The sequence below is a fragment of the Notamacropus eugenii genome, chromosome 4, assembly GCF_028372415.1.
Source record: "Notamacropus eugenii isolate mMacEug1 chromosome 4, mMacEug1.pri_v2, whole genome shotgun sequence".
In the NCBI taxonomy this organism is placed as follows: domain Eukaryota; kingdom Metazoa; phylum Chordata; class Mammalia; order Diprotodontia; family Macropodidae; genus Notamacropus; species Notamacropus eugenii.
The window spans coordinates 466,216,740-466,271,185 of NC_092875.1; the positions used below are offsets into that span (position 1 = coordinate 466,216,740).

The window sequence follows — 54,446 nt, forward strand, 5'->3', positions numbered from 1 at the left end:
AACCACTTAATTTTACTCTGATAGAGAAATTTGTTGATTTGAATGAAGAGGATAATGATGAAGAACCTGATGTGGATAAGAAGTGGGATATGAGGCTGAAGGAGGCTGCACAGCAAGAAAGTAAACACACACACACATACACACCACACACATGGACACACACACACACACACACACACACACGAGTACTTCAACTTAACAGAGCCCTGCAAGAAAAGAAGGAAACTTTAGAAACCTAGTCAACCCACTCATTTTATAGATGAGGAAAGTGAGGCCCAAAGAAGTTACATTTTAACTTGCCCAAAGTTACACAAGGAGTTCAAAGTAAAGTGACTACACAATAATTCAAACTTTTTCTCAATTACACTTCAGCTGTTATTATGTATCTGTGAAAGCCAAGTCAGTACCATGAATACACCCGGCTATTTCTCATGTGCTCTAATCAGCAATGAAAGCTGAAGTCTGAAAACTAGCCTCCCAAAGAAGACACTTAAAAGCACAGATTGTGGTTGCAATTTAACAAAGATTTAACGCAAATTTCTCCCTTTTCATCTGTTCAGCAGATCTAGACACAAAACAGCCTGCATACTGGAAGAAAACAAGGAGTACAACATTTTAATTTCATTTTATTTAAAATTGTAGGAGCCTGAAAAATATTTGCTATTATTCCTTACCACCTGATTTGCATTTTGAAGCTCCATATACTTAGTTCTGCAGGCATTGCCCAATGATTAGAGAGGTTAATAAAGAAAAACAGCTGTTAAAACTCCATGTTTGGTTTAGTTTGGTTATGATTTAAGGATGTTATTTGCACAGAAGAATCTGAATGAAACTAGGGACAGGAGAAAACTGGAGAAAGGAAAAAGGAACTATAACTGACATACTTAGATACTTCTAAGACTGTGTCATATTTTTAAAATGATAGTTTTATTCAGAAAGATAAAACTGAAAATAAAAAATAAGATTTTGCTTATTAATTGGAGCCTCACCGGTTCTTTGTTAGTCTCTTTCTAGGCACAGCATCTAGTTGCAAACTCTTCTTTTGTCATTCTGGAATTATCATGGGGATTATACTTTAGGAAGTAACTTATGTTTAGACAAGGAAGAGAGAGAATGTGGCACAGTGGCACGGGGACTTACTCTGGACTCAGAGGACCTCCGCTCAAATCCCACCTCTGACAATTTACTCTTCGACCTTGGGCAAGTCATTGAACTTTACTAGGTCAAATTTCCTCATTTGTAAATTGGTATCTTTGAGAACATCAGTGTTGATGACCTCAACATAAAGGAAAGAATTGGGGATAACCCACATGTACAAGAATATTTATGGCAGTTCTTCTTGTGGTGGCAAAGAATTGGAAATGGAGGGGATGCCCATCCATTGGAAATGGCTGAATAAGTTGTGATATATTAATTTAATGGAATACTATTGTGCTGATGAGCAGGTGGATTTTAGACAAACCTGGAAGGCACAAAGAATGAAGGGTCCGCGGGACTCAATACAAAAGCAACACAAACAGCTTATAACATCACCCATTGAACCCCCAGTTTATCACTGAAGAATATTTAACAGTATGAAATTAATCAGTACTTGGAAAGGACTTTATTATTTCCTTTTAAGATATACTTATATTTGGGAAAACCTCTATTTTCTACTTATGGAGAATGGGCTGTTCTGCCTAATTCCAGATTTCCCAACTTAGTTAAGCGAGGATTCACTTTAAATTGACATTCCCATTCAGTTCACTGCAGTTGGACAGATGACAGTGAGAAAAATAAGAAGGACAGAAGGAAGCCTGGCCACGTCCTCAGAGGGCATGAAGCCCGGTAGGTGGCATTTTTGTATTTTTATTTTTATTTTTCACAGCCCAGGTTTAAGTGAGCACAGCTGTCAGGGGCTGTTTCACGTTTCTCCAAGCCCAGCCTCTTGTTGGGGTCCAGCCAGGGACTGTGTTCTGTCGCCTTCACCCCAATATTGTTGGGGTGCCTTCCTCAAGGAAGAAGCTGGAGTGGTGCCAGGGGGCCTGGAGGTCCACGTTCTGTGACCCCTTCATTGATTGAGGGGGGCGGGGGTAGAGGGATGCCCCATCACTCAGTTCTCTAACTCTACTGGAGCTGTGAACTTAAGGGTGTGGGAGAACTACTTTTCAACAGAATAGGTCGCCTTGGCAATCCCTATGTATTTTATGTGCTTAAATATATTATTCTGCAGAGGGGTCCCGAGGCTTCCCCAGACTGTCAGAGGGGTCTGGGACATTAAAGAAAAGTTAAGAACGCCTGACTGAGGGTATGAACACCCGCCAGACCCCCTGGGGAGAGCTCCCAGCACCGGGCATGCGGATAGAGGGGCAAGGCGGAGGTCTCTCCGGGACTGCGGGACTGCGCCTGCGTAGAGACAAAGGCTCCCTGGGCGCATGCTCCCCAGCAGCCCGGGCAGGGTCGAGCAGGGAATACGTCACAAACCAGGAACCCAGCCAACTCGAGGACGGGAGGGGGAGGAGAGGGAGACGTACTGCGCGCGCGCAGAGCACGGGGCGGGACGTTTCCTTCCTCTCGGAGGTTGGCAAGGAAGTGGCTAGGCGTCATTTCCGGCTTCCTCTCCGGCTGCCATCTTGCTGCCCCGCGTGTGTTCCGCCGTCTTTGGCTCTTCTCCCTGCGACCCCGCGACTAACACCCCCGGTCCTCTGCGCAGCTCCGTTTCCGTTCCGGCAAGGTACAAAAAGGCGCGGGGCAGGGGCCTGGGCGGACGGCGGCCCCCGGGGAGAGCGCCCGGAAGCGGCAGCGGGAAGGAGGAAGTGAAGGAGGGCAGGGAGCTGGGAAGTCGGGCAGGCCGAGCGGCCGAGCGACCGAGCGGGGCGAGGCCCCCGCTGCGCGGCCGGGCCATGTTCTCCCATCCCATGGCTCAGGGCGCGGCGGGGGGAGACCCGGAGCCGCAGGTGACGCGCGGCCTCCCCTTCCTGCGCCGCCGAATCCAGCGGGGCCCGCCGAGTTGAGGCGGCGAGGGCCGGGCTCGGGCCTGCGGGACCCCCCGGGGGAAATGGCCGCGGCCCGGGGAGGGAGGCGAGGCGCGGCCGGGGCGGGGCGGGGGAGAGGCCCCAGCTGAAGCCTTTTCTGCTTTTACAGATGAAAGAAACGATTATGAACCAGGAGAAGCTGGCCAAGCTGCAGGCCCAAGTGCGCATCGGCGGCAAAGTAAGTCGTGGCCGGCCTCGGGCTCGCCTTCTCCGGTTTGGTGTTGTTACGGGGCGGCGCCGGGGAGGGCTGGTGTCCGAGCCTCCTCCGCCCCCGCCCGGGGGTGCGGGGCGCGGCGGGGCTCCGGTAGGGGCCTGTGTATCTCCTCCCGCACCCCGGGGGGTCCCGCCGCCCAGGGAGGCCCATGGAGACGGAGGAAGGCCGCTAGATTTCCGATTTTGGTTCATTGGGTAACGCTTGTAACTCTGCAGGGGGCCGTCTGGTCACCGCTGAGCTGCCCTATGGGGACCCACAGAAACCCTCCTCTCGTTAGTGGGACGGAGCCGGGGGGCGGGGGCGACACCCTGCGACACGCGGGTCCGGGGGACCTTGGCCGGGGCTGCCCCGTGTGTCCGGCGTGTGAGGCCGGAGAGGAGGGTGCCAGGCTTTAGTCCGCGCTCCAGACCGGAGCAGGGGGTGTGACGATCTGCGAAGGGACCCCAAGGTCCGAGAGCCGCTCGCTCCTCTGCTTCCCTGCTCCTTCCACGCGGGAGCGTGCCCGAGAGGGTCCTCCTGCCGCCTGGCGTTCGTGGTCTGCGGACACGCGGGGAGAGGAGCGGCGGGTTTGGGGGACTGACCTGAGAGCGCTCGGCGCCGGCTCGGCCTGGCTGTCAGGCATCGGCTCGGAGGCTGGCCGGCCTTGTCCTTGGCCCTTGCGGGTTGCGGCTTGTCCTCGCCGCTCAGGTGTGGCCCCGGGGGGCGTCTTAGTCCGATTTCCTCTGAGGGGCCAGTCTGAGCGCTCCGGTACGGACAGAGCCTTGGCTTGGGGGCAGGTGTGGTGGCCCCCTGGGGTGCTTGGCCAGGTGTGGTCTCGAGGCGGCCTTCGCCGGGGGAAGAAGTGCTAAGAGCGGGCGGGTTTTTGTGTCTGAGGGAAGTTAACGTTGGTGCCGGTCCTGTTCCGCCCGGCGTTTGGGTCAGCTCGGGGTGTCAGAGCTCGGTCTTGACTGGCTCTGTATAACGCGGTTGAAAACACAGTTTTGTGGCGGAGACGACGCTCTGCACGGTCCGCCTGGGAAAGGAAGTCCATTTAAACGGGCTGCTGGAAGTCGTGTCCAGGGATGCCGGGGCCTGGAATGGGGGCGGGATGAGGCCGAGCCGGACCTTCCCACGCTGTTCTCCGGGGGATCTCTGCAGGGGCCGGAGCTGCCCCCCCCCGGGGCGGACGCGTCTGTCCTTCTGTTACTGCCAGCCCTGATCGCGGAGGCTCCCAGTGAATCTGTTGTAGCGTCTGGGAGCTCTGGCCGCGTGCAGAACCCCGGTAAAAGGGAAGCAGGGGAGGAGGGGTGGCCGCGCCGGGCCAGTCTGGCGATTGAGGAGGGCTTTGTGAGCCTGGCTTCAGGAGAGGCGTTCCCATGTTGGGAACAGGTCAGTAATGACCCTCTTAGAGTTCGATACCTAGGGTTTAAAACGTGGTGGGACAGGGGTGTTCCAGACTTACCCACTTACACTGGAGGTTTTTTCATTGTTTTTGCTAACAAGTTTCTATCGTGTTCCCATTAGGTGTGAATATCCTCCCAGTTTAAAAGACCATTTTCCTCTCACTAAGCTTTTTGAATCAGGTGGCCTATGCAGAACAACACAAGGCTCTCTATGCACAGAGGTGTTAGGTGTTGGGACGCTGCTTTCCCTTATTCAGACATCCAGATGTTCATGGACGATGAACAGATGAAACACAACTTCCAACCCCCAGACCACGTTCATCACTCGGTCTCTGCTGGTGGTCAGAAAAGTGCTGGTTAATAGGAGAACATTCTCTTCCTTTGGAAAGGAGTTTTCCCAAATGTGCCTTTCGCTCTTAGGCTTGTCCTTATTGCCAATAAATTAATCAGTTGGCTATATCCTTCTTAATACAGGTTTTCCTGAGTGTTAAAGCCAAATGAACACATTCACCTTCACCTCTCTTCTATCACTATTACCCTCTAACCTCACCTTAACACACTGATGTTTTGTCATGGATCAGAAGGGGAAAGGACTTAATTTGAATATGGCTTTTATGATAACATCCCCCCCTTTCTTCTAGGGAACTGCTCGGAGAAAGAAGAAGGTGGTTCATAGAACAGCTACAGCAGATGATAAGAAACTTCAGTTTTCCTTAAAGAAGCTAGGAGTAAACAATATCTCTGGTATTGAAGAGGTAATTTTAGTAAACTTGAGCCTGTTGTTTTTCCTTTAAAAGACAAAGAACACACACGCGCGGCGTGCACACACACGTAGAGGGAGAGAGTTCATTGTGAATTCTTACTGTTTTACTTCAGGAATGGGAGTTTAGCCAGCTCTATAGAATAATGGGGTTTGCTCCTAAAATGGGGCACGAGTGAGAATAGTTGCTCTGATGGGAGTATTCTCTTAAGGAGAAAATTAATGCAGAATTTAGATATTACTGTATTAGCATGCTGATGTTGACATGGCTTTTCTGTCTGGTCTTTTAATTCTAGTCATGAGTTATTTTTGACCCATTATGGATAGTGCTGTATTAAGATTTAAATATTTTTCTTTCCGGATGTGGGGAAAAGTGGAAATTGCTGAATGGTTGTTAAAGAACAGCAGTCCTAGATATATCCTCTGTCCATCTTCATGGTTTAAGAACCATCTTTTTGCTTACAAGTTGTCTACTTTCTGAAAAACTTTGCAATATAGAAAACTATAATGCCATGACTTCACTGTTGTAACTGTAGTAGCATTAGCTATCAAGTAAAATTTTGAACACTATTTTCCTTTTTTGTATTTTCATATCATGAAACTAGAGGGAGATGGGAATCAAGAAAAGAGTTGGAGTGCCTAAATTTTAATTACTTTTCATCTTTTCTGTTTGAAAAATAGCTAGAAGTATGCTGAAACTCCTTCCCAATGACTGTGGGCTTTCAGTAGGGTTTGGTCTAATAATAACTTAGACTTGATAAGTTTATAGTTACAAGGTGTCTTACATCAGCTTAGTTCCCACCTGTGAGTCCCTTTATGTTCTGATCTCACCTTTTCCCTTTCTTCCTCCCTGATGTCACTTGAACTACCTTTCTCGGGGCAGCATAAGACCTCCATTGCCCCACTGATCAGAATTTAATGTGTTAGATCTTTAGAGGGGAAGAGAGCTGTTGTCAGCAGTTTTGCTCCTATAGATTATGATAAGCATGCCCACCTAAAATGATTGTTTGGTACTTAAATATATGATAGGCAGACTGTTGGTAGGGAGAAGAATTGGTTTCCTAGGAAATGGTCTAATAAGCCGGATGATTTTTTAGAGCCAAGTTCATTTCTACATCTCAGTGTGATTTGATTATAAGGTATTGGTTGTGTTATAAAACATCACTGATTAGGGCATAGAAAAAAACCCAGGGAAAATTCCATATGTGTTGAATGTAAGGTAGTGGCTGCTGAATTTTTTTTCTGATTAAAGCTAAATGAGGAAATTCCATATTTTAGCTCACCTGTTTTAAGAGAGAGTTTGTTTTGTGTTGTTGGAAAGTTTTAGATTAGGCATTCCTAACTTTTTTCCTCCAATTTTTTTTTTCAGGTGAATATGTTTACCAACCAGGGAACAGTGATCCACTTTAATAATCCTAAAGTTCAGGCATCATTGGCAGCAAACACTTTCACTATTACAGGCCATGCTGAGACGAAGCAGCTAACAGAAATGCTCCCCAGCATCTTAAACCAGCTAGGAGCTGACAGTCTGACTAGCTTAAGAAGACTGGCAGAGGCTCTGCCCAAACAGCGTAAGTTCCTATTGTTGGCGCTGTGAGTGTGCTTACTTAGTTGTAGATTTTTTTTTAATCCCCCAAAGCAATATAAATGTGCCTTAACTTCAAGGCAGGTGTCTGTCTTCTTAAAAAACGGGTTGTGAAATAATTTCTAAGGAAATACCCTTCTCCAAAAAGTGAAATTGCTTCCTTTTTAACTGTGCCATGTTTCTGCTTTGATAGAATGCTTTTGTTGTTCATGTTCTTGTTCATTTGGATTTGAATTAGGTGGAAAAAGTTATTTTACATGTTTAAATGCTAGAAATCACTCACTTTAATAATGGTTAATTTAGATTAAATCTCAAGTGATAATCATTGTTGTAATTTCTTGATACAAATATAAATGGAGATTAAAAATGACAATTGAGACTTGATCAATTTATCTTTTACACTAGTGAGTATCCACTAAATGTAGAAGCTGCTCATTCTGTTATTCACAGGCATTGGGCGAATACCTTGAACTGTTGTTAGTATTGCATTTTTTGTCGAAGGGAGATTTTGAGAAAATGTAGGTTAAGATTGATACTGTATGTGTGATTGCAGCTGTCGATGGAAAAGCACCACTTGCCACTGGGGAGGATGACGATGATGAAGTTCCAGGTAAGACTCTGAACTTGTTGGAAATTCTGTGGTTTATTTACATTAAAGGAAAACACAAGAGATCTTTTCTTTAATGTTAACTAGATAGAGTTAAAAACACTGTTTGTGCTTTTATGTTTTTCATCCTCGAGCCCCGTGTAAGGCAGAGCCTTGTGGACTATTCTGTAGTTTGTTTACAACGGGGAAATTAAAGCCTCAATTCAGTGAATTGAAAGAATGACAGTTTCTTTTTGGCAATACCAATAAAACACTTATTAAATTTCATGAGTAATTCAAGTAAAATGTTCTTCTTAGCACATTAATACTACAAGAGAATAGTCTAAATGCCCCTAGTGGTCTCTGAACCAGATCTGGAGAATTTAGGCTTTGTAACTGATCATTCATTACTAATCAATATACCCTTTTCACAGATAACGTCAGTGTCTAAAAAGTTTTTTTTTAATTTTTAATAAACTTGTATGTATTTAGTGGTTTTTTTCTTCATAGTCACTAATGTATAATTGTTATAGAGTAGTATAGTTTCTTGAGTTGGAATATTTCAACTGTTTTCAACAGGTTACTGGCATTTCCATGTTTTATGCCTATGCCGAGATAGACTGAATTGAAGTGAATAATGCTAAATAGGTTATAGTTCTGCTTGTGTTTTCTGTGAATTATTTTATCAGATATGCTTTGGAAGTTATTTCCTCTTGATAAGAGTTAGGAGAATTCGCTTGTGAAAATTTTATTTTCATAGCATCGTAATATGTTTTTCCCCCCAGATCTCGTTGAGAATTTTGATGAGGCTTCTAAGAACGAGGCAAACTGAATTGGATATCAACTTGTGCCAGTTAAAACTTGAAAGTTACATGGAGCTGCTATTTTATATCGTGTGACTGCTTATTTTCTTTTTTCCTTCTTTGTTTTTGTTTATGGATCTAGAAAATTAGATCTCTAATATTTTGAAGCCCATTGGACACTGCAGCTCTTTTCATTTATTGCTTATACACAGTTCATTCTTTGCAGCGTAACTATGCTGAACAAGCCTGGAATTAAAGTTTGAAAAAAAGGTTAATAAAATCTTTACCTAATATACAGTTGACTTGATTTTATTGGTACTGTAATTTGTATCTGAAAGCAACATAGGTTTTGTGTTTTTTAAGTAATGCAATATAATAACCAGCTATGTTCCGTACAAGTTTAAATAATCAAATTCCTGTATATTTTAGCAGAGTTATGACATTTTTTAATTGCCTCCAGATTTAAATTAAACTTGGCTGGTCGGAATGGTTTTGTGTGAAGAGGATAGAAAAAATACAGGTTTGGCATTTGTCGTAAAGCTTGTTTTTTTCTTTTGCCCAATGAACAGAATCGTTGAGGTCACATTTACCTCTTATGGTGAACTTACGTATAGAAATAAGAGCACGTTCAATGTGCGTTTCTGGGCAGGACATAACAAAATTCTTCTGGAAAGAATAAGAATAATCATTATTTGCCCCATTTTGTGGCAAAGTAGTTTATCATTTTGAATAGTTTTCATAAATTAAGATATTATTGGCGGTTTTTAACTCTTCTAATGTTTTTTATCAGCCTGGTAGCTTTTAAAATTTATGGGTAGATATGTGTTCTTTCAGGAAAGTAACGCTAGTAATTTTGTTAAATTATTCATAGTTCCAGTAATCATAGTTCATAGCTCATAGTAATCTTTTTAAGCATAAAGTACTAAGTAGTTCTGAGTAGTGTGGGTCCTTGTTAGTAAATCTTGTCTATTAACCTATGAACTTCTGTATTTACTGTTGTTTGTTTTCATGGGGGAGGTGTAAATTTGCTTTTGTCATTTTTGCTTATGTTCTGGCAATTTTACAGTTTAGAAAATGGAGAGATTATTTTAGAATTCAGACCTGTCCTTTGTGTTCAGATGCTTTAAAATACAATTTGTCTTTTATCTACCTCACATATAAATTTTACTAGTAAGCTATAAATTACTTGATGATTGTGTAACCTGTGTAAGCTGGGCTTTTAAAAATTATTCCTCTACGAGAAGTTTGAAAATTACAGCAAGTTTAGGGAAGGAGATTTGTTCCTAAAAATCTAAAAGAGGAGTTACAGGGATGAGGTAAAAAATAACTTCCTTAAAAATAGCCTCCCAGTAGCTCTCTGCTATAAGTTGTCTGTTTGCTTTAGTCAACAAATATTTGAGCACCTACTGTAAACTGCTACCCTAAAGTCATAATTATCCCAACAAATTTAGCTCTTAAATTAGTAGGTATCAAAACGTCATATTCTCTTAAACCCAGAATGGGTCTTGTGTCTTTTGCTTTGTTGTTCAGTCACCTATGTGGAATGCTAGTTGAGTTGTTTCATTGAAGTCTGAACCTTTTCTTATTTAAATGAAGCTTCTGCCTAACCACTTGCATTTTTCCACCCCCATCTATAAGTATGTAAGTGAATTAAAGGACTATTGAACATAGTTCTTGGCCAATTCTGTCTTGTGACAAACTGTTACAGGATAACTCGTGACAAATGACTGTCCAGATGTAGGCAGTATCCTCATACTGTCCAAGGGTTCCATACTTCAGTATTCTAGGAACTTTTCTAAATAACTATTCTGTTACCTACTTTGTTTTCAGGGCACTGGATAACTAATAATTTGTGGCAACTAATTGTCACATCTCACAGATTTAATTGCTACAACTCATTCAAAATACACATCTTTAGAAGGCCATTATAAAGTGAGTAGTACAGGAATTTAAGACTCAGCTGGTTGATTGAGTACAGATACAGTTTAGAGTTAGATTCAAGAGGGGACCCAGGTTCCACCCCCTGGTGATTATTTTGTGTTGGGAACATTACACCTTATTTGGATTTTAGTTCCTAATGTCTAGAATTAGGGAATTGGACTATGACTCTATGACATTTAGTGTACCTCTCAAGTTAGTAAATGATTGTCTTTAGACCTAACTGTAGGTTCCATTTGGAGCTCAATTAGCCAGACAATATATGGAATTGGGGGAGCCCTTTTACTTGCCAGTTAGTAGAAGAATAACTCTTGTGTTGGTGCTGGAATCTATTGTATTTTTCAGATATGCTATAATGTATGGCCTGGGTCAAAGGATATTGAAGTGATCTGAATTAAAAGCAGACTTGTATTAGTGTTTTCATTTGTTCAGAAAATCTTTTTAAACATAAATCTTTTGTTTGGAAGTTGTGGATTCCAAAACAAGTTTCAGTTTTCTAGAAATAAATCATACGTCTTCTATGAACATGTGTTTTCATCGCTCCAGTCAGCACAGTCTTGTATACCATCTTTGCATCGTACTTTAGGAATGCAGTCACAATCGGCAAAGAAAACTGTATTGCATCTCCAGCCGGAGCAGGTTGGGCACTGCACACCTGTAGATAATTGGTTTATTTTAAAATGTTTCAAGCGGAACTCCACTACCAGAATCCAGGCTTAAAGACAGCTGGAAAAGAGATACCTCAGAGATTAGGGTGTATTAGTAAAAACGAAGATGACGCTGTCAAATATATATTTTTTGAGTAAAATAATTTGTGAACAAAAAGCCAAGTTAATGAATATAATTCAACCTAAAAATAGTGTCCTGATTTATTATACAAGCAAGGGAAAACCACTATATATATTTTAATAGACGCTGGAAAGAGGGGCAGAAAAGTGGTTCTATGTTTTTAAAAACTTTTAACCATCTAAGCAACTATGTTCTACCTATGGCAACTCCCAAAGAAGTTATTCTATAGCTGTACATTTACAAGAAGAGAAATAATTTTAGGGAACTTGGAATGTTTTGCCAACACCGATTACATCCTTGATGGATCAAGACCAAGATGAAACTGCATTATTTCTGCCTTTTTGTGGCTTGTTTTTTTCAAGCCTTTCCAGAGGAGATAGAAGTTTCTAATCACTTGTCAGCAAACATTTAATAATCGTTGTAGGGAAGTTTTGGGAAAGAGGGAGGAGTGAGGAAAGTAAAAGCAAAGCTATATGAAGATAAGCCTTCAGAATTCCTTCTAACCTCTACCTAGAATGATTCTGTGAAATGAGACAAATTCAAGTTTAAAAGAGGGGAGGGCCTCACTCAAGTTCTTGGCTCACATCCAGCCCGTGTCCTGATCTCGTATTAGCTCCAAAACTGGCTGAACCTGCTCCTTGGCTAAATCAACGTGCTTGGTTCGTCTGTTCACTTGCTGAGATTTGTACAAGAAATGACTGATCAGCTTGACGATTTATGGGTAGAAACATCCAAGGAAGATGTCTAGGGTGTGTTGGAGTTTGAATGAATGGGTGGCGCTCTGCTACCCCACGGATGCAGATTAAGCATCTTTACTCATTTTTACCTGATTCATCTGAACAGTCTCCACAGTCGTTCCTCATGTCACAGACTTTGTCTATGTAAGTCCATGACTTCTGGTTAGGACACTGGAATAGCAGGTTTTGAGGTAGACTGCTGGGCATTTGACCTGTTTCAGACAAAGGCATTAATTCTAGTGGATGAAAATTATGTAATTAGTAGAGTCTTGGTGATTAATAGCAAATATATTTCAGCCTAGGGTTTGGTATCCTCTCACCACAATATTCTGTGGATTCATCTTCTCCATGACCACAGTCTAGCTTTCTATTACAAAGCAAGGATGGTGGTAAGCAGGTGGTGAGGTCATCACACAAAAAGCCAGGCTGCTTTGAAGCTGTTTGACATTGTCGGTATGATGGACCTAGAGAAGTTGTAAAAAAGCATTATTGATGACATCTGTAGTACACATCTATCTTACACATCTAAGTCTGGGAACCCAAACTACTGCTGCCTTTGTATAGTAACTTGTGCACACACCTGCTTAGCCAAACCGCATAGCCTCAGATCTAGAGCAGAAAGGTATATCCTTGCCAAACCCTTCACTTATCAGAACTTGAATCCGAGAAGTTTAAATAATTTGTGATATTCAGTCACATAATGAGAGGCAAAGACAAATGATCTAGGTCTTCTGGCTCCATGGCCACTTTCTTCCCATTATACTTTTAATTTCTCTTTTTCTTTTAGCCCACATATCTCCAGTATTACTTGGAGCTCAATAAATGACTGGTTTTTGCTTGTTATACTCAAGGGTCAGAGCTGGGAGCCTAGAGACCTAGGTGTTGTAGTTTGGATTCTGCTGTTAACTATTTGCGCAATATATGCCAGTTCACATAACTAACATATCTGTTTCTTTACCCATCAAAAGGGTAAAAATACCAAACTTGGAGGGATATTAGGAGGATCAAGTGCTTTGACACTTAATCTATTCCAGTATTCACAGGTTCTGCCTGCTTTCTTGAGGGACAATGTACGGTGGTAATCGTATTGTTAATATTCAGGATATCTGGTTCAAGGTCTGCAGAGATTTGGTGAAGATTTGTTCTCTATCTTTGAGTGGTTTGTTTCCAGACATATCTTACATTTAAGAGACAGAGCACCACAGCTTAGATCTTTTATGATACAAGATGCTTATTCCCGTTATAGAGACAGGGCATGTTTATCTGGGAATGTGAAATTCTTCCAGTATTATTAATATTGTGTTGGTATATGTCTATCACAATGGCAGGGCACTTAGTAGGGACTCATTGAATACTTGTTCATCGATCAACTGATTGATTATTAAAGATAGAAATACTTAATAAGCTCTGAATCAGTTCTATAATATTAAAAATCTGTTCTACTGATTTAGGCAAGCTACATAGCATTATTTCTATATGTCTAAAGCAACCTATGTTCACTAAAGACTGAACTTCAGTGACCCTACTGTATAAGCATCCATTCCTACGTAGGACATTAATAGACCCTTTGAATTCTCCTTGAAATGATTATGAGGAAAAATGTTGCCTAAGCTAAGTGAGTGCTTGAGAAGCAGGCCTAAATATATTCTGCAAAGTCTTTGCAGGAAACAGTTCTAAAAATACAAGTGGTTTTACCTGCAACCATGGATTTGCTGACTGAGCAAGATATTGATTTTACTTATTTTCTGATTAGATACTGCAGCCTCGTAAGTTAGCAATCCATAAATGCTGGGCTGGATGGAAAGAAGTGATTAAATTGCACCTTTTTATTCTATAACCTTTTGTTTTTGTGTTAATAAGTTGGGTTGGGTCAGTCTAGAATAAGTTCCCTTGAGGGACTGAGTAACGTTGAATGTAAACATGGAGGAAGCTGGTGGCACAGTGCTAGGCTTGGAGTTGAGAAGTTAGGAAGACCTGAGTTTAAATCTGCCCTTAGACATAAATTGTGTGACTTTGGGCAAGTCACTTAACTTGTAATAGGGATAATAATAGTACCTGCCTCCCACTGTTGTGAGAATTCAGGTAACATTTGTAAAAATACTTGGCACAGTGCCTAGCACATAAATGCTATATAAAAGCTTATTTCCTTCCCCAAATGGGAATAAGGATGGCCTCTTGGGACCATATCAAAGGACTTACCTAAAGAGTTGTTGGGGAGGAAATGTAGGCTAACTCCTCAGACACATGCTACATGTGTTGTAGACTCAGAAGTGATGAAGTGATTTGCCTCAGGACACAACAGTCTCTTCATATCCTATATGCTGATATAGACTGCTTTGGAAAACTTCCCTCCTTAGCCTCCGTATACATATCTTAATTGTTACCTACCCCCCAATGGGACTAAATTTGAGGTAAGACCCCTTTTGTCCTGTAACCCCACATGTTCAACACAGACTCAACTGATAGGTCATTCAGCCCTTTAATCATGCCACATGAGACACCTACTTGTAGGTTTCAAAGGTATTCCGAAGGTAACGGAAAGACCCAGAACAGCGGCAATGCTGCCAAGCACAAGGAAGGCCACACAGGAAATGAGGAGCCATCTCTTCGTGGGAAGGCCTCGGTTTTCTGTTACACATATACACAAACAGGAAACATTTTCATTAAGCTGCTCCAAAGACAGTCACTCACCCCAGGGTTGTTAGCAATACTGAGGAATTTGTAAGTGCGCTTCCCATTAACGACTACGGGGTCCTAAGTAGAAGTCAAGTCCTCTCCTCTTCCCCTCACCCCCAGTCACTTCACGTACGCTCTGGTGATCTTATAGGCTTGTTTGTAAGGGTACTTTAATCAGGAATTAACATTTTCTTCTGATGTGGCTTCTCATCTACACTTCTGGGGAAGCAGGTTGGCTTTTAATTCCTACTCCTTCATTTCCTCCCTCCAACTAGTAGGTTAGAGAACACTCTTGCAGCACCTGACACCCATTCTCACCCAAGGAAAGAAAAACTGCAGTGACTTGACAAACATGGACAATAGAGCTAAGTCCACATTTGTGTTCAGTGGCAGGTGCCAGCCAGGGAGTGTAGGTGACATCCTGTGACAGTGTGCCACAGAGCCTCAGGGAAAGGAGAGGGATGGAAACCTTTTTCAGTAGTTAATACATAAAATAATTTCACATATGGTAAATTTAGGCTTACAAAGAAATGTATATACTGTAACTAGTAATGTTTTTGAGATTGGATACAATTAAATTACATTAAATAAGCTTCTTAGAGTCAAGACCTTGCCTCATTTGTCTTTGAATCTTCTCGTCCTAGCACCACGAGCTGCATGTTGTTGTTGAGGCCTTTAGTCATGTGGCCTCATTTGGGGTTTTGGCAGAAACACTGGAGTGGTTTGCCATTTCTTTCTCTAGCTCATTTGACAGATGAGGAAACTGAAGCAAGTAACTTGCCCAGGGGCATACAGTTAATAAATGTCTGAGGTCGGATTTGAACTCAGGTCTTCCTGACTCCAGGCCCAGTGCTCTATCCACTGCGCCACCTAGCTGCCTTGAATAGCCTAAAGGAGGTGCTTTTATACATGTTTCTTGAACATCATAGAAACTCATAAGTTACTAGGCCCCGTTTGTGATATATACTTAGCGGAGTCTGCACTGGAAGCCTGAAGACTCTAGAGAGTCTCAGAGTTTGGAAGGAACATCTAAGGTCATCTAGTCCAACCTACAACTGAATGAGTATCTCCTCTACAGCACACCTGAAAAGTGGTCTTTGCTTGGTTGGCATCCTTCGATCTCAAAGAGGACCAAAATGACATCACTATGCTAGAGTCAAGTTTCTGTGTCGCTGACTGTGGCTGATCAGACCAGTACGAGCTCAGAATGCTCTATCACAGATCGGGCACAAATAGTCCATGTGAACATTTGGGGTGGATACTCTAAATCTGTGCATCCTGTGTTTCCTTTGAGCTGTTCATTCTGCTTTGCTCATAGAGCACAGTACCTTCTCTGCTGTGGGCACGCCATGCTGAGAGGTCCTGTGCCAGTGACTCCCATGTTACACATTCAATTCCAAAGTTCTTGAGAGAGACCTTGCAAGTTTCCTTGTATAACTTCTTCTGACCACCATGTGATCACCTGCCCCATGCCAGTTCTCCATAAAATAGTCTTTCTGCAAGCAAACATTTTGCATTCAAACAACATGGCCAGCCCATTGGAGTTGCACTCTCTGAAGCACAGTTTGCATGCTTGGCAGTTTAGTTCGAGCCAAGGACCTCAGTATCTTGTACCTTATCCTGCCAGGTGATTCTCAGAATCTTCCTAAGACAGTTCAAATGGAAGTGATTCAGTTTCCTGGCATGGCACTGGTAGACTGTCCATGTTTCACAGGCATACAACAATGAGGTCAGCACAACAGCTCTGTAGGCCTTCAATTTGGTAGTCAGTCTAATACCTCTTCTCTCCCAAACTTTTCTTTGGAGCTTCCCAAACACTGAGGTACCTCAGGCAATGCATACATCAATCTCATTGTCAATGTGTATATCCCTGGAAAGTACACTACCAAGGTAAGTGAACTTAGCCACAGCATTCAAAACTTCTCCATTTGTTGTAACCAATGGTTCCACATATGGATGGTGTGGTGGTGACTGATGGAGCACCTGTGTTTTCTTGGTGTTGATTATTAGACCAAAATTAGCATAGGCAGCAGAGAATTGATCCCTACTTCATTGCATCTCAGCTTCAGAGTCTGCATTGAGTGCACAATCATCTGCAAACAGAAAATCATGCACCAACACTCCCTCCACTTGGGTCTTGGCTCGTAGCCTTTTCAGATTGAAGACCTTACCATCAGTATGGTGGTTGACCTTGATGCCATTGCTTAGAGACTAATAAGAAGGTACCCATTAACTCCTGAGTCAGTCCATTCTATGTTTGGTCATATCCAGTTATCAGCCTAAGTTTGTCTGGTCCCAGCTCTTATGTTTTCATTCTGAACTATGAGGCCAAGCAGAAAAAGCCTAATCAGTCTTCTTTCCACAGTTTTCTAAACTCTTCATCAACTATCATACTCCCCTTTCTTCAACCAGCTCTCATGGTAGTACCTATATTCATTCCTCCACCAAAATTGTTATGTTATTTTGCGTATTTTTATTTATACATGTCATCTCCCTTGAGAAAATGTAAGTTGCCTGAGGGTAGGCACTATATTAAGTTAAGTCAACAAGCATATATTAAGGACCTGTTATATAATATTGGGCCTAAAGTTAGGAATATTCATCTTCCTGAGTACAAAACTGGCCTCACACAATTACTAGCTCTGTGACCCTGAACAAATCACTTAATCCTATTTGCCTCAGTTTCTTCATCTGTAAAATGATCTGGAGAAGGAAATGGTAAACCATCTCAGTATTTTTGCCAAGAAAACCCCAAAATAGGGTCACAGAGTCAGACAACACTGAAATGACTGAACAACAAAATTGGTGTAGGGGATTAGACTATTGGGTCTGGCATCAGGAAGACTGAAAACAGCAAAAAATAGATATGCCAAGGACTGTGCCACAGTTTGGGCATACCAAGAAAGGCAAAAGATAGTCACCTGCTCACAGTCTAGTGGGGGAGACAACATATGAACAACCATGTACAAATAAGCTATATTCAGGATTTTTTAAATTGGAGATAATCAGAGGGAAGGCTCTAAGAATCATTAAGAGGGATAGAGGAAAGCTTCCTCTAGGTAGGATTGTGTGTGTGTGTGTGTTTGTCCTTCCTTGCTGAAGAAGACCATGCCATCAGAGAAATGATGACATGATTTGCACTTGACTTTGTTTTGAGTGAGGGAGGACTGTACAGGTCACCAGCCTCACTTCTCCTCCAGAGCCATCTGAATCCAGTGACCAGATATTCATCAGGATGACTGGAGATGACCCAGGATGAGGCAGCTGGGGTTAAGTGACTTGCCCAAGGTTACCCAGCTAGTGAGTGTCAAGTGTCTGAGGTGACATTTGAACTCAGGTCCTCCTGACTCCTGCACTGGTGCTTTATCCACTGCACCACCTAGCTGCCCAGGTAGGATTTTAGCTAGTTCCTGAAGGAAGCCAGAACCTGGGAATAAACAGAGAGAGCTACACAGACATAGGGGATATCCAGTGTAACCCCAAACACAACAACAGCTCATAACACAGTGCTTGGCACAGAAAGATCACTTAAATGCTTGCTGATTCATAGAATGTGGTATTTTGGGGCTGACTAACTAGGTCTGCGATATCCTGTGTTGAGTATACTGCATACATTCTATTGTTATTCATAACACTCAAATATTCAGTTTGGCCAGTGGAACAATTCCACCCAGGCATTTGATGTCTTTGCTAATGTCTGATTGCCTGGGGCCTACCAGGGGAAATTCAGTCATCCGACATCTGACCACGAGCTAGTGCTCTCCAGTTCTCTCTCTCTCTCTCTGTCTCTGTCTCTGTCTCTGTCTCTGTCTCTGTCTCTGTCTCTGTCTCTCTCTCTCTCTCTCTCTCTCTCCTCTCTCTCTCTCTCTTCCTTTCTCTCTCTCTGTCTCTCTTCCTTTCTCTCTCTCTGTCTCTCTCTCTCTCTTCCTCTCTCTCTCTCCCTCCCCTCTCTTTTCTTCCTTTCTTTCTTTTTCTGTCACTTCATCAGTTAAAGCAAATCCTCATGTGCAAACTCTTTCCACTGATAAAGATACAGCACATTTACACCATGTATTCCTGGAATGTTGTTGCCTGGAGAACTAAGAGGATAAATGACCTATTCAAAGCCACCCAGCCAAAGAAGGGAATTGAACCCAGAACTTCCTGACTCCAAGGCTGACCCAGTATGCCTTACTTGTATCACTTTGATTCACATCTTATTCTCCTCTACCCTCAAACCCAACAAAATAAGTGAATTCCCCATGGAGTATTGAACCTAAAGAAACATCTCTCCCTAAAATGTGCTTTGTGTAAATTATATCCTCTTCTAACCCTGAATGAAAAGTTAGCTTCTCATTCATGTGAAATAACCTTGAATTCCTTTGCTTTTTCTTCTTTTTCTTTTAGTGACATTTGGTGGGTACTCACAGGGCTGATCCCCTTGGCTAACCCTCAACTTTAAGCCCTCAGGGTTGCTGGTCCCTATTGGCACCATTCTGCTGGTGCTTGTGAAAGGTCAGTAAGACTTAGGAGCTAGTTCCCACGTTATTCACAGGCTGGGAAGTCAAAGCATGAGTGGGTGGAAACCCTGTAAACGTATTCCTTCTTGGGCTTTGCTATAATGTAGCAGAGACTCAGATAACATGAGCTCCCAGACACATATCCTACTGTGCAGCTGGACTCCCTCAAGGTACCGGAAGGACTTAGTAATATCATCCTGTTAAACTATATTGAACTCTTCAGTTGAAAAGTCACATGATATTATTAAAATAGAATTTTAGTCACAGATATCATTTCTACCTAAGTGACTAGTAAATTAGCAGATGAGAGAAAACACTTGCAAGATTGTCCTGAGGAAACATTCTCTTCAAGGACCCCAAAAACAGAGACTGAGACTCTTTATAGCTGGGGTTCTTCACCTGGGGTCCATTAACTTGTTATTTGTTTTTAATTTGATAACTATTTCAATAAAATTGATTTTCTTTGTTCCCCCCTGTATTTTATTATATGCATTTTAAAACATTATTCTGAGAAGGGTTGATTGAACAGCCAAAGGGGCCCAGGACACAAAAAAGGCTAAGAATCGTTATTCTGAAGATACCGATCTTCTCATGCTTAACTCAAGTCCCACTCAGTGAGATTCTAGGTTTGTGTTCCTGGGCCACAGGCTAGTGAAACCTCAGGGTGCTTGGGGGAACCATCCCTATGATACAGGAAATCAGAACTGCCTCGGATGCTGTGCTTTGGGAGACTCCCTTGCTACTAGACACTCACTCAAAAGTCATTTATTAAGTTCCTACTATGTACCAAGAACCATGCTAAGTGCTGGAGATACTAGGACAAAAACAAGTCTGTACTTAGGCTGCTATTCTGTCCTACAGGTAGATAAAGCATGTATGAGTATATACACATATACACACTATATCTACACAAGTATACCTATGTACATACATATAAAACTATACACCTTTATATAGTCTAGATATAGACCTATTATACATCTATATATATATGTATACATATACACATACACACATGAGTACACATATATATACAAACATATAGCATACACACACACACACACACAGAGGAAATTCAAGGTAATTTGGTGGGAGACTGGAAGCTGGCAAAATCAGGAAAAGCTTCATTTAGAAGGCAGCACATGGGCTAAACTTTGAAGGAGACCATGGATTCTAAGTGGTACAGAGGAGAAGAGAATTCAAAAAGTTAAAGGAACTTATTTTAAATTTCTGTTCATTTTGTATACTGCCTCACAACAATATTACGCTTGATGCATCTATCTCTTCTTTACCTGTTGGAGTCTTGTACAATTATTTTCCTCATAAGATTTGCATACGTCTGAATACTTTAACATTTGGATAGTACCGAGCCATTGGCCAAACCCCAACCTTGCATAGTTCCTGCTATCATATGTATTCCTATATGTGCTAAAGCCTTCCTTGGTTAGACACTGGCATACTATTGAATATTTTTTTTTCAATTTTGCTAGCTCTGGTTGATTGGCAAATCAAGTATCTTATCTCCACAGGCACAGTAACATCAGAGATGATTGTCACTGTGGTTCTTACGGTCAAGGATTACTAAATCTGGTCAGAGTGTTTCCTCCAAATCTGAATTACTCTTTTTTGAATGTTCTATGCAAGATGCTGAGGGTACTCTTAGGAACCACACCATTCACATAGCTAGTAAGTCTCAAGTGTCTGAGGCAGGATTTGAACTCAGATCCTCCTGACTCCAGGGACAGTGCCACTTACCTACCTCCCACACTATTGTTAAAATTATATTACTTTGTAATATACAAGTAAATATAGGTAATATAAAAGTATTCACTTCTACTAACTTCTTTCAGAGTGCTAAATTTGATCTGTGTATTAGGCCAAATCAGAGGACCGACAGCTGAGCATCACATCACTGACTGAATTCGTGATGTGAAACCCCATAGGTATTCTGAGGTAGAAGCATGTATTCTCCTCTGACATCACAAGAATTAGTTAGTTTCAAACCTGGAATTGAGTGATGAGTACTTTCTGTTTTGGGCCATCAATCAACAGGGACACACATTTTGTCCCATTAGTGTGTAGCCTTATCCATGTGTTTTCCTCTCTGTATTTTTCAGCATTTTAATAGAGTCCAAGGTGTTGGTCAGTATGCCAAGACACAGGTTCTCCTGCTATACAATTCATAGGCTAATGCTGTCCTCATCATGCTGAGAATTGTCAGTTTCAGAGTTAAGTTGAAAATTAAGGGACTGAAGGCGCAACCTTGCCTTCAGTGCTCAGAGAAAAATCATCCTTGGCATGGATTCAGGTTTTATTGTCCTGGTAGAGAGACTGTATTACATTAATGTCCTCATCATGCAAGCTAACCCATTTCAGGGCCAGCCAGATAGCACTGTGGGGCACTGAGCCAAATGCATTTGTCAGATCCAACAAAGCCACCCTTTATTTGTTTGGCATCTTTATATGTTTGGCATCTTTGTATGTTTGGCATCATCCAAGACAGTCTGCAACAGGGATGAATGTAGTAGGATGTAGCTGGCATGAAGCTCTTCTGATGCCTGAGGATGAATCCTTTCCTAGTACCCCAGTCTCCTAGTCTTTTTTAATGAATCAAGACATAGATCTTGACTATGGTGTTATATAAAGTTATAGGTCTCCAATAGTAGAGAAGAGTCTTATCACCTTTCTTATAGGTTAAAATGGTATTAAAAAACTGCCACTCTTTCAGAACATAGTTATATTTATGTGACATGCTAAAAACAGTCAAAATGTCCCCCTGGATCAATATTTTTACTATATCTAGTGCCTAATGCCATCTGTTCCAGGAGTTGTATTATTGCAATGCCTCCCTTACCTCAGTAAGAATGAATTGAGGCCAAAAGTGGATCTTCTCCATCAGCTGGATATTGCAGCTTGGTACCAGCAGATATAGAATTATGGGAAAAGGGACTCTGAATCCAAATAGCACTTCTTTAAAATGCTTATATAAAATTGATGTTGGGATCTGATAGAAGGGTGAGGCCTCATTAGCTATTTCTCAGAAAGCATGAGGATGTTTAGTACTATGCAGTCTCTGTCACTGTACTTTTTTGTCCCTGTAGGATTTGATATTTTAGGCTTTAAATTCTTCTGAATATCTTTGCATTTAAAATTCTCCTGCGCTTTCTTGATAAAATCTGATGTTGTTATCTGAAACTCCATTTCTACCATTCTTAACGGTTATAGCCCCTTCTCTTTAGAAACTGGATAATCATTGATCACTGGCTCTCTGCCATTTCAAATTCAACTATTGGCTCTTCTTCTTAGTGGTGTTTCTGCTACCTCAAAAGCTGAGCACCACAGAATGGGCACTTTCAAATTGTGGTGCTGGAGAAGACTTTTGAGAGTCCCTTGGACAACATAGAGATCGAATCAGTGAATACTTAAAGAAATTAATCCAGACTATTCACTGAAAAGTTAAATACTAAAGCTGAAGCTTAAATACTTTGGCCACTTAGTGAGAAGACCCTGATGGAAAAGACCCTGATGTTGGGAAAGATAAAAGTAGAAGGGGACAGCAGAGGATGAGATGGATAGGTAATGCCAAGGAAGCAACAACATGAGCTTAGACAGACTTTGGGAGATAGTGGAGGATAGAAGGGCAAGGCATGCTATGGTCCAATGTCAGGTTAAAAATGTCTGAGGTGTATCCCAAGGAATGGATTCATCATTAATTTTCCTAGATCCTCTTACTTCCTAAGGGACTCATCCTATGCTGAGTTCCTTTCTATTCTGATTTGTCTCAATTTTCTGCTGCCTTGTGCCATCGCTGAGAAGGCTTCTTTATAGCATTTACTACCTTTATCGTATGCAGTATTGAATCAATAGCTCCTCACTGTTGACCTTCCATCCCTGTCTAGGTGTTCCCTGAGAGAGGCATGGAAAAAGATGTCAGATGATCTTTTAGTGTGAGATGGGGAGGGGAGGGGATGGAACCTTTTATTGTGGAGGGTTACCTTTTCCATTGCAGGTTTTAGGTTAGCGCAGAGGTTCCCAAACTTATTTGACCTACTGCCCCCTTTAAAAAAATTACTCAGTGCTCCTCTGGAAATCCACTTTTTAAAAATTCTTTACTGTTTTTTAAAATTTGCATTATTTTTAAAAAATAGAAAATATTTTTTAAATGACATATCTTAAATTTAATAATTTGTTGTAAATTTGTGGGGAGTTTTGCATTGAAATTTTGATGATGCAATATTGCATCATGTAACCGTAGAGTATCATATTGTAAACAAGTCATTACATGCACATGTTTCTGCCAGTGCATGCTGTCCTTCCCCATAATGTATGACACACTTGCCAGCCAACATTTGGCAGCACATGACCGCTGACTGCTTATAACTTGCATTGTGTGTTTATTTAGAAAATAATGTAATCACTATACCTTTAACCCTGTTGCACAACGCGTACAAATGGTTTTTCAAAATTTTCTTCTTTTCTAATGCTTCCAACCCCCTCTTATTTTTATTCAATGCCCCCCAGTTACACCTGAGGGTACTATTGCTCCCTTGGATAATTCCAGCACCTGTCAGGGGGCAGTATCATCTACTTTGGGAACCTTTGGTTAGAGCATGACCCACTTCCTTGCTAATGCTTCTTGTACTCTTGAATAGTGCGGTATATCAGCAGAGATTGTTTTCATATTAGGTATGAATATGAATTTATAAATTAGTTTCTGCCTGATATTTTCCAGTGTCATTTGGTGGGTCTCGACACTTCTTATAAGACTTTGAGAAGTGATCACATAACTAACATTTAAAATCCACGGCTAACATAAAGTCTACTATATAGTTTTTCAGATTAACCTCTTTCTTGCCTGATGCAGGCAGGAGTCAGGAGACAATGTCAGGTTAAAATCTAATTCTAAGGTATTAAAATTATCAGTCCCTAGTATAAATCTTATGCCATCTATGCACTCAGCACTAAACTTCCCTATTTGCTAGACTTTCGTTTTCCTTAAAATTATCCCTGACACTGACTCCCTCTCCTCCTCCTAGTGTTTGTTGTCCTTTGTTCTTGAAGAGGACCAAAATGACATCACCATGATAAAGTGAAGTTTGTGTGTCTAACTGTGGCTGATCAGACCAACACGAGCTTGGAATGCTCTACCACAGGTTGGGAACAGATAGTCCATGTGAATATTTGGGGTGGTTACTCCAAATTTGTGCATCCTACATTTACTTTGTGCTGTCTCAATTCTGCGTAGCTCATAGAGCACAGCGCCTTTTCTGATGTGGGCATGCCATATCTGATGTGGGCACGCTAAGTGGTCCTGTGCCAGTGTCTCCCATGTTGCACAGTCAAATTCAAAGTTCTTGAGAGAGAACTTGAAAGTGTCCTTGTATCCCTTCTTCTAACCACCATGTGATTGCCTGTACCATGAGAGTTCTCCATAAAATAGTCTTTTTAGCAAGTATACATTTTGCATTCAAACAACATTGCCAGTCCATCGGAGTTGTGCTCTCTGAAGCAGAGTTTGAATACTTGGCAGTTCAGCTGGAGCAAGAACACTGAAGTGTCTGGCACCTTATCCTGCCAGGTGATCTTCAGAATCTGCCTAAGACAGTTCAAATGGAAGTGATTCAGTTTCTTGGCATGGCGCTGGTAGACTGTCCATGTTTCACAGACATGCAGCAATGAGGTCAGCACAATGGTTCTGGAGACCTTCAGTTTGGTAGTCAGTCTAATACTTCTTCTCTCCCAAACTTTTCTTCAGAACCTCCCAAACACTGAGCTAGCTCTGGCAATGTGTGCATCAACCTCATTATCAATGTATACATCCCTGGAAAATATACTACCAAGGTAAGTGAACTTATCCACAGCATTCAAACTTCTCTATTTGTTGTAACTGATGGTTCCATGTATGGATGGCCTGGTGGTGGCTGATGGAGCACCTATGTTTTCTTGGTGTTAATTATTAGGCCAAAATGAGCACAGGCAGCAGAGAATTGATCCATACTTTGTTGCATCTCAGCTTCAGAGGCTGCACTGAGTGCACAATCATCTGCAAACAGAAAATCATGCACCAGCACTCCCTTCACTTTGGTTTTGACTTGTAGACTTTTCAAGTTGAAGAATTTACAGTCAGTATGGTAGTTGACTTTGAGGTCGTGTCCATCTTCATTGAAAGCATTTGACAACATGACTGAAAGCATCATGCTAAAAAGCATGGGAGCAAGCACGCAGCCCTGTTTCACTCCACTGGTGGCTCGGAAGGCACGAGAGCTTTGTCCATTATCTAGAACCTGGGCAAACATGCCATCGTGAAACTGATGTGCAATATTGATGAACTTCTTTGGGCAACCAAATTTTGACATAATTTTCCATAAGCCCTCACGACTAACAGTGTCAAAGGCCTGGGTCAGATCTACAAACCATATATAATCCCTATCAATGACCCTGTTCTGACTTTGAATCTCAACCTACCTCTGTTCCTCCAAAGAAAACCTTTCAAAATTCCAAACCAAAAAACATTACTTAACTATATAGAGGCAGCTAGGTGTTGCAGTGAATAGTGGACTTGGAATCAGAAAGACCTATCTTCCTGAGTTCAAATCCTGCCTCAGACACTTACTAGCTGTGTGACCCTGGGCAAGTCACTTCACCCTGTTTGCCTCAGTCCCTCATCTGCCAAATGAGCTGGAGAAGGAAATGAGAAACCACTCCAGTATCTTTGTCAATAAAACCTCAAAATGGGATCACGAAGAGTCAGACACGTCTGAAACGACCAAATAACAACAGAATAATGTAGCAGACAGACTTCTGGGCCCAGAATCAGCAGAACTCAACTTCAAATATGGTTTTGGACACTTACTGGCTTATCATCTCTCATGCAGCCCCAAGAACAGTTCAAAAGAAACTGAGAGTGATAGAAATTGTTCTACAGGAGGGAACACCTGAGTGAATCCTTGAAGGAAGAAAAGGGTTTTCCAAGGCAGAAAGGATGGTGGAAAAAGGGGGAATGTAGAGAGGAGAATGGGGAGTCACTAGTGACCAAGCATAATTTAGCTTAGAATTGTTTACGTGCAGCCTGCCCTGAGCTAGAGTCTGGCGGAAATGTCTACATGTCTTGACATAGTCATGAAGATATGGTCTAGAATATGCTGCTGCCATGTTGTGTGGTTGGTTCACCCATCAGAAGGAGCTCAGTTCTAATAGTCTGCCTTTCCCTTCCCTGCCTTCTGTCTCTTCTCTAGCCTTCAGTGGATGGCGATGCCTCATCAGATCAAATGCAAACATTGGGATCATTTTTGTCCCGAAGGGGGCAGCAGAGAATAATGAAATGAATAGTCCTTCATCTGGGAGGAGATTAGGTTCCAAGAATCCTGGAGTTGAAAAGGATCATAGAAAGGCAAAATATTAGGATTGGAAGGACCAGCTGATGATAGATTTAGAGCTGGCAGGTCAGAATCTAGTTCATGCTCCTTTTATAGATAAGAAACTGAGATCCAGAGTGAAGTGACTTGCCTAAGGTTTCACTATTTGTTATTTGAAAAGTCAGAATTCAAGACTCCTAACCTTTAATCCAGCATTCCTTCCATCACACCACAAATCAGAAGACATATGGAGAGATTTACTCTCAAAAATATTCATCAACGTGTTTCTTGCCCATGGATCTACTCTTAGACCTTTTAGAGTAGGAGGATGATATGGATGATGATCCAAGTGGAAGAAGAATCAGGAGTCTTTCCTGGGTCTCCTTCTCTCTTCTCTCAACTCTTTTCCCCACCTTGGAAATCTTAACTTCTATGGACTCAATTATCATCTCTATACAGAGGACTTCCAAATCTATATTTTGTTGTTCAGTCGTGTCTAACTCTTTGTGACCCTGTGGATCCTACCTTCTCTGGGGTGATTTTTGTCAAGGATTAGGAGTGATTGCCATGGGAAGTGGAGGTCAAATGATATGTCCAAGGTCACACAGTCTGGATTTGAACTTAGCTCTTTCTGACTCCAGACCCAGTACTGTGCCCACTGAGCCACCTAGCTGCCTCTATATAGCCAGAATTAATTTCTCCCCTGAATCCGAGTTATGTATTTTCAATTACCTGTTGAATATAACTTTCTGAATGCCCTATAGGCATCTCAAACTCACCATGATCAAATGAAATTCATTCTTTTCCCTGTTACCTTTCCACCCCATCCTTGAATTTATTTCCTTTTCAACCTTCTTATCTACTATCCTCTCCTCTCATTCATTCATGTTCATAATCTTAGAGGTATCCTTGACTGTTCCCTCTATGACTAGGTTTTTAATCTGGGGTCTGTGAACATATATACATATATATATATATGACTATTTCAATAGAATTGGTTTCCTTTGTAATTCTATGTATTTTATTTTATACATTTTAAAATATTATTTATGAGAAAGAGTTCATTGGTTTCATCAGACTGCCAAAGAAGTACACGACACAGAAGAGTTCTGAGAACCCTGGTTTTACCCCATATCGACTCATTCTTCAAGTTCTGTTGATTCTGCCTGTCTCCCCAACATTCATGTTTGGCCCTTTCTTTCTACTCACACAACCACCATACCTATTGCCTTTCACCAGGATGTTTAGAATAGTTTCCTAATTTGTCTCTCTACTTCTGTGTTTTCTTCACACCTACAATGTGCCACAATAAGCTTTTACCAGGGCAGGGTCTGAGGTCCCCTGCTCAAAATTCTTCCATGACTCCCCATTACCTATATAAACAAACAAAAAATATTTTACAGCCCTCCTTTGCCAGCCATTTAAGACCTTCCATGATCTGGATCCAATCTAATTTCCCAATTTTATTTCATCTTACAAATTCCACATTTTCAAATTGGAATACTAGCCATTTCCTGAGCTCTATACTCTATGCATATACACAAAATTATGTGGACTCCACTGGACTCCACTCCCATCTCATCTCTGCCAAGGTTCACTGGCACCTCCTCTAGAAAGACTTATAAGCCTTAAATGTTAGTGTTTCCTTCCTTGGTTTTCTTTGAGCTAGACTTATTTGAAGTACACATTGTATGGTGAATGAATGAATGATAAAGTGTTGCTATGAGCTTGCTACATTCCAGGTGCTACATTCTCTGTTCTTCTCTCCCTAACCCCATCTTGAGGATAAGGACTCTTCCATTTTTGTCTTTGTAGACCCAATGTCTAGTATAGTGTCTTGCACTTAATAGTTATAAGGATATGGATCCAGGAAACGTATAAACATCACCTCTACTTTTGTAATGGCATCCCCTTTAAGTCTGAGTGGAAGCTCAGAAATTCTGAGTGTGTCTACTTTAAAGAGATGGAGATGTCTGTGTGAATGGGGAAGTTCCCACAAAACACGGGAGAGAGGAGATCTAGAGTAAAGGCAAGGGGCTAGGACAGAAAGAGAGACATCCATCAGCATAAAGGGATCATCTGTTCTATAGCCTGGGGAAATGAGTGAATCCTGGGAGAGAGACAGAAAGAAAGGACAAAAAGGACCAGACAATCTTCGTCATGGAGCAGCATTCCTGTGCCTTAAGACTCTGGGGGTTCAGTCATCAGGACCATTATGTCTATCCTCCCTATCTCTGGATCAGTCTCTGGCTGCTCCTCCTGTGTTGGGGCTGTCCCTTTTTCCATCCAAGCTACCTGCTTTTCCTCTAGGCAACCTCTCACCCAAAACCACATCATACCCCTGCAAGATTTCTATCCTTTTTGACCAAGCATATACAAATTTGACTTGGATTTGAGCAGACATCATTCTGTCACTTTTGAGATTATAGTTTATCACTGCTTTTCTCACTTTTTGCTCACCGAGGGTTACTCCACTTCTGCGGGATTCTTGACCACAGTAGTATATGTATAACGACCACTGAATTAAACTCACCTATTCTCATTCATTCAAGTTCACTGACAACCAGGATATTGATGTTTAATCTTCCTATCTCCTGTTCGACTACATCCAGCTTACCTTGTTTCATAGATCTTACGTTGAGGTTCCTATGCAGTGTTGAGCTTTACAGCATCAGACTTCCCTTTCCTCACCAGACACATCTGCAGCTGAGCTTCCTGCCAGCTGTGGTCCAGCTACTTCATCAGTACCGCAGCTACTTGTAGTTGCCCTTTCTTCTTCTCTGGTAACATGTTGGACACCTGCCCACCTCAGGGACTTATCTTCTGGTGTCACTTCTTTTATGAGTTTAATACTGTCCATGGGGTTTTCTTGGCAAAGATAATGGGTGATTTGTCATTTCCTTCTCCGGTAGATCAGAACTCTCTACTATGACCAGTTCATCAGTAAATCTGCATGGCATAGCTCATAATTTCATTGAGCTATGCAAGTCCCTCTCTGCCAGGAAATGTACCTTGTTTGTATTGTTAATGGACTACTTTCAAAAGATTATTGATATATAAATTAGAAATAAATTAATTTATTAGAACTTTTTAGCTCATTTGAAAATTGTTTTGACAATTGAGACAATTTTGACAATTTTTAATTGACAATTAAAACAATTGTTTTAAACAATTAGAAAATTGTTTTGACAATTCACAGTTATTATGTGTAGAATATACAGCCTTTGTGGGTTCTTATCCTAAACTCCCCTAGACCAACAAGTCAGGTCCCTAGTGCAAGACCGGCTATATCTTCCCTCAGTGTTCTAGAGTTGGCACTAAAGGATTGGGTGGTGTAACCAATATGCTTCTCTCCATGATTATTGACTAATATCAATCAGTCAGCCAGACTTAATTAGCTTTTAGAAAAGGGTATGGTTTTCTATTTATTAAGATAGTAATTGTTGTTTGTCCTTCATTTTCAGAGAGCACTGATGACATTGCCCTGGTGATGTCTTGACTTGTGTATGAATTGGATTTAAGTGAGGCTGAGTTACACAGAATCATCAGCCTCACTCTTTCTTCTAGAGTCCTCAAAGACAAAAGTCAAGACAACTTGTGATGGCCCAGAATACGGTGAATGACCTTGGCATCGGATGTCTGATGAAGCTCTAAGTGCTCCACAATGCCTGCTTTAGCCACCTTCATGGTTATTGGAACAAATTGTTTTCATTTACCCATTCCACTGGGGGAAGTGCTCATGTGCTTGGGTAGACACCCCCTTCACTCACTGATGGGTTTGAGACCTCTTGGTTACCCTCAGCCTGGCTCAGTTTGTCTTCCAAGATAGGTTTTCCAGGGTATGGCCACTGCACATGCTGCAGCTTCTTGGAGCCACAGGTGGACACCAAAGGTAAATGAACAGCCCTAACAAGGGCTCAGCCAGCCCTCACACCAGAGGTGCTAGTCCTCCCTAAATACCCCATACACCCTATTAAGATGGCATGGTAAAAATGTTTGGCATAAAATATCCCTCTGGAAGTCAGCAACCCACTCTTCCACAAATATAGAGTTAAGGGGAAGGTGGGCTCTTTCTTGGAGTGTGCACGGCAAACACATCTCCTGGAAGCTCTCTTGCTAACCTTCTAGATTTTCCCCTTAGGTATGGTGTAGTTTCTCCCTTGGTCTCTTTGGGGGCTGCTAGGTAGAGATAACAGCCAGGCTTGGCATCAGGAAAACCTGAGTTCAAATCCAGCCTCAGACACTTGCTGTGTGACCCTGGGCATGTCACTTAACCCCTATTTGCCTCAGTTTCCTCATCTGTAGAATGTGGATAATAATAATACCTGCCTCCCAGGGCTGTTGTGAGAATCAGATGAGATAATAATTGTAAAGAGCTTATCACAATGCCTGGTGCCCAGTAAGTGCTACATAAAAACTGTTATTATTATCATTACTATTATTGTAGGGCCTTGGATCTGCTTTTCTCATCTTGTTCAGTCTGTACTTGACCAAAGGTGCTGCCAGGATACTGATGGAAGGAGAAGTTCAAATCTTCCAGACCACCTGAAGCTCATGGCGTCTTCCTCTGGCCAGGGCTGAGGAGGTCAAGGCTAAGTTGAGGCATTCTCCTTCCCCTAATGTGGTTCCTTTTTGGGGACATTTCTCTCTCCTCTCTGCTGCCAGATTCTTGGATCTCTTGGGTTCTGAACTAGCTGGATTTTTTAATAGACAACTCACAAGGCATGACTAGGCTTCCTCAGCCAATCTGAACCAGTCACTCCAGATCATCCAAAGGCATTTGATGACTTTTCTTACTTAATCTAATGTCTTTGATAGATTGATTGATTGAGATGTGTTCTCACCTGATTGTTGTATCAGGGTATATCTCTTATCACTTACCTTATTTACACTTCATCCACTGTTCATCCTTGTCCACCTACTCTCACCTATGGCACCAAGAAGCTGTAGCATGTGCAGTGACCATACTCTGGAAGACAAACTAAGCCAGGTTGAGGGTAACCAAGAGGTCTCAAACCCATCCATGAGTTAGGGAATGTCTACCCAAGCATGTGAAGACTTCCACCAGTGGAATGGGTAAATGAAAACACTTCATTTAAGGAGGACAGACAGAAGGAAAAAAACAAGCATTTGTGGAAGACTTACAACAAACTAGGAACTAAGTGCTCAGAGTACAAATACAAACAAAAATAAAGACAATCCCTACCCTCAAGGAGCTGGCAATGGAATGGGGGAAAATAAGCTAAAAGAGAGGGGAGAGCATGAATGCATCTGGTGTGAAGAGGCAGATGTAGAGTCAAGAGTAGAGTCTGGAGCAGGTCCTCCACAAGATGGAGGCCCCCAGGAGGGACTCTCTAGAGGGATGAAGATGATGTTCCAAGTTGAGAAGGTCCAGGAAATGATTGGATGTTCTAGGGTGAAGCCCCAGACACTGAGGAAAATTCCAGGATGACACAGCAGCTGAGGATAATTGATCTATCAACACAATGTTTCCTGTGTGTGTGTGTGTGTGTGTGTGTGTTTGTGTATGTGTGTGTGTGTGTGTGTGTGTGAGAGAGAGAGAGAATATATGTGTATGTGACTGTGTATGTGACTGTGTGTATTTGTGTGTGTGTGTGCATGAGTGTGTGCATGAGTGTGTGTGTGTGTGTGTGTGTGTGTGTGTGTGTGTGTGTGTGTGTGAACAGGTGGCTGGGGCAGGGACAAATGCAACATGGTGGAGGGCACAGGGCTCTTTAGCTGACATCCCTTGCCATCTGGTTGACCTTGGCCAAATCACTTAAATTCTGTGATCCTCAGTTTTCTTATTCTCCCAGGTTGTTAGTGCTTCCTGTATCCAGAAATTTTTTATTTGTTCATACATTGATCTACTTACTCATTATGTATTGAAAACCCCCAGAAAAAGGTTAAGTTCTTGAGGGTAGGTTCTATTTCTTTTCTGGGAGCATCCCAATGTGTTTAATAATTTTTTGTTGAATATAAAATAAGTTTGTTTGACAATAATGCTCATACGTTCCACCTTTGTTGTGAGCAATATGTTTGAGTACTTGTTGCTGCCCGTAGTTTCAATATGTGTGGCCATTTGGTGAGTATAGCACAGACTGAAAAAGCTTAGGAAACATTAGTCGAGGCCAGTAGATGTAGACACTGTAGATGTTTCTCACAAATTTCAATTTCACTGGATTTGGGTGTGAGAAACAGCTAAACAAATAACTTGAGGGAGGAATAGCCTCTGACAAGGAATAGCAACCTCAAATTTAATTAAGATGTGAAATCTTGTAGCTAATTTGATTTGCTTATAGGTTCCGTAGTGTCTGTAACAGAAAGAATCCTGGATTTGGAGTTCAGAAGACTTAGGTTCAAATTCTGTCTTATCTAATTATGATTGGGTTGATCCTTAGAAAAACTATATAGGGAGGGAGCTGCATTCAGCAATCTCTAAAGTCCCTTACAGCTGTAAATCTAAGGGTGAACATGGAGCTAACCTAAATACCAATTGGATAGGTTCATAAATTACAGTAGGCAGCCTTCAGTCTTCAATCCTAGAGGATTAACCTGATATCCTTATCCTTGGGGCTTAATTTGGCAATGACTCTTGGGGGCTTAGCGTAAAGTGGTATAACCAGTCTTGCCTTTTATCTTAGGCTAGGAATGATATTCTTGTTACCTTTTACAAGGATTTGGCAATTGAAGAATGAACATGCAAAAAGAATTTCAGAGAGGGCTCTTCCCTGTCCTTACTCTCTCCCTTTGCTCCCACCCCAGAAAAGGGGTTTGGGACTTTGGAGACAGAATCTTTCTGTTGGGGAAAGGGTCAAGGCTATGATTTAGTTTGAACAATAGGCAAATATTTGTCTTTCTAAGCAAGTAAATCAATTGAGGCCATCTTACTGAAACTAAGGAGACACAAATCCAGGTAACTCTAGTAGAAAGGTTATCTAACTCTTGTTTTCGGATGCAACAGCCAGATTGCTATCTGGACTTGTTTACGTGCTTAACAGATGCTCACCCCACAGATCAGATATATGAGATGTTTAGATCATAACTGACTTCACCATGGACAAGAATGGACCCTGGATCCTCCCAAGTTTCCCTTTACTTTCTACTAGGCTTGAAAAATTTGGGTCTGAGTATTTGGTGATTTGGTTTCCCCCCTTTTGTTTCTGGATGTGTAAAGGATGAAAGAAGTAGCAATTTTGTTTACCTCATTAAAGTATTCATCATAAGGATTTCTTTAAAGAGTATGATCCTCCACTGTTGTGCAATGTTATTTGATTTATAAAAATACAATGTGCCTCAACTTTTCAGGGACACTTCTACTGCTTAAAGTGAGACATATCTGCTATGTACATGTAGTATTCACAGTGCAATCCAATTCAATACTGTTGTTCTTGTTGAGTCATTTCAGTTCTGTCTGGCTCTTCATGACCCCATTTTGGGATTTTCTTGGCAAAGATACTGGAGTGGTTTGCCATATCCTTCTCCAGCTCATTTGACAGACGAAGAAACTCAGGCAGACAGGGTTAAGTGATTTGCCCAGGGCCACACAGCTAGTAAATGTCAGAGACCAGATTTGAACTCACAAAGAAGTCCTTCCTAACTCTAGACCTGGCATTCTCTCCACCTTACCACCTGGTTGCCCTGTACATACAAATACACACACGTACATATGTACTGTAGGCCAGATCTGAGTATAGTTTTCATAGTTATTCACTGTTCTAATTCTGGTGCATGTTGTAGGCCCTGACATAGTCCCTAAAGTAACCGGAACTGTGACTCTGAAGCTGCACATGTGTGTGGGGACTCCCTCTCGGGATAGCAGAAAGGAAGTCTCTAATGCTACAGACACTAGAGGTGCAAGCATCCCCCAAACCTCGAAAAGCTTCTCCTGTGGCCTTACTCCACTCTATCTAGGCCAGTGTTAACCAAGATGCACCAGCTCCTTCCCACTCTCTGGGTCCCTTGGGAAAAGCACCACAACCCAATTATGCTTCTCACAGCTCCAGGACTGGAGAAAGATCCCAGTTATCAATAAGAGTTAACATTTAGATAGCACTTTGAGGTTTGCAAAGTTCTTAGCAAATATTATCTCATAATCCTTTCAACAATTTTGTAAAGCAGGAGCTATTATTATTCTTATTTTACAGATAAGGAAACTGAGGCTGAGAGATTAAGTAACTTGTCAAGGAGGATTTGAACTCAGGCCTTTCTGACTCCCAGGTTCAGCACTATCTCCTCTGAACCCTTTAGCTGCAAATATCTTCCCAAAATAACAGGGACCCACCTCCATGCTGTCTTCTACCTACAGGCCCTCTGCAGCATCCTGTACCTCTGCCCAGGCTGCCAAATATTGAGGACATTCATTGAAAGCAGAAGATAGAAAAAGAGGAACAATTTGTTGCTTTAAGCCAAAGGTGGGAAACCTGCAGCCTTGAGGCCACATGTGGCCTTCTAGGTCCTCAGGTGTGGCCTTTTGACCGAGTCCAAGTTTTAGGAAAGAAATTCTTTTATTAAGTGGATTTGTTCAGTCAAGTTTGGATTCAGTCAAAGGGCCACACTTGAGGACCTGGAGGGCCACATGCAGCCTCAAGGCCCCAGGTTTCCCACCCTCGGTACCACCCACTCCCCCCCACCCCGCTCTAGGCAATAGGAACCACGAGTGTGTTAGTACCAGTATAAGAATACTTAGTTATCTGAAAAGCCTGAAAAACAAGCTGTGTTCCATCAATACATCTAGGACAAGATTCCCTGGAACCACATTCTGAAAATTCTATTTGAGCTCTATCTCAGTCTTTGGCTTAAACGTGGAGGAAACATGAGTGTTTGTTTGGGTTTTTTGGGTGCTCTGTCCAAATGCCTGCTTCACAGTCTCCTGATTTTTGACACTGCACCCATTTTTCACCCAAGCTTCCATTGATTAATTGGCTGCTGTTCGGCAGGGCCCTTTTATTTATTTTTGCGAAAATAGAAATATCACCTTTTTCGTGATTCAGATTCACAGGTTTTTCCTTTGCAAAGGAGAAAGGAGTGACTTCTTCTGCCTACAAGAGAAGAAATAGTCATGAATACTCTGGTATGTGGGAACATCTTTGTGTTAAGAAACAGCTGGACATAAAGACAACTTCACAGAGGTACAATTATTGGAAAGGTGATGGGGTGCTTGGGCCAAAATTCTAGAATCACATTTCTCTTTAAAAATCACATTTCTCCCTAGCCTCAAAACACTGTCCTAGGCAGTTTCTGCTCAGCCCAAGGACAGCTTGCCTCAGCAACAACCACTGTCTCCCTTCCTGATACAGCAGCCAGCGGCACCTTTAGAACTTATTAGACTGAACCAGCTCTGTACTAGCTGAACAGACTGTGCACTGGGTCATAATGACATTTATTCTTCACTGACCAATCATATGTATCCTAGACTTAGACATATGTATACTCCCTTACATTTATCTTGTCTAGCAAGACGTTGATGAGAGCAGCCTGATATTTCTTAGTCAGCCCTGACAGCTAGTTCACTTAGTCATGTTTCAGGCCTAAAACCACACCTCCATGCCCTTGGGCTATTTCCCCATGAACTCTGGGTAAAATACATATGCAGTAGGTACCAAAAGTGCATGTTCCTTTAAGAGCTAACCACTCCCGAATCCCATCCTGAATCATCTAGTTAGCATATTTGGCATATGTTTTATTATAGAATATCCTACATAAGCTTTACCTGTACCCCTCTAAGGTTTCAGGTTCCCTAAAAACTCTTGCCCACTGAAAAGTGTAATAAATCTTTACCTTGACCTCAACAATGCTTGAGTCCGTGAATTCTTCTCCAGATAACCCATGAAGGGAATTCTAGTCTTGGAGTTCCTGTACTGAGCCCCCTTCCAGCCCTCATCAAAGGAACCACAGAGGCCATGTAGCGCAACCCTCTCATTTTACAAATAAGGAAACTCAGGCCCAGAAAGTTTCTTTGATTTGCCCCAAATAACACAAGCAGAAGGTGCCAGAGATGGGATTCCAACCCAGACCCTCTGGCTCCAAATCCAGCATTGTTTCTAGCTGAGCTGAGTGCATGGCTTGTAGATCAGGCAGGGCTGAGCCTTCACAGACTGGAGTGGAGCTGGAAAAGACCATCTCATGACTAGATTCTAGTCCAACCCCTAGATTTGAGAGATGAGGAAACTGAGATGCCCCTTAGGTACTAAGCAGTTTGCCCAAGCTTCCCCAGAGAGCAAAGGGCAGAGTTGGTTTTCAGCTCTCAATGCAGAGCAAGGGTCAGCAGGAATAATATTGCCAAATTGGTAGGATTCTCTGGAGAGAGGAAAGAACAATGAAAATTTCAAACTAACTGTTTGCTTCTTCCCTCTCCTGCTCAAGGTTCCCAGGGAGCAGAGGTGGAACGAATGCTCAGCAATCAGGGCTGGCTCAGGGGAGAAAACATAAGGGGCTAGATAACAATGCTTGTACCCTTCTAAGGGAAAAAGATAGTGGAGGGGCAATGCTATAAAGGGGAAGAGTAGGTCGAAGGATGAGAATTCCAGCAAAAGCAAATGCCTGGTTCAAAATGCATATTTGACTCTATCTCAGAGGCTTCCTTGTGTAAGAAGAGGGAGAGGGAGAAAGACAGAGACAGAGTCAGAGACAGAAACAGAGAGAGACAGAGAGATGGAGAGAGAGACAGAGAGAGAGAGAGGGAGAGAGACAGAGAGATGGAGGGAGAGACAGAGAGAGAGACAGACAGAGACAGAGTCAGAGACAGAAACAGAGAGAGACAGAGACAGAGTGACAGAGAAAGAGAGAGACAGAGAGAGATACAGAGAGAGAGAGAGAATAAAGACCAGGGCCTGCAAAACCATGGCTCTTTGCTGACCTAGGATGGAAAGAGAGGCCTAACCCTGCCTCTGACCTAGGCCAAGCTAGCTGGTGCCCTTGGTGCTGACAGCAGTAGCCCTTACTTAGAGAGAGGACAGAATAGTGCCGACATCCACTATGAATCAGTGGAGCTGGAGGTAGGTTAAGGCTAGATTAGGGAGTTGGGTCCTCACCCCTGCCTGACCTCTTGGGGATATTCTCATCTTAGGGACCTTTTCTTTCCCTAGAAAAATTGCCTATATTCATTTCTGAAATGTTCCCACCAGTTGGGACCTGGGGCAGTGTATAACCTTAGGGGTGGGAAATATTTGGAAGGACTGAGAAGCACCTCCACTCAAGTCATAGAGTTGACCTCTGCCGTGAGATCAAGGACCTGTGCCCTGGGAGAGTCAGTGTCCCCTAGGAGACCAAATTTCAACAACCTGGCTGAAAAAATGCTGCACTATGAGTTAAGAGAACTTGGTTCTAATTCACACTCTCTTACTAACTCTAGGTCTCTGTTTCCTCATCTGCAAAATGGACAAGACTGGTTCTAACTGGTTCTAAGGTCCCTTCAGATTTAGGTTTCAAAGAACTACTTTAATTTAGCCTCAATAAAAGTAAAAGTTGAATGAATTTCCTTTGTGACCTTGGACAAGTGATTTCCTCCTCTCTGGAGTCTCAGTTTCCTCCTCTGTAAAACAGGACAACTAGAAAGAGTTGTACTAGACAGCCCATAACCCTTCCTAATTGGAAACACTAAAAGTTTTCCATTAAGTGGAGAGCAGATGCTGTCAGATTTCAGGTTCCTCTCCAATAGCATTTAGCCACTCCACTGTAGGAGGAATCAGTCTTCTTGCATGCTAAATGTAAACAAATCACTGACCTTAGCAGCTAGTTATCAGAAATTACTACATTTTTAAAAAAATTAATTTGTTTTCGATTTTCAACAATCACTTCCATGAGTCTTAAATTTGCTGCTTCTCCTTCTCCCTCTCCCTGAGACAGCATGCAGTCTCATATGGGTTCTACATGTACATTCTCATTAAACACATTTTCACATTAGTCATGTTGCATAGAAGAATTAAAACAAATGGAAGAAACCATGAGAAAAACCAAATCAAAACAAAACATAACACAAGAGCCTCATTCTGTTCCAGTTCCACAGTTCTTTCTCTGGAGGTGGATGGCATTTTGCCCCAAGGGTCCTTTGGGAATGTTTTAGGTCCTTGCATTGCTGTGAAGGGCTAAGTCTATCAGAAACAGTCCTCGCACACTGTGGTTCTGTGTATAATGCTCTCCTGGTTCTGCTCATTTCAGTCAGCTTCTGCCAGGCCTAGAGGCCTGTGTGGGCTACCCGAGTCTTTCTTACCTCACCTCCGAGGTCTTCGGTTGGCCAAAACCGGATGCACATATGAGAGAAAGGATGTTCCAGAGTCGAACAAGGGTTGAGCTTTATTACAGGGTCTAGTTACAAGTGCAGGGGGGTCTTCCTTAGGAGGAAGAGGGGGAGATTTCCTAAGGAGGCTAGGATCTTAAGGGGTTGGAAGTAGAAGTACAAGCGGGGAGAGAAGGGGAGGGGAGAGAGGAAAGAAGAAAGCGGAGCCTACTGTCCTCTTGGCTCCACACGTGCTAAGAGAGCTTTCAGGCTTCCTCAATCCTACTTAACCTTCAGCCACACAGTTTGCATCTCAATACCGTGCTGTTAGATAACAATAGTGTGCCCAGATCCGGGACCATCTCGAGGGCGGGGAGACTCCACCCATCACATATCTCCCGGGGAGAGGCGGAAATACCCGAGCTAGCTCGGTTCACCTTGATCCCCTGCCGTTTCCTGGGAGGGTCTCGTGAGAGCTCTAAGATTTAGAAGCTCCCACCTTTACCCGCCCGAGACTGTCCACACGGAATTGAGCTTCCAATCCCAACAAGCTTCAGTTCATATAAATCTTTCCAGGCTTTTCTGAAGTCCTCCTGTTCATCATTTCTTATAGCACAGTAGTATTCCATTACATTCATATACCACAACTTGTTCAGCCATTCCCCAGTTGATGGGCATTCCCTCAATTTCCAGTTCTTGGCCACCACAAATATTTTTGTACATGTGGGACCCTTTCCCATTTTTATGATCTCTTTGGGATACAGTCCTAGAAGCAATATTGCTGGGTCAAAGGGTATGCACATTTCTGTAGCCCTTTGGGCAGAGTTAGGAATTATTACTTGATGGGGGTTACAAGATGGTCCTCTTTTGGGGGGACAGAGGAAATGGAAAGCTTCCCTAGAGGTGGCCTTGTGGCTAGCCATGGGTCTCTGCCCCCTAAGGTCGGTGGCCTGTATTTCTCTCTATCCCCATGGGGCAGTGTCTAACCCCTCTCTCGCAGGGAAGGATATCGTTTGATCTATTTCTTCTGTATGTGGTTTGTGGTATTGCTTTAGGTGTAAAAAGATTCCTAGTTACGACTGTAGTGAGGAAATGAGCGAAGACTGGGATTTCTTATGATACAGACAATGTCCAAGAAAAGGTGTCTTTTATTCATACGACTCATGATTGGAATTAAGCCATCAACTCTGTTGTTTACCTGGAAGAACTTTCTAAAACAATTGGATTTTTGAGTCAAAGGTCCTGGATTCAGATCTTGGTTCTGTCACTTACTACCTGGGTGACCTTGAGCAAATCATGTAACTTCTCTTTGACCTCAGTTTTTGAAATTGTTAAAAGAGGGGATTGGACTAGGTAACCTCACAGGTCTCTTCTAGCTCTACGTTCATGATCCTAGTGGAGAGATTCCAGGGGCCCTGGAATAGGCAATTGAATGATAAGACATTCAAAAGGAGTTTTTTTATATGGATGGTGAATAGGCACACTCAATAATCTATAACACGGAACAACTGATTTAACTCTTTTTAAATTTGTTTTTAGGAGGTAATGGGTTAAGTGACTTGCCCAGGGTCACACAGCTAGTAAATGTCAAGTGTCTGAGGTCAGATTTGAACTCAGGTCCTCTTGACTCTAGGTCCAGTGCTTTACCCACTGTGCCACCTAGCTACCCCAGTTGATTAACTCTTGCAAAAGACTTTTTCTTCTTCTATGAAACCCAGGGTGAGTGAGAAGAATTAAAAATTCTATTATGTTTGTTTGAGACTCCTGGAGGCCAAAGTAGTTCCTCTCAATAGGTTAGAGTCTATTGAATACTGTTCAATACCTAGCACAGAGTCTTGCACATAGTAGGAACTTAACGCATATCATAAAACAATTAAGTCACTTGTTGTAGCAAAATTTTGGAAGGGGGTCTGATCCTATCTTACATTTGTCTAGCACCAAAGAGTCTTTGAAGCACTTTCACACACATTTTCTCATTCAATCTTCATGAGGACCCTATGATTTATGACAACTAAATATTACTATTCCCATTTTACAGATGAAAAAATGGACTTTAAGTGATTTGCCCAAGAACTAAGGATCACAGACTTAAAACTAAAAGGGATTTTAGAAGCCAATACCCTCTTTTTATAGAGAAGGAAACTGAGGTCCAGAGAGAGATGCAACTTAACTTGTCCAGGTCCCATAAGCGCGCGCACACACACACACACACACGCACACAGGTAATGCTAGGATTCACACTGGGTCCCTCTGAGGCCAAACTATCACTCTAATGCCAAACCTATCACTCTAAGCATTGTACTACACTGCCTCCCTTGCTGCCAGAGTTGGAGATCAAACCTGAGCTTTAAAACTCCAGATTCATGGCTCCACACTGTTTTTTACTGGTTGGGTCTTCTTTGTTAGGTGCTTTCTCTGTGAGAATTAAAGGTTAGGGATGGTTGTTTCTATTTAAAGAAAAATAATCTGGAGAATAGGATAGTGAACTTAGTGGCCAACAAATTGAAATGGACCTTGTTATGTGAATGTTACGTGGACTGAGGAAAGAAATTCCAAATATGGGATGGAGTTGAGTTAAAGAGTTTGATATTTTAATGTTTTTGAACTACAAATATTTAATTTTCATCACTTAGCTTAAACTCAGAACTCAGTGCTGTTGCAAAAAGCCTTGTTGGCATAAAAGTAGTAGGAAGGTGAATGACCGTCATGAGCATTTGCAAGCTGAGCATTCTCTGGTGGCCAGTGGGGATACAGGAACGTTTTAGGAAGGCTATTTCATTCATGTGTCAGAGTAACGCTAATGGGACAGCTTGGCAGGACGCTTGAGTGTGGTGACATCTGTTGGACAATTCAGATGTTGCATGACCTCTTTGGGAAATTAATATAGTGACACATTATTTCTGCACCATATGGGTTGACTATGAGCTGCTAAGGATACTCCAATAACCCAAGTGTCACAAGGAGCACACACGAAGTTTGCACGCAGCCCACACGTGTCCCATGAAACACCTAGATCAACATGCTTGATCTCCGCCTTCTAGCTTATAGTCTTAAGAAAGCAATATTTGGTAACACCTCAGTGACCTTTAGGGCAGCTAGATAGCACAGTGGATAGAGTGTTAGACTTGGAGCCAGGAAGACCTGAGTTCAAATCTAGCTTCAGACACTCACTAGTTGTGTGACCCTGGGCATGTCATTTAACCTTGTTTGCCTCAGTTTCCTCATCTGTGAAAATGAGCTGGAGAAGGAAATGGCAAACCATTCTAGTATCTTTGCCAAGAAAACCCCAAGTGGGATCAGGAATAGTCAAACATGACTGAAAAATGACTAAACCACAACGTGATCCTTGAAATAAGATGGTCCTGGAGATAGCAGCAGAAAGTAACTGGCTGCATCTCTAAAGCTCTTTTGTTGTGCCTTTGCTGGCAGTCTCCCTGACAGAGCTGGCTAATGTTAGTACTCTTTGGTGCAAAGAAGGTAGGAGAGGATTTCACAGACTGATCATGTTACCTGGGCTTGGGGATGAACTCTGTGAGTTGGCATGCTTCACACAGATCAGGAAGTGCTGCCAGCACAAGTGTCCTAAAGGAAATCCTGGAATAAAATAATGACATGAATAGTCCTTGTTTTGGTTTGGTTTTATGTTGTACAAATGATTACACTTGACAGTCAAAGCTGTCAGTTTTCAGAATGTTTGTTGAGGCAAACTAAGAAAGTCAATAATGGAAGGGCATCAGAAATGGGCGTGGATCTCCAGAAACACTAAGGAAGAGTTTTTGGTTCCAATGAACAGCACCCCGAATGACTAAAGGTGAGATTAGTGAGCAGGAATGCTTTACTTTGTCATATAAGCTTACAACAACAAGTATGAACAGGCCAGGGAGAAAGGATAAAAATGAGGTTCTTTCATAACTTGTTATATTGGGAACTGGTAGCAAGATGGCAAGTCCTTAGAACATGATTCCAGATTGTTCTGGTTTTACTAGGCAGGCAATAGGGTCATTAGATATAGATATAGAGCAGAAAGAGACTGTACAAACCACCTGGTCCAATCCTCTCATTTTACAGATGAGGAAACTGAGAACTAGAAAGGTTAAATCCCTTTCCCAAGGTCACTTAGGTAATAAATGGCAGAGCCAGCTCCAGATGCTGCTGGATTGAGCCTTTATTGGCTAGTGAGTAAGAACTACAGGCTTCCCTTTGGTCTGGATTCCTGTCCTGGTTATTCCACTAACAGGTTTCAGATTAGGCTGGAGGTGGAAACTGAGACCCTGTCCTGCTTCTGGAGTCTGAGCAACACCTCCACAGTTTACTTCTGAAACTGGTCCTGGCTCTGTACTAGAACCTGCACTGTCTCCTCATCCTGGTGAGCCTCACCTAGGTAGAGGTCCCCTCCTCAGTCCATCCTGAGTCTATGACTGGATAGTAAGCCACATCACTGACAGCTGGCAGCTGTTCCTGAATCCTGTACAAGGTCTCACTCTCCTATAGGACTCTTCTTGCCCTGGGGCACAATTTGATTCCCATTTTCATACTTGTACAGGAATGTTCTTTGGTTATTCCTGGCAACACCCTATACCCAGTATCTGCAGACCCACTGTGATTTTTTTTCATAGATTTTACAACTACAACTTTCTAAATCTGTTTGGAGGTATTGTGGGAGAGAGCTCAGCTGTTCTTCCACCATCTTGGCTCCAACCCTCCAATCCTTCACTTGACTGTTTTATGGAATGGTCTCTAATCCTCTCACTTTCTTAGCCTCTAAATTATCTATTGTTGTTGTTGTCCAGTCATGTCCAACTCTTTCCTGTGGACCCTAATGTCCACAGGATTTTCCTGGCAAGGGTACTGCCTTGGTTTGCCATTTCCTTCTCCAGGGGACGAAGGCAAACAGAAATTAAGTGACTGGCCTGCGGTCACACAGCTGTTAAGGGTCTGAGGTGAAATTTGAACTCGTCTTCCTGACTCCAGGCCCAGAGCTCTATTCACTGAGCCACCTAGCTGCCCCTAGGTTATCTATGTGCTCATTTCTTTTTTTTTTAAATTACATATATTTCGTTTTCAACATTCACTTTCATAAAATTTTGAGTTTCACATTTTCTCCTCTTTTTCTTCCCCCTCCTCTAGAGGGTGTGCAATCTCATATGGGCTCTACTTACACATTCATAGTAAACATTTTTTCCCCTTAATCATGATGTAAAGAATTAGAACTAATGGGAAGGACCATGAGAAAGAGGAAACAAAACAGCAGAAGAACAGGCGAGTAAATGGTATTAGGAGTCTTTTGGTGTTGTCTTAGACCCATATTGCTGAGAGGAGCTAAGCCTGTCAAAGCCAGTCAGCACACATGGTGGCTGTTACTGTGTACAATGCTCTCCTATTTCTGCTCCCTTCACTCAGCATCAGTTCATTTAACAAAGGGTCTTTCTCAATTTCAGACTTGTAATGACTTCTGCCTGCACCCAGCCCATAATTCCTTTATTTGCCTTTCTGTGTTGTACAATACCCAAGAGCTAAGCAATGACTCACTCTCATGGACGTCCCAGTGCAGAGCTGAGCTGAGTACCAGAGAACTCACTTCCACATAAAAAGTGGCACTCTGGCCTAGATCAATTCAGATCAAACCTATGGTGCAGAAGCTGACACTTCTGACAGGGGTAAACCCCAAAACACCCTTGAGGAACAGAAAAAGTTTAATCTTAGGAAACATTCTAGAAAATAAAAGACAGAGAGAGAGAGAGAGAGAGAGAGAGAGAGAGAGAGAGAGAGCTATATGCACAAAAATATTTGTAGCAGCATTTTTTTGTTTTAACATAAAACTGAAAAAGTGGCCATCAGGAGGGCGAGTCTGTCAGTTAATAAAGATTAAATGCCTGCTATGTGCCAGGTACTATGGCTAAGAACTGGGAGTGCAAAAAGAGGTTAAAAAATAGCTTTGCCCTGAAGGAAGACATAATCTGATGGGAGCGACAAGCAAACGAACATGTACAAACAAGCTACACACAGGCTAAATAGGAAATAATTGACAAAGGGAAAGCTCTAGAATTAAGAAGGGGAGAGACTCACTGTAGAAAATGGGATCTTTTCTGGGACTTGAAGAAAAGAAAGGAAGCCAATAAGTGGAGATGTGGAAGAAGAGCATTCCAGGCATGGGACACTGCCAGAGAAAATGCCTGGAGTCAAAAGACAGAGTGTCTTGGTTGTGAAACAGCCAAAAAGCCAACGTCCCTGGATAGAAGAGTATATGGTAAGAGTACAGTGTAAGAGGACTGGAAAGGTAGGAGGGAACTAGGTAATGAAAGGCTTTGTGCATCAGAGGATCTTGTACCTGATCCTGGAGTTGATAGGGAGTCACTGGAGTTTACTGAGTAGGAAGGTGAAATGGTTGAACCTGTGCTTAAGGAAAATCACTATGGTGGCTGAAAGGAGACTGAATTGGAGTGGAGAGAGACCTGAGGCAGGCAGACCCACCATCAGGCTATTGCAATAGTCCAGGCACGAGGTGATGAAGGTCTTCATTACGGTGGTGGCAGTGTCAGAGGAAACAAAGGGCCATATTTGAGACATCTTACAAACATGAGGTCAACACTCCTTAGAAACAGATTGGATATGGGGGATGAAAAATAGTGAGGAGTTGAGAAAGACACTTAGGTTGTGAGCCTGAGGGACTAAGAGTATACTATTGACCTCTACAGTAATAGGGAAGGTAGGAGGCGGGGAGGATTTAGGGGGAAAGATAATGAGTTTGGTTCTGAATATGTTGAATTTAAGATGTCTTCTGGACATCCCTTGGGCAGCTAGATGACTTAGTGGATACAGTGCTAGGCCTGGAGTCAGAAAGAGTTGAGTCTAAATCTGGCCTCTACTAACTGTGTGACCCTGGGCAAGTCACTTAACCTCTGTTTGCTTTAATCCACTAGGGAAGTAAATGGTAAACCACTCTAGCATCTTTGCCAAGAAAACCCCATGGACAGTATGGACCACAGGGTCACAAAGAGTCAGAATCAACTGAATGACTGAACAACAGTACTGAACATCCAGTTCAAGATGTCTGAAAGGCAGTTGCAGATATGAGATTGGAGAGCATCAGAGAGCTGGGGACAGGATAGGTAGATTGGAGAACCACCAGCATGGATGGTAATTAAATCCATGGGAGCTGAGGAAATCACCAAATGAAGTAGTATAGAGGGAGAATATGAGGCCTAGGGCAAAACTCCAGGGGATACTTACAGCTAGAGGGTGTGATCTGGATGTGGATCCAGCAAAGGAGTCTGAGAAAGAGCTGTCAGAGCTGTAGGAAGAGAACCAGGAGTAAGTGGTGTCCTGAAAATTTAGAGAGAGGAGAGTATCAAGGAGGAAGGGGTGATCAGTAGTGTCAAAGGCTACAGAGAGATCAAGGAGAAAGAAGATAGAGAACAGGCCACTGGGCTTGGATATTAAGAGATCATTGGTAACTGGAGAGAATAGTTTCAGCGGAATGATGAGGTCAGAAACTCTATTTTAAGGGGTTAAGAAAAGAGTAAGAGGAGAGAAAGTGGAGGCACCTATTATAGATGGGGAAGAGAGGAGAAGGAGCTTATGGAAAATGGTCCTATTTTCTTTTTTTTGGAGGAGGGGTTAAGTGACTTGCACAAGGTCACACAGTTGGTGTCAAGCGTCTGAGGCCGGATTTGAATTCAGATCTTGAACTCAGGTCCTCCTGTCTCCAGAGGTGGTGCTCTACTGACTATGCTACTTAACTGCCCTGGGTCCTAGTTTTGTCTATAAAATATGATGCAAAGTTCTCAGTTGAGAGGAGAGAAAGAGAATCCATGAGAAGTTTAGGAAGAATGAAAAGGTTTGAAAGAGTCTCTTTGGAGAGTAGGATAATGAGATGATGAGGGAGGTATAGTAGAACTACTTAGCAGCCAGTGTCCAGCTGAAGTTAGTAACCCTGGACCCAGTCAGAACAGCTGCATGATTTTCTTGACCTTCAGCGAGCAGCACGTATGTAAGAACAGAAGTGGTGAATGGTGGAAGTGATCCAAGGGCTGAGACTTGGCGGGACACAGCACAGTCAATGACAAGATAAGGGGCCAGGAACGCAAGAAAAGAGGACAGTGGAGAGTTAACTGGTTCACCAAGGGGTCAAGATGGGGAAAAGGAGAAAGAGAGGCTAGTGCAGAGGACATGACCTGGGAGAGAACTGAGGGGTCAAGGGGTTGGAGGGGAGCAGCTAGACAAAATGTAATGTAATATTATTACAATGTATTATTGCCTTGTAAGAAATTATGAAAGGGATGGATCCAAAACCTAAGAGGACTTGCATGGCCTGATGCAGAGTAAAATCAGCAGAACCAGGAGGACAATTTATATGATGACCACAGCATTGTAAAGAAAACAACTGGGAAAGACTTAAGAACTCTGATCCGACTTGTAAAGAGTGATAATGCTCCGTTGAATTTACTAATGAAAAATCAAATGGGAAGTGGGTTCCACAAATACACTTCAGATGTGCTGCAGCAGGGCTAGCTGCTTGCCCTATCTACATTTCATCCTGTGACTAATAGTGTTTTACAGATGAGGAAATGAAGGCTCAGAGAGGTTAGTGCCCAGTGGTAGAGAGAGGCTTCTTACTCTACATCCAGAGTTCATCTCTATTACCTCATGCTACATCTAGAACTGGCTCCAGTATTTACTGAACTGAATTCCCTCCTTTCATAGGTGAGAATGTGACTTACTGCTAGTTTGTACCACAGGCAGGACAAGACCCCTCATCTCACTCTTACTCTGGTTCTCTTTCTTTGGCATCTACAAAATGAATGTATTATACCTGGACGGGTAATTTCATCCATTCAGTGAGCTCCTAATGTAGAAACCACCTCCAATGATGCAGAAAGACAATATGGCTTAGAGTCTTATAGGGTTGCTTGTGCCACTAGCAGAAGAAGTAGCTTAACCAGAGTTGACTTGAGGCCAGGACTTCCTGACTCTAAAGTTGTACCTTCATCCACTAGGCCACATTGTCTCTCACAAATAATATATTCCAATAGTGCAGAACAAATGTATGATCAGTGTTCTTAATTACTAATCATATGTATGATCATATACATATACTTTCTGTTATTCTTATACCTTTAGAAGATTCTTCTAAAGAGTAAACTCTTTTTGAAAGAAGAAAAAGCAGACGCAGAAGCAGGAGGAGGAAGAGGAGAAGATCTAAAGACAATGCCCGGTGGTTGTACTACCTCAAAACTTTATTTTGCCAGACTTTCTTCCATTCTTTCCTTCTATTCAACTCAGAAATCTCATGTTTTCAAAAGCATTTAGGTGATGCTAATGGGTTTATGACTTTTAAGTGATGACATCAAATAACTAAATATTATACATATAATTTATAGTATAATTACATAATTAGTAATAATTAAATAAGGCCTTATTAAATAAGACATTACTTAAACTATTCAACATCAACTATGATAACTACAGCCAGTCCAATCTTTCACTTTATATACTGTACTTTACAGAAAGCATACCAGATACAGGCAAAATTTATGTATTTGTATGATTTTTAAAAATTATATTTGTTAAAAAAGAAAATGTATTGCAGTTAAAACTTAAAGGATGTTTTCTAAATAACCAATAGGCAGAGCAAAAGGAATTTCAAACAGTTTCAAAGATAGGAAGTATGATATTACTTTTTTAAAAAAAATTTATTTGCTGCACCAGTTAGTTTTTTCTTAAGGCAAAATAGATTATTGTTTACACAAGTTATTGACAGTATTTTTTAAAACTTCAAAAATATCAAAATCAAACCACAATATATTTACCCCTTTACTCAGCTCTCCAGTCTACGCTTCTGTCCCAACGAGCAGCTTCATGGTGAATTCTGCACTTCAGTTAGTGGGGTGAGTGATCTTACCACCCCTTTAAGACACCTGTTAGCTTACCGTCTAAGCGATGAAAGAAGGAGAATTACAAGGAACAATAACACTTAATCTCAGCCTGGCTTTCATCAGACTAAGAACAGTGACATTCTACCCAAGCTCCTCCCGTTGGAATTTATTATCTCTCTGGCACGAATTCCTCACCCTTAGTTGTGTCAAGCTGTTTGTCCTAGCAACTAGGTCTCTAAAAGAATATTATATGATCTGAAATGACATGACATGACATAATATATGATATGATGTGATCTGGCACAAGACAACATAATTAATATAATGTAAGGTAATTACTATAATAGTAAAAGCTGGACAATATTATAGCATTTTACTTCAAAATTTTTCAAGAACGTTTCATCTCATTGGTGCAGACCATAACTTTCTCTGCGATTTAGCAGAAACCTTTAAGAACTGTTGTGGCCAAATTATTTACTGCTTTGCAGCCAGTTTGGGGATAAGCTTCTCCATCCTTGGGTAGGCTGGTCAATCAATCATCAGGCCTTTATGAAGTGCCTTCTTCGGACCAGATACTTTGCTAAATGCTGGTGAAACTAAGTTCTAATTGGGGAGACAACAGGGACGTATAGAGGCATTTACAAAGATACATGCAAGGGAAAATACAAAGTGACTTAAGTAGGTGGATAGGGAAAGTTCTCTTGCAGAAAGTGGCCTTTCAGCTGAGTCTTAGAGAAATCCAGGATTCTAAGAGGTAGGGGTGAAGGAGAAGGGAATGTTTCAGGTATAAGAGACAAAAATATAAAGACAGGAGATGGGGGTATCATGTATGAGGAGATCCAAGCTGGTCAGGTGAAGCCGGACATGTGTAAGAAGCCTGGAAAGACAGGGAAGAGCTTTAAGTGACAAAGGGAGAGTTTATATTTGATCCTAGAGATAATGGAGAGCAACTAGATTTTTATCAAGTCAGGAGTTAAAAGGGTCAGATGTAAGATCACTCTGGCAGTTCTGTGGAGGATAAGTTGGAGAGGAAGAGATTTGGGGCAGAGACAACAATCCAAAGGCTACTGTAATATTCTAGGCAAGAAATGATGAGGGCATGAACTAGAGTGGTGGCTCAGTGAGTGGGGACAGATGCTACAGATGCTTTGGAGAAAAGAGCCATATATATGAGGTGAATGAGAGTGAGGAACCAGTGATGACACCAAGATTGCAAACCTGGTGACTGGAAGGATGATGATGTCCTCAACAGTAATGGGTCAGTTCCCTTAACTTATAGGGATGGGGGAGAAGATAATGAATTCTATTTTGGACATCTTGAGTTTGAGATGATGACAGGCTATCCAATTCAAAATGTCTACTAGACAGCTGATGGTGCAGAATTGGAGCTCAAGAAAGAGACTGGGGCTGGATATGTAGATCTGGAAGTCATCTGCAGAGAAATGATGGTAGAATTGATGAGATCACCATGTAAGCTAGTATAAAGAGAAAAGAGAGGAAGGTCCATGGAAGAGCCTTGGGGGACTCCCAGAATTAGTGGATGTCACATGAATCAAGACCCAATGAAGGAGACTGAGGAATGTTTAGTTGGGAGAATGGAGAACCAAGAGAGCAGGGATCCAAAAACCCAAAGAGGGTACGGAAGAGGGTGGTCAATAGCAGAGATAGCAAGAAGGAGGAGCATTGAGAAAATAGCACTGGAATCAACAATTAAAAAATCATTGATAAATTTGGAAAGAAACATTTCAGTTGAGTAGTGGGGGGCGAAGCCAGATTACAGAGGGTTTAGAAGAGAGTGAGAGTAAAGCAAGGGCACTCTGATCTAGGCTATCCATGTGCAATCATGTAAACCATGCAGGCAGCTTTTCAAAAGAGTTTGACTAAGAAGTAGAAGAGACGTATAGTGTCATAGCTAATGGGAATGGTCTAGCTAAAGAGGATTTTTTAAAGATGGGGAAGACCTGGGCATTCTGTAGGCAACAGGAAAAGAGTCAGTAGACAGGAGAGAGGCCAAAGATTAGGAAAAGGGATGATAGTGGGGGCGATCTGTGTGGGAATATGGGGATGGGTGGATTGAGGGTACATTAGAGAGGGTTTGACCTTGGAAGGAAGAAGCGCTACCTCTTCATCAGGAACTTGAGTAAAAGGAATAGGACAACAATGTTGGGGTGGAGAAGGAGATTAGTCAATCAGTCAACAGACATTTATAAACCACCTACTTTGTGCTACCTACTCCCCACTGTTGGGAGAGGTGGGATGGTCAGCCCTGTGTTCCATATTGCAAGGCAAGAGATGTGAATCTGAATTGGTGGAGAGGGTGCTGAGCACAATGTGGTGCTAGGTACCTGTGTAAGGTATAGAGTTGGTAGTAGGGCTTCTGGCATACATTATGCCAGACAGTCCTTGGGAGAGAGATAGATAAAAAGACTGGAATCAGCAGATGTATAGGGAAGCCAACCTCTCCACATCTCTGATTTCCAGCTTCCCTCCCTTCAAGAGTGTTTTCCAGTTGAGTGAGATCCAGGCCTCTGCCTTGGATAAGCTGAGATCTTACCTCTCTCCTATTTAAAGAGCTCATTCACATTTGTGTCTTTTCTGATATATAGTAATAATTTCTCCAATTTCTGTTTGCCATGTTGTGTAATGGCCTTTTGTTTAATCAACATTTGATGGGTAGGAATTAAACTGGTGAGTATAAGCCGACAGCTAGCTTCCAGGGAAGCAATTTTTGTACTCAATCAGATTTGTGCCCCAAGATAGGACATATTGGATGGACAGACAGATATGTCTAGTCCAGTACTCCTCTTAGCAACAGGCAAAGGAAGGAGTAAGCTCAGAGTCACGACCTTTTCCCCATTCCCCTCAAGGTAGAAATTGCATTTCCCTTAGAGCGGAGTAGGTCAGATTCCAGAATATTTATGTATGTTGCCTGCAAGTCATGTGTCTACAAATTAAGACACATATCTTGTATGGACTCACACACATACACTTTACTAGTAAGTGATTGATAGATCATTTCTTAGATGCAAGATACTTCCAATATATGTAGCACTGAATAAAAAACCCCAAGTGAATATTAAGCTGCAAACTGTATCTATAGCATGATTTAGAGACAGGCTCAAGGGAGTTGAGTTAAATAATAAATTTAGGCTATGACCAAGCATAATGGCCCTTTTGTTCTTTATTTAGTGTAGGACCCGTTACTAGCTAATGGCTAGCTGAGTAAGGGATGAATCTCTGGGCTGTAGGAAGATTTCTGAGAATTTAGCCAAGGCTGTGTGAAAATAGTCCCCAATGTCTAGAAAAATAGGCCCAGCAAATATGCCAACTAGCCATGGGGTGAATCAGAACCTTCTCTTTTCTTCTCTTTTAGCTTCCAAACCAGTTACAGTATTTAAAGATCCCAATGTACAGATCTGGAAGCAGAGGCACAGTCCTAGAACCGCTGACAAGTAAAGTAAACTGAGAGAACATCTTTATCTGTCAGAGGCTCTCTGAGTTGTGATGAGAATATAATGAAATATAATTTGTAAGCCTGAAAGCACTATATAAAATCTAGCTATTAATAATGTCTATGATGATGATATTTTAGAGAATCAGCAGCTGCCCTTTATCCCCATGGACCGAGGCTGACCTCCAGGTCACACAGATGGCTAATAGAGGGCCATCTTGAGACACAGATCCAAGAACTAGCAGAACTCCCTGTCTCCACTTTTCCTGAGGCCTGGGGCAACTGCAAAGGCTGTCCTTCAATGAATTTCATCTGGATATAGCAGTCGTAAGTGTGGTCTTTCTCTTTTCCCTTTATAACATAGGTTGATTTACCGCAAAATCACTCATTTATAGAGACATTTGACACTAAGTATAGAATGTGGGCAGGAGAGTCCCTTTCAATTTAAGACAAAATCCTTTGAATTCATAGAAGTAGCACTAATTCACAGATCAGAAGGAGCGCATTAGTTCAAAGCAAAGGTATTTAAACAGCAAAGCAAGTTAAATGACAAGGAATGTAGGATCATTCCTAGATCTAAAATGAAAGAGATTTCAAAAGACATCTCGCTCAATTTGTCCATTTTTTTAATAGGTGAAGAAACAGAGATTAAATAAGTAAAACAAGGTGGCACAGGTAGTACTTGCAGAAGTGGAATTTTTAACCCAGTTCTTCTGTGTCCAGAACAGGTGCTCTTTCAAGAAAATAGAGCCCTCTCTACCAGACGTGCAGAGGTATCTTCTCCCATGGACCCATACACCACCAGAGGGAAAGTCTTATGTCTTTCTCCGTTTTCTAGTATCTTCTGCTGGGCTACTTTCTCCGCTCTGCTGCCATTTGATAGATCCCTGCAGCATGGTTATCTACAATTCCTTCCAGGAAACTGCTCTCTGCTGTTTTTTCACTGACAGCTTCTTCTGATGTTTGCTGGGGCCATCTTCTGGTCTTCTTCTGAACTACAGTTGCCTTGCATCTTCTCAAAACTCTTTTAACACAAAGTCCCAGGAGCTATTTCAATTTTTTTGTGAATCACATAGACAGCTGCATCCAGTTAGCTAGTAGAAACCTTAGTTAAGTCGGTCTCTTCAGTATTTATGCTTCTGCATGAACTAATGCTCCTTGAACTCAGTCTGTTATTTGATTTGGGGGTGAGTACATTTCTTTTAGTTTCAAGTATGCCTGTGGTTGCTAATTTAGGTCCGTACAAATCAACCCAGGAGCTTTATTTAGCAAGACTGCCGAGATGGGGTGGCATAGCATTTGTCCTGCTTCCCTGTAGTCACCGTATTTGCTGTTCTCTTACATATATTAATTGTGAAACTATCTGATCCAGCAATATAGCCTACAGCATGATATGAATTGAAGGTGAATTTCAAATCAGTTAATTAATGCTACTAAAACAAGTGAAATAGTCTGTCAGCGTAGTCTCTTTCCATCTAATGCACCACTGAGTTGACTTTTAGGGAATCTTGCCTAACTGATACAGAGCTCTAAGCTAAAATACATAGGAGACAATACAAAATTTCAGATAGTAAACTTCAGCCTAATCAAAATTAGAGAAAAAGTTGTCCTTTGATTTAAAGACTTGTGAGAATTAGATCACCTGGGAGATATTAGAACACCAATAATTGTTTTTTAAGGGATCTTATAGATGACCTTTAAACAAGTAACCAAACCACCACATCGGTAATATCTTTGCTCTTCCATTTCCCTTTACAAACTTTCTCTAACATCCCCTTTCTGTTCCTTATTCCCCAAATGCCCTTACACTGATCTCTGACAGTATGGGGTCCTTCATCCTACCTAGACCAACTTTCATTCCAAAATCCCTGCTAACTGATGACCTCAGCAGGATGATAACTGACTAATGTGTAAGGCTGACTCAGCCATGACAGCATGTACTCAGAGCTCCCCTGAAAACACTTGGACTCCAATAAGATGGGAACTTCGGGGTTTACAAATTTCCTGACTGCTTCTGGACATGCAGTGGTGAGCTGCAGAAAGGACTCAGCACATAATGCAACGTCTATCATGTGCCGAGCACTTTTGACAAGTATCTCATTTCATCCTCACAACCTGGGAGGTAGATACTTGCTATTAACTCATTTTACAGATGAGAAAACTGAGGCAAACATGGTAAAGTGACTTGCCCAGGGTCACACAGCTAAGGTGTCAGATTTGGAGTCTTCCTGACCCCAGGCCCAGTGCTCTATGCACTGTGCCATCTACTGCCTCTATAGCACTGTGGATAGCATTGTGGGCACAGTTAGGAAGATCTGGGTTTGAATCCTGCCTCTGTCCTAATATGTGACCAAAGCCATCACAACCTCTCAGCATTAGAATCTTCATCTGTAAAATGGGGATGACACCTCAGAGGGTTGTGGTGACAATGAGATAATTATGTTAAACACTTTGGAAAACTTAAAGCAGTGTGTGTGTGTGTGTGCGTGTGTGTGTGTGTATGTTTTCCGTCCTTTCAGACTCTGTGACCCCATTTGGGGTTTCTTGGAAAAGATCCTGGAGTGG

The 54,446-nt window shown here is 42.0% G+C and overlaps 2 protein-coding genes across 3 annotated transcripts; one reads left to right on the forward strand and one right to left on the reverse strand.

The window, feature by feature from the left end:
* Nucleotides 1–1,653: 1,653 nt before the first annotated feature.
* On the forward strand, nucleotides 1,654–8,639 carry BTF3 (basic transcription factor 3). 2 transcript variants are annotated; one of them, XM_072606326.1, is made up of 6 exons: nucleotides 1,654–2,713; nucleotides 3,124–3,192; nucleotides 5,252–5,365; nucleotides 6,740–6,941; nucleotides 7,509–7,565; nucleotides 8,327–8,639. In XM_072606326.1, exons 2-6 carry the CDS (start codon nucleotides 3,124–3,126, stop codon nucleotides 8,371–8,373), a joined length of 489 nt encoding a protein of 162 aa, XP_072462427.1. In that variant the 5' UTR covers nucleotides 1,654–2,713; the 3' UTR covers nucleotides 8,374–8,639. The 2 variants fall into 2 exon arrangements, with proteins under 2 accessions (XP_072462427.1, XP_072462426.1); XM_072606325.1 differs by lacking the exon at nucleotides 1,654–2,713 and adding an exon at nucleotides 2,744–2,936.
* Nucleotides 8,640–9,343: 704 nt separating this feature from the next.
* LOC140502716 (low-density lipoprotein receptor class A domain-containing protein 1-like) lies at nucleotides 9,344–44,090 on the reverse strand. The gene is made up of 6 exons (XM_072606657.1): nucleotides 44,085–44,090; nucleotides 35,316–35,379; nucleotides 14,314–14,436; nucleotides 12,129–12,272; nucleotides 11,898–12,020; nucleotides 9,344–10,937 (listed from the first exon to the last, which is right to left on the reverse strand). The coding sequence occupies exons 1-6, from the start codon at nucleotides 44,088–44,090 to the stop codon at nucleotides 10,801–10,803; spliced, it is 597 nt and encodes a 198-aa protein (XP_072462758.1). The 3' UTR covers nucleotides 9,344–10,800.
* Nucleotides 44,091–54,446: the final 10,356 nt, after the last annotated feature.

What these genes read in the sequence shown, in the direction of transcription:
- LOC140502716 (XM_072606657.1), bottom strand. An exon ending in AATACCTTTGAAACCTACAA is followed by an intron (nt 12,273 to 14,313) that starts GTAGGTGTCTCA and finishes CAACTTCTCTAG; the next exon opens with GTCCATCATACCGACAATGT. An exon ending in TGAATCCACAGAATATTGTG is followed by an intron (nt 12,021 to 12,128) that starts GTGAGAGGATAC and finishes TGTCTGAAACAG; the next exon opens with GTCAAATGCCCAGCAGTCTA.
- BTF3 (XM_072606325.1), top strand. Translation starts at nt 2,883, where the DNA reads ATGTTCTCCCATCCCATGGCTCAGGGCGCGGCGGGGGGAGACCCGGAG. An exon ending in AAGTGCGCATCGGCGGCAAA is followed by an intron (nt 3,193 to 5,251) that starts GTAAGTCGTGGC and finishes CCTTTCTTCTAG; the next exon opens with GGAACTGCTCGGAGAAAGAA. An exon ending in AGAGGCTCTGCCCAAACAGC is followed by an intron (nt 6,942 to 7,508) that starts GTAAGTTCCTAT and finishes GTGTGATTGCAG; the next exon opens with CTGTCGATGGAAAAGCACCA.